General features: G+C 38.7%; 1 non-coding gene across 1 annotated transcript; it reads right to left on the bottom strand.

Moving 5' to 3' along the window:
- Nucleotides 1-25,101: 25,101 nt before the first annotated feature.
- Nucleotides 25,102-25,208, bottom strand: LOC128133158 (small nucleolar RNA R71). The gene has a single exon (XR_008231336.1). It is a non-coding gene; the product is annotated as a small nucleolar RNA R71 (small nucleolar RNA).
- Nucleotides 25,209-72,089: the final 46,881 nt, after the last annotated feature.

Here is a 72,089-nt window from a genome sequence, read left to right on the forward strand (position 1 = left end):
CGAGTCTTTGTAGAAGAATACTTTTATGCTATTAGGAAATATTGGATTTCCTAGGAGTCTTTCGAAACATTTGCAAACAAATATCATTTGATTTTATTCAAACATTGTCACTAAATACTTATGAACACACCAGCTTAAATGCTGACCTGCTCTTTCAAAACTACTTGTATTTCTCAGGGATTCGGTAATACAGGTAAACTACTGCTTTTGAAGAAGGGACGCTGCGGCGTTAGTTTAATTTCATTTTGGCAACATATTGTAATTGATATTTTGGAACCTGTAATACCTACAAACGATGTAACCTTTTCAATTATATATATGTTGGTTGTGTTTGCTTTCTTTACTATCTATTCAACTGTTTCGATACTACATGAAGTCAACCGCCCTCGAACAATTCCGCCGTTCTGGTTTGGGGTGTGACAGCGAGTCCATTCAGACTCTTTTCTCATTCAAACGATTTCAAGGTAGGAACCCTTCCCAAACTCTAGATATAAACTCTTGAGGCTTGTTTATCACGTAAAGCCATGAGCTTTACATCCATGCATGGCACTTAAGGCTTGATATGCCAAAAACATACTCTATTAAGGGTTTTTCACTCAAGAGCCTTATTATGGTTGAATAAAGCAGTAACTTTTGGACTCTAGGGACCTCACATGGTCCAGATGTGAAGTCCAAACCTCTATATGAACTCAAAACACTCAAAGTCCTCATATTAGATGGAAAAAGCCCTAAACTCCCAAAATCATGAGATCTAATCAATAAAATGAGAAAGGTGTGAGCTTTATACCTTTCCCAGAAGCTCTAACCATGGATCTAACAGCTCCTTCTCGTCCCTTGTCTTGGAATCCTTTCCTTCTATTCAAAATATGCACCAAACACTCAAAGTTAGCTCAAATACTCTCTCTTAGCTCAATGGCTGATTAGGGTTTTCTCTCAGTGAAGGTAAACATATGGTGAGCCGTAAATGAGTATATAAATGCCCTTAAATAGGGCCTAAACTCGGGGATTTATGGTTTCTCTTCACAGCTTCTACTCGGCGAGTTGGCTCTCGGAGTCTTCGAGTAGATCATTAATCTACGTGGCACATCTCGAACCTACTCAACGAGTTATAGCACCAACTCGCCGAGTCACTCAATATTCCTCAAAGCATAAATAAACATAATACCTGGAAGCACGGGTGTTACAGTACAAGTCTTTAATCCCAAAATAAACACACACTTAAGAGAATAAACACACACAACCACCTTGTATTTTTCGGTGGTGGTAGATAGTGGCAGCCACCACTTCAAGGTGGTGGTGGTGGCCTTTTGTTGGCTTTCCAACCAAACAGAACACACACCCACCCTATGGCTTGCGAATTGTGTTGGATTAAATGTCTAAGTCCATAATTATTATTGGTATGTACTCGACCCGAGAGTAGCATGGTCCATTTGGGTTGCATGGCATCAGTACAATTGGATAGACTAAATGAGAAAAAGGATACTTACGATTTATATTAATATAATATAAGTTCTAATATATTAATATGAAATCATATTATTTAATTAGTATTGATCAAGAATTAATTTATTAATAAAAAGGAACTAATTAAATACAAACTCTTATATATATACACACACACACACACACACACATATATATATATATATATATATATATATATATATATATATATATATATATAGGATGGGCCAAGTTCATTTAGGTTGCGCTAAGCTTGCATGGATAGTCCATGGAGTTTTTAATCCATGGATCCTATGGAAATGAAAGGTTATGAGTATTAGGGTTTACATGAATATAACCCTAATCCTCTACACTATATAGAGAGGTCTATGGTTCATGGGGGCTAAGGAACTAGTGTGTGTGTGTACACAAGAGGGCAAACCGATTTTGGTGCTATTATCCTTATTCTCAAGTTATTCCAAGTTGTTTTTGGTGTTGTGTGATTCCATTTAAGGTGCAACACTTGGGGCACTAAGCTCTTAAAGGTTCAAGACTTCAAGCTTCATCAAAAGGTATGTTATCTAACTAGGCTTTTGTAGTATAGTTGCTTCATGTTATGCTAGTTAGGTTTGAAACCTTGGAATATTAAGTATTTGCATGTGTAATAGAGAAAACATAGATCCAAGGTTTATAGGGTTTCATGTACACCTTAGGAGTGTTAGAATGTTCAAAACCCATCAGTGGTATTAGAGCCTACGCTTGTTTTCATTTATACTTGATGCAATTGTTGAAAATAGAAGTTTATATGTTGTCTGGACAGCTGACTCGCTGAGTCCAATAAGGGACTTGACGAGTCCATCTGTAAAATCATCCAATTCGTCGAGTTGGTTCATGCACTCGACGAGTTGGACCCCCTGACAGCATATATTTGATTTTTTTGGCTGGAATTGGACTAGGAACATTATCCTAAGCTGTTTTTGAACTTGTAAACCTGTTTTTGATGTGGTAATGTCCATGTTAATCCAATTTCAAAGATACTTGTCAATAGATTCATGTTTTGTATCAGTTTAATGGTTAGGCTAATTTCATGAAAATTGTTTGATTTGAATTATCTTGTTCTTATTAGTTAATTTAGATTAATAGAAAAATTATATGATAATGTGTTTTCAATCCAAATTGATCTAAAAGTTGTTCATAAAATGTATTTTTGTAACTTGTCGTCAAGTTATATGAAAAGTCACATTTATGATTGTTACAACTCATAGGATTTCCATAAGTTATAAAAAATGAAGAATCTCATTTTTAAATGCTTTAAAGTCTTCCATAACTTGTCCTCAAGTTATGGAACTTGAAGAGTTTTTCATTAAAACTACTTTAAACTCATAAGTTATGGAATTGAAAAACGTTTTTGAATAGTTCAAAACTTGCCCTCAAGTTTTGGAATTTGTAAAGTTTCCCCTCATAAATACTTTAATTCCAAGTTAAACTCTTAGAATTTTAAAAGTTAAAATTCAACCTTTATACTATTATAATATTAATAGTTAATAGTTATATATATATATATATATATATATATATATATATATATATATATATATATATGTATGTATGTATGTATGTATAAGAACAAAGTCAGTTTTATCGTTAGTGGGCCTCATTCACGAAGCCGGTCTATAAGGGGGGTATAAGGTTACTGCCCATAAAATGGCAATTTAATGGGTATCCACTCTCACCCACCGCTTCCTTGACTGGTTGAGGGTCGTTAGCCAAACAGGTAGGACAAGACTCTAATTCTCCATTCATTAAAAGTATAATGATAAATATCCAGTAACTAAACACTTATAAATTCTCAATCTTAGTTACTTAGGAAAATGTGAATTTGGTGCTAACCCATTAAATTACACTTTGCACCTTGCTTAAGTCGTTAGTGGAGCATGTATGATTAACCGGCACACTAACTTGAATTTAACAAGGTTGGCAAAGGGTGGCTTAAGGTTTATCATAGATCGGCGGAGCACGTGTGGTTAACCAACACATCGATTAGGTGATAAATATTAAGGGTACCAAGTATATTTGCATGGTTATTCACACCTTGTTTGCGATCCTCGGCATCCCAGTCACAAACTTGAGAGGGCACAATCGAGATTTAAACATGCCATTGAAAAGTTAAATGAATCTCAAAAGATCTAGGGGTTTCAAACCAATTAAAACCTAATTCCTATTTCGTTTTTCATGGTGGAAATTGGTGAATCGTCATTCGCCTACCTTAAAATATTTTATAGCTTGGATTACGGCATCCCTCTTCCAAGTTATAAAATATTGTGTTGGGTCCTAGCCTTAATATTTCATATTGGGTGTTATATTAAGGACTTTAAACCAACTAACTTGAATTTCTCCCATTGTAGATGTCTGGTTCAGACAGCTATGACCTTTCCAAATCTCTTGAAACAAGCTTTCCTAATGAAGATGATATCCCGTGATTGAATCATGGAAATCATACTTCTTTTCCTCCACCTCCTCCAATTATTCTCCCAGACCCACAAGCTCGAAGACTTGAAAAGTTTCAAGATCACTTAAGCCCTACTTGCAATAAAACATGAATATGGAAGGCTTGTGTGTTCTCACGTCTTAGAGATGAGGTCACATATTGATAGGCTGAGAGTGTTGGGTGTAGATGTCCCACTGAATTTAGCTGTTGACTGGGTTCTTTAGTCACTTCCTGAGTCATATAGTGAGTTCATTAAAGACTACTATGTGACAGATCACGACATAACCTTAATAGATCTTTCTTATTTGCTTGTTGCTGCTGAATCAACAATGATTTAGCGCAATGGTCAAGAAAATTTGATTGGAAGGTCTGCCTCTCAAGGTAACATTGGAAGTCTGGAAAAGTTTTCTCTTCCCAGTGGAAATGGATTGGCCATGGTCAACCCGGTTGACCAAATGGTAAAGAGAAAGGCTAAGTCTGTGACAGTCCCATGCACCATCCCCAAAGAGCCTATATATCTTCACTATCAAGAGAAGGGACATTGGAAGCGAAGGTACCGAACTACCTGAAAGATTCTTAATACATGATGTGACTAAGTTTCATTTTGATGTTTTGTAGGATCAAGAAAAGAGAAGGAAATTTAAAGGAAGAGTATGTTGAATCTGATTGCAAAGATGGATTTCAATCGCATGGTTCGAAGATCGGATTTTTGAGCTAATACTTAGGAGTTATGATAGATTGCTAGGAAATATGTAATAGCATAGTTTTCATTTAAAGTTGCATTGTAAGGGAAAACGTTTTTTTTTCCGCATTTTATAAATAAATAATTTTTTTTTTACTTTATTTTGTATCTCATTGCAATGGCATTTATGGAAAATTGATGTTTGTATTTTTCTAGCAATATTGGAAATATGAATTTGATTCTTTCATTTGTGGTAGTGTCTAAATTTAACAAATAAAGGAAATATTCTCATCACCCTAATTTCAATTGGACCGAAACTTGAAATCATGCAAGTTATATTGTATGATGAATGAAAATTTTCATCTTTGTAAAATTAAGACTAATTCCTTGTTCACATGTATATGTGAGTCAAGTGAAGGAATAAGGGATCGAGTACACATTCTTCTGCACTGGTCAAAGTCCACCACAAAAGATTGATAAGACTATTCGTCATGATTTACTAAAGTTTAATAGATATGGTTATACTTACAAGCTTAAGTATAATTCTGAAACAATAGAAAAGTTCCAATATATGGCAGAACGAATGAGAAGAATCAAATTAGGCAGAAAGATAAAAGTTTCTCGAATCTGAAAAGATGGGAGAGTACTTTAGTATCATGTTTTATGATCATCTTAATCATTATGAGACCATATCACAATTCATCCTCTAAGGAAATCTTAGTGCATTCTTATAGCTAAAAATGGGAGTCGTGAATTTTTGAAGTGGTTAAATCAAGAAGATGAGTCATACTTCGTTACAAAACAAGTCTCAGAGTCATACTCCAAGATTGTAACTTGAGTGACACATCTTAAAGAAGGTTTATAACACTTGTAAAATGTGTTCTACTCTTGTACATTTGAAATTGGTAAGCTGTGATGTTTTGGATAAAACAAAGACCAGCTAATTCCAAATTGTGTGAAGTGTTTGTCCTGATAAGAATCCGCACTATCTCTTGAATATTTCTTTGCCATGGAATGGTACTTGGCAAGTGAGTCTTATATGTCAAGATTGATGGGTTATGAGCATTCTAACACCCCTAAGTGTACATGCAACCCTAGAAAAACCATGGATCTATGTTTGTCTAAACACATGCAAAATATGATTTCCAAGGTTCATAATCCTATCTAGCATACATGGGGAACTTTTAATCTAAAAGATGGCTAGAATTACATACCTTGTAGTTTATTTGATTCCTTGAAAACCTTGAGAGCCTAGCACCCCAAGTGCGATGCCTCAAATGCTTCACACAACACCAAATGCTTTGGAATGACTTTGAGAGAATACAAGCACTTGTAAAAATCGGCCTAGCCTTCTTGTAACTTCATGTAACCGATTTTGGTGAGTATCAAGTTCCTTATATAGTGTGTCACATCTAGTGTTACACCATGTAAACCCTAATGTGACATGACTCTTCATTTCCATGACCCATGGGTTTGTAACTCCCATGGAGCATCCTATGGGTTTAACCCAACTTGATAATCCATGGAACCTTTTAGCCCACTATACAAGTTATGGATGATTTACATAATCAACCCTTATATTTAATTAGTTATCTTTTGATCTTTTAATTAATTCCAAATTAATTCTTGATCAATACTAATTAAATAATACTATTAATATATTAGAACTTATAATATATTAATAAACCATAAGTGTTATTTCTCTCATTTAGTCTATCCAAATGCATGATGCCATGCAACCCAAATGGACCATGTCGGGTCGGCTCAAGTACATACCAAATATAGTTATGGACTTAGACACCTTATGCAACAGTCTCCCACTTGGATAAGTCTAATAACTATATCTGCATGTATGACTTTAGGAACCGATCAGCAATCGTAGCTCTTTCGTGGTCTCTCGGAACTGAGAAGATGATGATGCGCCATTTAAGATAAGTGATCATATAATCCTATGTTCTAGATATCAGCTGGACAAATACATGGATCAATGTCTTTCCAATTTGTTTGACATAGAATATAACTGAACACATCAACTTAGTTCTGACCAGTCCCAGTACGTAGGTCAAAACAAAATCATCGAGGGGCCCAGATATCGCTTCTAATCCAAGAAGGAACAGATAAACTTCGACTCATATGCTTATTCAACTACTTGTTGAATCACACACAACAGTACGTTTTATAACATCGAGTTACCAGTGCGGTTTTGTACGATCAATGCATAACCAACTCATAGGCAACAAGTCATATCTCTTGGTTTGAAGACTTATATGATATTATCATCTCACGATCACTCGAGATAAGTTCCATGAAGTGATACCAGTAAGCATGGGTTGAGTCCAATGCTCAGAACCTATGAGCACTCATGAATGTTGTAGCCATGTCCAACAACTTAGACCTCTACAATCAACTCATGATAGTCTTGATTCATACCTACTTCCAACATATGACCGACTGTGGAGATTCGAATAATATTGTATACCAAACATAATTATTCTGGAAGTCAAAACATGCAAAGAAATATAGTAAACGATTGACAAAAGATAGCAACACTTTACTCATAAATAAACACAACTTTTATTCATCATCAAATGTCAATTACACTTTAAAATTTTCAAAATTATCTAACTACTAAAACTACTATCATCCTTCAGCCCTATGCTCCGAGCATGCTGGAGATGCTTAACCCGACTCAGTCCCTTCGTGAGGGGATTTGTTGGGTTCTCATCCGATGATACCTTCTTTGCCAAGAGGAGTCCTTCTTCTATTCGATGTCTAATGAAATGGTATTTTCTGTCGATGTGTCTGGATCTCTAGTGATCCCTTGGTTCCTTGGCTAAGGCAACTGCACTTTCACTATCACAGAAAATTTCCATTGGCTCCTTTATAGCTGGTACAACTCCAAGGTCTCCAATGAAGTTCTTCATCCATATCGCCTCCTTTGCTGCCTCGCTTGCTGCTATATACTCTGACTCTCAAGTTGAATCAACCACTGTCTCCTACTTGGAACTCTTCCAAGTAATTTCTCCTTCGTTTAAGGTAAAGACCCAACCTGACTGAGAGCGGAATTATCCCTATTAGTCTGAAAGCTAGCATAACTATACCCTACAACTCTCAAGTCATCACTCCCACCGAGGGTAAGAACCCAGTCCTTAGTCCTCTGCAGGTACTTGAGGATATTCTTTACCGCAGTCCAGTGATCCTTGCCAGGGTTCCCCTAATATCTGCTAACCATTCTTAAGGAAAAGGCTACATCAGGACGAGTACAATTCATAGCATACATGATCAAGCCTACTACCAAAGCATATGGTAATCGAATCATTTCTACTATCTTAGCCTCAGTACTCAGGCTCTAAGTTTTACTCAGTCAGGCGTTACACTGGATATGTAACTCTCCTTTCTTGGAGCCCTACTTGCTGAACCTCTTCAGCACGTTATCCAAGTATATACTCTAACTAAGTCCAATTAGTCGTTCACTCCGATCTCTCGGAATCCTTATCCCGAGAATATAGGAAGCTTCTCCTAGGTCTTTCATAGAGAACCACTTCCCAAGCCAGGACTTCACTTCCTGCAAGGTTGGGATGTCATTTCCTATGAGTATTATGTCATCCACATACAGTACCAAAAAGCTAACTATACTCCCACTAGCCTTGACATAGACACAAGATTCATCTTCACTCCTTGAAAAGCGAAATTCTTTGACTTTCTCATCAAAGCAAAGATTCCATCTCTGAGGTGCCTGTTTCAATCTATAAATGGATTTCTCTAGATTACACACTCTATTAGGGTATTATGTACCGACAAAACCCTCTAGCTGACTCTTGTAAACATCCTCAGCCAAACTTCCATTAAGGAAGGAAGTTTTGACATCCATTTACCATATTTCATAATCATGAAATGAAGTAATGGCTAACAGAAATCTAATGGACTTAATCTTTGCTACTGGTGAAAAGGTCTCATCATAATCAACTCCTGGAGTTTGAGAAAAGCCCTTTGCAACCAGTCCTGCCTTATAAGTGTGTACATTACCATCCATGTCAGTCTTCTTCTTGAAGATCCATTTTCACCCAACTGTATTACGACCTAGTACATTATCAACCAAGTTCCAAACTTGATTGTCATACATGGATTGTATCTCGTTGTCCATTGCCTCTTTCCAATTGGCAGACTCGGGGCCTGCCATGGCTTCCACGTAGCTGTTAGGTTCATCCAGACTTACCAATGTCTCATCACTGATAAGTGTCTCACCTTCAATTCCGCAGTAATATGGAAACCATAATAATGCTCAGGTGCATTCTTAAATCTTAACCCTTGTGGAACGCCTCAGAGGTATAGACTTGTCAATTGGCTCAACAGGAGTTTCCTCCTCAGGTTGAGTGTTAGGGTTAGAAGTTCCTTCACCACTTGACTCTTGAATTTCTTCAAGGTCAATTTGCCTCCCACCGTTTCCTTGGGTTATGAACTCTCACTCTCGAAAGACACCCCTCCTTGCTACAAATACCACATTGTCACTAGGTCTGTAGAAGAGGTAACCAAAGGATTTATGTGGGTAGCCGATGAAAATACACCTCTCACTTTGAGGTTCGAGCTTATCATGAGTCTCACGTCTCATGAAAGCCTCGCAACCCCAAATCTTGATGTGGTCTAGTTTGGGAACTTTACCAATCCACATCTCATGAGGAGTTTTGGCAACTTTCTTTGTAGGGACCAGATTCAGGATATAGGCGGCAGTCTATAAGGCATACCCCCAAAATGAAATTGGTAGCGAAGCTCGACTCATCATGGAACGAACCATATCCAACAAGGTTCGATTACGCCTCTCAGCCACACCATTAAGATGTGGTGTCCTGGGAGGTGTCAATTATGAGATAATCCCACATTCCATAAGATAGTTGAGGAACTCTATACTAAGATACTCACCACCACAATCGGATCGAAGCATCTTAATGTTCCTGCCCACTTGATTCTCGACTTCCTGTTTAAACTCTTTAAACCTTTCAAAAGTCTCTGACTTATGCTTGTTTAAATAGACATATCCATATCTACTATAATGATCAGTAAAAGTCAAATAATAACGATTAGCATCCCTTGTGGCAGATTTGAAGGGTCCACACACATCCGTTTGCACTAGATCCCTCAAACCTTCACCCCTTGCACAAGAACTAGTGAAGGATGACTTTGTCATTTTTCCAAGTAAGCATGATTCACAACTATCATCTAACTTTAGGTCAAATGACTCCAAGACTCCATCCTATTAGAGTTGGCCTATGTGTTTCTTGCTCACATGTCCAAGACGACAATGCCATAAATATGCTTTATCCAAGTTATTATTAATCAAAGAATCAATACACAACACATTATTTCCTAGATTATCTACAACAAATACAGCTTCATACACACCATCACAAGGTAATGCTTTAAAATAAAGAACATTATTAAAGAAAGCATTTATTCCACCATTTTCATTATCAAAAGAAAAGGTAAACCCTTGTTTGTACAAAGCATGAAAGGAAATAATATTTCTTGCCATTTCTGGCAAATAACAACATTTATTCAAATCTAAAGTAAACCCACTACTTAGCAACAAAGAATAAACTCCAATCTTGGTGATAGGTGAAGCTTTCCTATTCCCCATGATCAAGTTTATCTTTCCATGCTCCACATTCTCACTTCTTCTTAGTCCCTGCAAATCAGAACAGATATGAATATCACAACCTGTATCAAGGACCCAAGAGTTAGAATAAGGTGAGTTATTAGATAGAATAGTGTAAATACCTGCATGGATGGTTTTAACTTTCCCATCCTTCACATCTTGCTGGTACATTGGGAAGTTCCGCTTCGAATGCGACTTTTCATGGCAATAGAAGCATTTAACCTCTTTTGCGTCAGAAGAAGGAGTGATGAAACCTTTCTTGGTTCCACTTGAAGAAGAGCTATCAAGGTTCCTATCCTTGGTACCCTTCTAAGAGCTCTTCCTCTTCTTCCCTCTACCTTTCCCGATTGCCAAGACAGGGGCGGAGTTTAGAGTAGGAGTAGGAGTGTTAACAACCGACTTACCTTTAAGACAAGTTTATGTGGTCTTTAAGAGTCCTTGAACTTTGTTGAGTGTGACTTCTTCCTTATTCATGTGATATGTCATGCAGAATTGATCATAACATGAGGGTAACGAGTGCAAAATGATATCTATTGCAAGCTCCTCGGGGAAGTTCACATTAAGCTTCAGCAAACGGTCCACATACCTTTGCATTTTCTGCATGTGGCCCGTGACGCAATCTCCGTCCTTCATCCTGGTTGTTATCATGGAGGAGATTATTTCATACATCTCTTGACGAGCACTCTTATGGTATCTTTCCATCATATCTTGGTGCATCTTAAAAGGGTAGTAGTCCTCATAGGACTTCTGGAGTTCAGCTGTCATGGTGGCCATCATGATGCATGCCACTTTGGTGGCATCTCTTTCATGAGTTCGAAAGTTAGCGATCTCCTGAGGAGCAGCAGTGGACTCATCGATCTCCTTTAGCTCCTTATCGAGGACATATTCCTTGTCTGTCACACCCCCAAACCAAGGATGGCGGAAACGTCCGGGGGTGGAGGACTTCATGTATAGTATCACAACAACGGGTATAATAGTGCTCAAAGTACAAACAACCAACATAAATATAATTAAAAAAGTTACATCATAGTAAAATTTAACATGTTTCTAAATCAATTACATTATGTTGACAAAAATAAAATGTTTGACGACTTAGCGTTCCATCCTCAAAAGTCGTTGTTTACCTGATTCACGGATTCCCTGAGAATAAAAGTAGTTTTGAAAAAAAAATGTCAACAATTAAGTTGGTGAGTTCATAAGCTTTTAGAATGAAACGTTGAAATCCTTTCTTGTAAAAGTAGTGTATGTTCCAGAAAATCCCATATTTTCTCTCTAAAATGTATTGTAGTCTAAAATGCCAAGACTAATAGTATGTTAGTATTTTTCCATTTAAAATTTGAATTATGCAAGTTTAAATCGGCATAAACTTGTTATTTTAAATGGAAATCCCATAAATATTATGTTTGTTAATACGCTATGTGAGTTACTATAACCATACTATAACTTAGTTGGCCTTGTATACGACGTTCTTCAGGAATCGGAATGTTAATGACATTTGTCACCCCAGACCTATCGGTCTAGCTGTTGCATGCAGCTAAGGTGTGGGTTTGTCAAACCCAATATAGATCTATACACGACTATCACATTCTCCCTACGAGAGATTCTGGTTATAATTAAAGGACTATTGTTGCGCTACTTGGAAGTAACGCGAAGCGAATGTCTCACAAATTAATTCATTAACAAATTTACGTAGTGTGTTAATGAAAACCCGTTTTGTTGAAATGTATTCTTTTGTATTGTATACGTAACATAAACTATACCTACTATAGTTTATCCAAATGTTTGTAGAGTGTAGTATTCACTTTCTATGCAAGTAAAAGGTATATAGCAAAACGATTCTATGTTTACCATGCTTCATAATGCATTAATTGTAATCATAAGAAATTCTTACAATTTGGTGAATGTTTTTCTATATAATAAATATGTCCAAACAGAAAACTCATGCAAAATATGAAGACATCAAGGTTTTACACTTTTCTCAACATGTTACAAAGTGTTAATAAAGTTGTAATCTGTAAATTTTGTTTTTACCATTTCTGCACTGATTTAGAACGATCGAAAACAAGATCCATAAACTCTGAGAATTTAGAAAATGTGTCTAGTTTGTTCATCAATTTTATTATGATTTTTAGAAGTCCCTAACTGGTGTGAAAATGTTCATATTCACAGACTATTCCAAATTTATAGCTACAGTGATAGGCAGTTTTGTAAAAATCACTATAAATTGTAGAAAAATCATATGGACATGTGCAAGTAGTAATTTTAAAGTTATAAACCTAAAGTATTTGCACCTAATACAGTTTTGAATACTAAAAAGTTTAAGGTGTTCAAAACAGCTCGTATAATGAACATTAAGTTTTCTGTTGAAAGTTGTTGTCTGAGTTTAGTTATGTTGTTGGTGTTTTAACTTGTATCCCCCCCCCCCCCCCTCAACCTTGAAGAAAACATGAAAATGTGAGGGTATGAACTCACCTTGAGTGATTTCAGTAGATGGATGATGAAGAAAAGAAGTGTTCAACTCAAGAACACTTAGAAGATTGCTTGAAGATTCAAAGATCTAGCACAATTATGATGATGTTGGTGTAAGATATCCATGATTTAAGTAGAAAGAAAAGAGGAATAATCATGTGAGGAGTGATATTACTTACTAGGAGTAGATGAAGAACTTGGAAATTTCCCTTGAATCTCGAGATTAGTGGGAGAGAGTGAGAGAGAGAATGAGTTTTTGGCTTCTTGGTGCAGAATGAGTTTAATGGGAGGAGAGATGAGAGTTCTCCAGCCTTTGATCAAGAGTGTGGCTAGAAAATGGTGGGAAAAGGACAATGATTTACTAGGTATGGTGTAATAGTGACTAGGAATGGTCATGGGGTGAGTATGGGAGGTAACTTGTGTTCTTGTACAAAGGATAAGTCAACACTCCACCTAAATAACTTACCCACCATATTTTATTCTTAAATAAAGATTTCCATAAAAATGTGTTTAGATTGTGGAAGTATGGGGTATTATATGTCAAAATATAAGTTTGGGTGAAAATCCCGCCTTAAAATCATGAAAAACGGGCCTAAAACACTAAAAGTATTGAAAACCGGATAAAAGTTGCGAATATCCAAAGTCTGGGCCGGAGGTTCGGTCCTTGGTGCTTAGAACCGAAAGTAGATGGGAGCCGAGAGGAGGTTTTGGTCATTGGAGAAGAACCGAGAGAAGGGTTCGGTCCCTAGGCAGTCTCGCTAGTGGCTTGGGGAGGAACGAAGGCGAAGGTGGGGGAAAGAGGCGAAGGCGAGGCTCGGTTCCGACATGTTCGGCTCTGACAAGCTCGACTCCGTGGTTTCGCTTCTCGAGAGTTTCGGCTCAGGAAGGATTTTGATTCCTTGGGGAGGTTTGGCTCCTAGGAGGGTTCGACACTAAGAGGGTTCGGCTCTAAGAGGCTGATTTTCGTGATTTCTTCCCGTTTTGAGTGATTTTTGACCAAGTTAAAGGTCGGGATGACTCAGATGACTATAAAAAGTTGAGAGAGATTTGGGAAAGATTTCACATACACGGAGAGATTTGGGAGAGATTTCACATACATGGAGAGATTTGGGAGAGGTTTCACATATTTAGAGAGATTTGGGAGAAATTTCAGATAGAGAGAGGTTTATAAAGTGAGATTGAGAGAGACTTCGTTTGTGACCTTTTTGGATGTTTAGCTTAATAATGCAAGGTTCATACACCCCGTTAAGCTTAGTTATGATGGTTTTATGCCCCTGCGGGGTATGAAATAACATTTTATCGAATAGTTTCATCACTTTCTCCAATTACGGTTTGAAATTTCTGAACGAATGAACTTTCCAAGTGATAAATTCTTATTAAAATAGTGAGTTGCACTAGAGTAACATAGCGTAAGCCCTAATATACAAGGGTTATATGATCTGACCGGTCTGACCTGTTGACTTTATTTGACTTTGACTTGATAAAAAATTGATGGTTTTCACATCGTCCTTGTAACGAGTCACCATCCTGATGTTCCGGATCCAATCCATAAAGTTGGAACCATCGAAGATGACCCTCCCACATAGGTTCATGACGGAAAAGGAGCTAGTAGGGTTTGAGCCAGAAGCAGGGTTGTTGGAAGACATCTGAAAAGAAGAGAACAAGATTAGTTTAGATATAAAGAGAGTCCTTAATAAAACACCCAAATGTAATATTAAGGCTAGGATCCAATCACAATATATCATAACTTACAAGAGGTATGCTGTAATCTAAGCTATATCATATTTGAAAGGTAGGTGAAAGACGATTCACCAATTTCCACCAAAAATCAAAATATAAATTATTAGGTTTTAATTGGTTCTTAGAAATTCCTAGATACTTTTGAGATTCAATGTACTTTTCAAAGGCATGTTTCAATCTCGAGTGTGCCTGATATGTGTATTTATATATATATTTTTATGCATTATATCTTAATATTTTGGCCTTTATTATTCTCTTTTAGAACTAAAAAGTACTCATAATGCTTTGAATTATGATTTGCAGCTATTCGTTGTCGATAAAGCACAAAAGAAAAGACTGAAGTGGAAATCGGGCTTAGAAGCTAAAAGAAAGGAAAAATGATGGAGGAGCCAATTACGCCCGCGTAAGTTGCATGTACGCTAAGCGTAATGACCAAATTCAAGTTACGCACAGCGTAATATTAGATTACGCCCCGCGTAATGGCTGGCATCAGATAACTTCAATCGCGTAATAATCTTCACTACGCCCAGCGAATCCGACTTACGCCCAGCGTACGTAAGTCGGTTACAAGGGTTATAAAAGTCGATTATCAGCTAACCAGAAGGGGGGATTCGACTTCCAACTTAATTTAGTCAATATTAAACTTCTGTTAAGCAGTTTTGAGGGTCTAAAAGGCGGTCGGAAGGCCGTTAAGCTAACGGGAGCGGAGATCGGAAGGGTTGGAGAGCGGAATTCCATTGTGTTACTATTATGTATTTAGTTTCTGATTTAGGTGTAAAAACCTTTTACTTTGCGTTTACGATTGAATGAAACTTTCATTATTAGACTAATTGCTATATTGAATTGTTTGTTTATGTTTAATTTTTCTTGCCAAGCTTGTTAAAAGATCCTTACGTGTTAATGATAATTATTTGCTGTTAATTATTAAGTAAATTGAGTTGTATGAACATCTGCTTGATTGCTTGTTTCTTATGATTTGGATGACCATCGAGATTATCAGTCTAGGAATAACGAATGTGAAACTAGGATTAACTTGAGAATAAGTAAGTTAATGTGTGAGCCTTGTTTGATGACCATCAACAAGAGGTTAATTGAACGACCAATTTGCTTAACTATATTACAAGTCTTGCTTGATACGAACTGAACAGTAGGAAACATGTTAGTTTAACCAACTGATCACTGTTTGAATTAACTTGTTTGCTAAAGGATTAGTTATAGTGAACGCGAATCTAATCATTTTAGGAATCGGTGAACATGAATAAATGAATTTGTGTATGCAATTGTCTATGTTTTTAAGGTGTAATTTATCTAAACCAAAGTACCTGAAGAGATTTGCTTTCCTGTTGGTTTATCGAGAATTGTTATTAATTGTTTGTTTGAGATTTATTAAACTATTTCTTTATTCTTTTCGTATGACCTGTAACTATAATCAAATATTTTAAATTAATTCACCACCGTTCCCTGTGATCGACACCCAACTTACCTAAGCTATACTGTAATCTGACTAGGTACACTGCCTATAACTGCATAGTTAGTCTAAGTTTGTTAGGTTATAAATATTAAAATTAGTGGGTACTTTTGCGCACATCAAGTTTTTGGCGCCGTTGCCGGGGAACGGCTTGTCAGTTAATTTAGTTTCTTTGATTATTTGTTATTTGTTTTTAGTTAGTTTTTTATTTTATTTTTTTTAGTTGATTTTCGTTGATATCATTTCACTTGTCAGGAAGGTTCTTGTTGTTATTTGCAGGAATTTGGGATTATACACATTGCTTGACTGTACCTTTTGCATGGGTTTCAAGAATGCAAGCGATTAGGGAAATCTTGACCTAGTTAGCCTACTACTTTGTTGATTTGTCCAACTCAATCCATGAGGCGTAGTATAGCAAGGTGTATTGTGGTGGTTAAGTGGAAGACCGAGCTCTTGATGTTCTTGACTAGTTAGTGTTGGATTAGTGTCTAAGTCCATAACTATTTTGGTATGTACTTGACCCGATGGTGCATGGTCCTTTTGGGTTGCCTTCACCAAAGCAATTTGATTGGAGAAATAATTAAACAGAGAGAGGTTATTATGATTTATTAATATGTTATAAGAATAATATATTAAAGGAGAAATCATATTTGTTTAATTAATATTGGTCAATAATTAATTAAGAATTAATTATGTGATCAAGTGTAATTAATTAAACTAGAGGTGTTGAATTGTAATTATGTGATAGTTACAAAATAGGGCAATGGTTATCCTTGTTAAAGGATGGACGAATTCAAGGATAAGGATATCCTTAAAATCGTCCAAAGGTCCAAGAGATAAGGGTTTTCAAGGCTTATCTTATGGTTGCTTGGTGGACAAGTAACTAGATAAGGATAAGGACTGAAACCCTAATCCCAACGCTATATAAAGACCCCTAAGGCCTTAGAATTTCGGGTACTTGTTCCCAAGAGGTCCTAAGGACGAATTCCTGCCCTCTCCTCTCTCTTTATACCTTCTCCATTTGCTCTTGGTGTTTGTAAGCCATTAGAGGAGTGACACTTGTGACTCTAAGCCTTCCAAAGTCAATTCAAGGAGGATTAGGATTATTATTGCCATATAACAATCAAGGTATGTTCTTAAACCCATTTATATGTTAATATTGATTTCCATATGCTAGAATTAGGGTTTATAGTCTTGGATTCAAAGCATGTACAATAGAGAAACCTAGATCCAAGCTTTAGGGTTTGCATGAGCACATAGGATGTTGTTATGACCAAAACCCATCAGTGGTATCAGAGCCACGATTGGTTTCTATTGTATTGATGCATTGTAAGTTTGAAAAATTCGTTTCTTGTGGTTCTGCCTCCTGAACTTGGCGAGTACCACAGTGTACTCGGCGAGTAGACCTCAACTCGGCGAGTACAGTGTGGTACTCGGCGAGTTCGCGCGTCAGACAGAGGTATATCCGGGATTTCTTGATGTTTTTGCTTATGGATACTTACCTTATCATGTTAGATCTATATTAATCCGATTATATGATATATTTGACTATATTTTTGATCTAATTGAAGATATTTATCAATTAATAAGATAATTGTTTCCTTATAAGATAATTGATTAATTATTTTGAGTAAATTGATAAATTGTTTTGCAAGAAATCATTAAATAAATCAAATATGGATAATTATGTGATTAAATATTAATTTGAATTATTTGTTATTTGATCCTTGTTGTTATGAAAAGTTTCATATTTTGCTCTTTAGGTTTTATAGTTTAAATTTGAACCCAAGAGTTTTGTAGTTTTGAAATTTAAATACTTGAAACCCTAATGTTTTGAAAAAAGGTTTCAAAACTTGCCCTCAAGTTTTGGAATTTAAAAGTCGATTAAAAGTTTAATTAGGAATGTTAAATTCTAAAACTCTAGTATAGTTTTGAAAAAGTTCAAATCACACCCTTATGGTTTTGTTAATTAATTAAGGTGTATAATTAAAAGAAGTTTAATAAATCCATAAAAGTTTAGGTTTACAATTTAATTGAATTAAAAGTATAATTGTTAAATAAGACCACCTAGTATTTTGAAAGTATAAAATACACCCTATACTATATATAACATTAAAAGTCTAACATTATATATATGTATGAGTAAAAGTCAGTCTTACCGTTAGTAGGTCTCATTCACGAAGCTAGTCTATAAGGGGTGTTTAAGGAAATTGCCTATAAAATGGCGATTGAATGGGTATCCACTCTTACCCACCGCACTCTTGACTAGTGGAGGGTCGTTAGCTGAACGGGTAGGATAGGACGAAACCTTCCATTATAATTATAATGAATTACTAAAGTTGTAACGACCAAAATACAACAAATTTTAAATTTTGCAAAAACATCTCAATTCCAATAATTCTTTACAAAAAGGTTTTCAATACAAAATATTTATCGTATTCCTAGAATCATAACACCACAAAATTATGAGGAGCGGTACGATCACGCCTTCGCCTTGCCACGATCTCCTGAAGAACCTGAAAAACATGAAACCACAACTGTAAGCCCGAAAGCTTAGTGAGATACCCCCAAAATACCAACCACAAATACCATACACGCATAACATGCCATAACATATCCGATCATAGAACAGCCAAGCTCTCCGGGTCTACTGTGTGACTGGTCCGCCGCACCGGCCAACAGTCCACCTGGTCCACCCTATGAGTCCATCCACATACATCGAGTCTGCAGTGTGATTGGTCCGCCCGTTCCCGGGCCTTCAATCCACATGGTCCACTCTCTGAGTCTACAGTATGACCGGTCCGCCCACATCGGACCTTCAGTCTGTCTGGTCCACTCTCCGCGCCTTCGGCACGTCTGGTCCGCCCCTATCGGGACCTACAACCTATCCGGACCGCTCGCTGGGCCTACGTGACAACCGGTCCGCCCTGGGTATCTTGGCCTACTGCACACAGCAGGACCCGCCTCAACCCAACTCTAGTCCAAACATCCAGGTGCACATATACATACAATCATCTAACAATTCACAGTTAATAAGCAGATCAACAGATCACATAACATACCACCATCCTAACCAGGATACCGACCTAACAGGTCACTAACATAGCATCTCCCTATCTCTCAGGATACCGATCTCAATCAGGTCTCTAGCATATACCATCCTAACTCACAGGATGCAAACATGTCAAAGCAGTAACATAATAACAACCACCCGGATTTCAATCCGATAAGGGCTGGCCTTGGTGCCTTAGACCCCGTTGATATAGTGAGGATAACTCACCTCGAAGCTGCCGACTGAACAGATAATCCAAGCTACTCCGATCACTGATACGATCTCCACCACTGGTCAACCACCAATGCGCTGAACTCAAAACAGCAAACAATAATTACCAAAATGCCCCTGGACACCATTGGTCAACCCTTGGACAAAGACAAGGTCAAAGTCAACTCCTGACTGACCCTACTCGCCGAGTCAACCCGAGACTCGCCGAGTCCAACAACTCAGAGTCCACTCGCACACAACTCACCGAGTCATCCCTTGACTCACCGATTCTCGACTCAACCAGAGAATATCGGAACTCTTCGACAAGACTCGCCGAGTCCAAGGACAGACTCGCCGAGTCCAAGGCTATCATCAACCTACTCGCCGAGTTGTTCATACAACTCGCTGAGTTACAGGCTATCTTCATCCGACTCGCCGAGTTGTTCTTCCAACTCGTCGAGTCCCAGCTCATCTTCAAGCAACTCGCCGAGTTCACCCATGTGACTCGCCGAGTACCACCGATCTGAATCCTTTCAGAAGCATTCAAGGCCATGCAAATGATCCAAAACATAGATCTAGCCTTATACAACTCATCCATCACGTAAAGTGGCAAACTTTACGTGAATCCCAAGAGATCTAGGCCTTAATCACTTATAACTAGGGTTTGGGACTTGCAAGCTTCACTAAACACTCCAACACAGGGACTTTCATGCTCTCTGATTCTCCTCCCTTCCAGATCTGAGGTAGCAACCTCAGATCTAACCTCTAGACTCCCATTTACATCCTTAGACAAGATCCCACAAACCCCAAATTGAAGAAACAACATACAATCAGACCAAGAACGAGATATTACCTCCAATGGACGCCCCCAACTGCAATGAAGTTGATTCCAAGCAAAGCCCCTTGCCCCAAGCCTTCAATTCCCACAAAATTCCTTCAACAAACTTCTCCAATGCTCCAATCCACTCAACAATGGAGCTCCTCTGCGATTTAGGGTTTCTGGAACTCAAGAGGGAAATAGAGAGGCTGGGGAAGGAACATAATGTTCCTTATATAGGGCTCAACCCCGAGAATTAGGGTTTTCTCCACCCAGCGCCTACTCGCCGAGTCCATCTCATCGACTCGCCGAGTCGGCTACTTAACACGCGGCCAAATTCACGACTGTACTCGCCGAGTCCATCCATGGACTCGCCGAGTCACTCTTCCTCAAATAACACTTTTAGCCCTTCAACTCTACTCTTGCTATTTCGGGATGTTACAATTCTCCCCCACTTATATTAGGCTTCGCCCTCGAAGCCTATAGCAGCTCAACTCCAAAGATACTCCCGCTACGCGCCACCTGGCCTCAACCAGACCAGGTCCCTCAAGGCATACCTAAACGAAACTCGAATACGCTTCCCTTCCCTCACGGTGTCCTGACCACCGTCTCAAATAGGGCACCGGATTCACCCTCTAATAACTTCACTTAACCCCTGAGAATTACCCATAGTGCAACACTGCTCCAAATCACAACCATCACTCGACTCATAAAGACTAGAAAACCATGAACCATCGGATCCCCGATCCGAATCCCACTCTATCCATTCCGTGACGACGGAAAACCCATTCTCTATCACAGAGCACTCCCACGAGTCCTCCTCTTACAAACACATACACATGCTGAACTAGCTCCAGCATCCTCAGGTTTGGAAAACCCGACATACTGATGACACCCTCAAACATCCCCTAGGATGAACCACTAATACATCCCCAATGCCCTGATCAGAATCACACTGAGAGTCCAGGACTCTCTCCCTGCATCCTTTCCAAGCCCCTAGGCTCTACACCTGCGGAATTCCTTCCGCAACCTCAGCAGACATCCCAAACTGGATGAGCTCCTACTTCACTGCCGCGAGCACGATGCTCAAAACCATACTCGAAATACTCTAATCATAACTCTGCTCTGCAGCTTTCACTTTCGCGAATTTGCACTCCCCTTCGGAGTTACACCTTTCTCTCTTCCTTTTCCAAGGAATCCACTTGGCCACATTGCCACTCCAACACGTGCCACGGTGCTCGCCCAATGCGACACCACCATTTTTGCGCAACCGCGATTCAGATACTTTGGCTCTCATTGCAGGGGCTCTCAAGCCCATGCACTCTCTCAACTCATCAAAATCACTACCCGGGGCCAGACCTCCGAATGCAATCACACTGCAACATACACAATCAGCAATCTCAAACTGATCCAACAATACCCGCAGAGTCTTCAGCATGACTGGACCGCCTCATCAGGCCTTCAGTCCATCTGGACCACTCTCTCAGAACCTTCAGCCAATCTGGACCGCTCTCAGAGCCTTCAGTTTGGCTGGACCATTCTCCGAGCCTCCGGTCTGACTGGTACGCCTTCCGGCCTTCAGTCTATCCGGACCGCTCACTATCAACCAACATTCCATGCTATCCCCCTCGGGATTCCTCCCATGCATACCGTTCTAGCCCTCTAGGGGTTCCAAACTCTAACTCCATCGACATACTCGATCCCGGCCTGCTTCCAGGCCTCCATAACCAATGCCATACATCTGTATCCCGCCCCGCATGCCCGACACTTGCTCCTATCAGCCTATAATCTAGGCTGACAGAACACTGCTGAATCCCAACAGCTAAGCACCCTCAAATACTCATCGATCTCCCGGAGAATTCTCCAATTCTCCCCCACTATAGCACTGACTAACAACCGCCAGCCGCCATCAACGACCTTCCAAAACAACCCTGCACTAAGAGCCCACTTACACACGGGCCGCTTCCACAAGCGTAAACAACCCTTAGCAAAACACATCTCCTCACTGATCAATCCGCTCAAGAAGAATCCGATCTCCAATTATCCCTTCCACGAACGAAGATGCTACCTGACGTATAACCCAATGCCGCATCTCCACTAACAACCCTTACGAACGATAACCAACGAAAGCACCAAAACACTAACCATAATCATATCAAACCCTCAGGGAACAACGGATACCAAGATGAAAACCCGAAACACAAATCCATAACCTAAACCACAACCCGCAAAACGAAGAATATCACACGAAAACCAAACAATTACCGGCTCATGAACATTACACCACAATAATCACAAGATAACAAGACATCAAGAAAGAAACATACCCGCAACTGTCTCTGGCACTGCCCTGACCTCCTCTGCAACAAGCTGAAAAACACGACCCTGAGCCCTTGGGGGCTCCGCTCCACCCTAACCTCCACCTGTGATCCTCAAAGTGGCCGGTGCTGGAGCCTGCACCGATCCAGCAGCAAACTGTGGACAGTTGGCCCTCAAATGTCCAACCTGATGACAATGATAGCAGATCCTCAAATCCCGAACTGGCGCTGACTGCCGACAATCCCTCACATAGTGCCCATCCCTTCCGCACTTGCGGCATGCACCACCGGTCCTACAAACCCCGGTGTGACCCTTCCCACACTTCCCACAAGTGTGGCTGCTCAAATCCCCCACTCTAACATCAACGGTCTTGGACTGTTTCGGCGCCGGCTGCGACTGCACCGGAGCCTGCCTCAACTCACGCATCTGCAACTCAATCTCTAACTCACGCCGCCTAGCGGCCTCCTGCAACTCCAACAAGGTCTCGCACCTCTGCGCAGACACAAACTGTATGATGTCCCTCTTGAGCATTGATATTGCCATATTTACACTTATTTTTAGGCAGTATTTAAGTACATTTTTATTAATAAATTGATAATATGTTTAGAATAAAGATACTTATGAGTTTAAATTGTTATTTTCAGTCAATACAAAGGATTTTCAAAGAAAGGGACCAAAGGTGACAAAATGGGGAACATGGGAGGCTTGGAAGACAAGAAAATAATAAATTCACGATAAGAGCTAATTTCACGACGTGGCGATGAAGCCCACGACGTGGCATGGGTGTTCAGAAGATAAGCATCGCGACGCGGAGGATTTCCTTGAAGGATACGGATTGCTTGAAGCCCACGACGTGGCGCAACCTGGCCACGACGTGGCGCGAGTTTTTAAGCATTATATAAGTTCTAATGATTATTACGAAAGGAGAGACTTTTGGCAGAAGAGAAAGAGTTCCAGAAGACGAATAAGAACGAAAGAAAGGCTCTGGAAGAGGGTTATCAACACCAAAAGAAGTAAAGGTTTATTTTTAGAACATGTCTTTCATTAGTTTTAGTTGTGTTAGTTTAATTACTATAATGAGCAGCTGAATCTAGCTACTCTTGTTTAGCTAGATGAAGCTTTGAACTAATGAATAGTTATATGATTATGGATTAAGCTTAGTTGGTGAAAATTTGCTTGTGTTTGATTTGTATGACCTAGCATGTTAATATTTCTTTATCTAATTGTTTAACTACATGTTCTGTGTATCTTAGTGACCATTAAACTGCATGAACCTGTTTACCTAATAATTTAGTGAACATTGAATTGTTAGAGCTAGGATTGACCAATCTTAGTTAATAATTAGAATAAATAAAGTTTAGCTGTGCTAGAGAACGAGAATTGTGATCATAATTGCGTTTACACAACAAATCTTATATAGCATATTTTCAACTATAATTGGTTCTGTGTATAATTATGTGTGAACATACATGGTTTGACATGAATTAGTTAAATATTGGTAAGATAGAACTAAATTACTAATATAATTAAAAACCAACTTAGTAATCCGTAATTGTTAGCTAGCCATAAGGGAAAAGTGGATTCAATCTAAACAAGAGTGTGTGTTTTTACTTATTGAATTGGATTTAAGTTCATCTGATCTTGTAAAATCAGATAAAACCCTTTATTAAATTTGTTAATAAATTAGGTTAATTTAATAGTAAGTAAATTAATTAGAACACCGTTCCCTGTGATCGACACCCGACTTACCTAAGCTATACTGTAATCTGACTAGGTACACTGCCTATAAGTGCATAGATAGTCTAAGTTTGTTAGGTTATAAATATTAAAATTAGTGGGTACTTTTGTGCACATCAAGTTTTTGGCGCCGTTGCCGGGGAACGGCTTAGTTTTTAGTTTAATTATTTGCATTAAATTAATCGATCCTTCTTGTGGAATCACAGCCACAAAAAGTTAATTTTTAGCAAAAATAAAAATTTTTACAGAGTCCACGACGTGGCCACATACTTGCCACGACGTGGACAGGCAAAATTTTTAAAATTTTTATTTGGTAGTTAGTTTTTCTTATTTTAGTTCAGTTTTACGTTTTAGTTTAGCAAGTTGCAGGAATTCATGACCAGAAGCTCAAACACACACTTGGTGCCACCACTGGAAGACCCCGAATCTGCACTTCACAAGAAAAAGACGCCCTTGCAAGAATTGAAGTCAGCCTTTTCTAGGAAGTCAGGAAAGAAGACAGGAGAGTCCAGCTCATCAGCGAAGCACAAGAGCAATTTTGAGCATTTGGAACACACACCCGTGCAAACTGAGTCCGAAAGCGATACCGAGCCAGAATTTGAAGAACACACAAGTGAACCCGAGAACGAGCCAAGGAACGAGATGGCAGCGATTGAAGAAATGTCCATGGGAGCATACAAAAAGCGGATCCGAGATGACATGGGTCCTGGGTTAGTCCAACCCGCAATTCCTGCCACTGCCACATTCGAACTAAAGGGACACATATTGACAGCACTGAAGGACATCCCATTTTTCGGGAAGGATCATGAGGATGCTTTTAAGCATCTAGACGAAGTCAACGACATTGCTGATTACTTCAATGTCCCAAATGTCACAAGAAATACAGTCTTGCTTAGGATGCTTCCTATCACTTTCAAAGGAGCTGCTAAGGAGTGGTTAAAAGCACTCCCACCAGGTACAATCACCACTTGGGCTCAAATGCGTGAGCAATTCCTGGACCAGTTCTGCCCGCCATCCAAGATAGCCAAACTCAAGAAGGCGATAGCCAACTTTGAGCAACAACCGGGGGAGTCACTATACGAAGCATGGGAGCGGTACAAGGGCCTACTCAGAAATTGCCCTCAACATGACCTAAATGTGCAGCAAGAGATGTCAATCTTTTATGATGGGGTCAATGTAATGACAAGACAACTCCTTGATTCTCAAGGACCGTTGACAAAGAAAAATCCAAGGGAGGTCAAGGAGCTCATCGAAGAATTCGCGAAACACTCTCGCGAGTACCATAACCCGAGGCAAGACGGAAGTAAAGGCGGTGGAGGGACCCAAACTAAAGAAATTGCAGCTGTCATGGCCATGCTAAATAACATGGATCGCCGGATAACACAAATGGACCAGTCGATACATGCCATAAGAGTGGGGTGCGAGCGATGCAGTGGTCCACACTTGACCAAGGACTGCAATATGGATGAGTCTGGGAACAGAAAAGCTCAAGTGTGCTACTCTAGTGGGGATAAGTTTGATGACGACTGGAGGAAACCAAAGAAGGAGTGGCTACCCTATGAAGAGTATAAAAAGCAAAAAGAAGAGAAGTATAGGCAGACAGGTCGAGGCTTTTACCAAAAGGAGCAGCCACCAATCGAGAAGAGACCCGACCTAGAGACCATTTTGATGAAGTTTATGGAGGCTTCGGAAAAGAGACATGATGCCACGGATTCCGCTATCATGGAACAACAAACCTTGATGAAGAACCAGCAAGCCTCCATCCACAACCTTGAAGTACAACTTGGTCAACTAGCCACTTTAGTCCATGAAAAATTGTCGCCGAAGAATCCCGAAGTAAAAGCCCAATCTCACGTAATGGCCATCGATACTGAAGAAGATACAATATCTGAGTTCCTGGAGGCGTTGGAAGAACAACCGCAGCAGCCCAAGAAATCAAGGATTGAAAATGGAAAGAATGCTGAACCAGGCTCGCCACGACGTGGCACGCCTCTGGCCACGACGTGGCGCAAGTCTGAGCAAAAATCTTTGGAGCCTATTCCAGATTATCATCCACCTATGCCATTCCCCACCCGTGCAGCACTTAGTCAACTGGAGAAGGAACATTTAGAGTTTGTGAAGCATGTGAAAGGGATTCCAATTAATACTCCCTTTGTTGAGTCCTTATCCAAAGCTTCCGAGAACCAGAAATTACTGCAAGACTTGATAGATACGCGAAGACAATTAAAGAAACAGTCTACAGTGATTCTAAGTGATCAAATTTCAAAAGTTGTGTTGGGAGAAACACCAGAAAAGATGGGGGATCCTGGACGCCTCACTCTTCCATGCGAGTTTGGGAATAAAATGAAGGTTAATGCTTTAGCCGATTCCGGGGCTAGCATTAATCTAATGCCTTTTTCATTTTATCAAAAATTGGAGATTCAGAAGATGAAGGCTACAAAGATGAAGATTCACATGGCGAACAGTTCAGTGACACAACCCCGAGGCATAGTGGAGGATATTTTGGTGAAAATCGGAAAATTTGTTTTTCCAATAGATTTTGTAGTCTTGGACATGAAAGAAGACACAGATGTTCCGATAATCCTTGGTCGGCCATTTCTTAACACTGCTGGTGCCCTGGTTGATATCCGCGAGTCCAAGCTCACTTTGAGGGTTGGAGATGAACAAGAAGTCTTCGGGATAAGAAATGATTTTCAAGAAGATAAAGAAGAAGTGTTCACGATTAATGAGGAGAATGAACTAGAAGAGTTGGAAAAGCTTATGGAAGAAGAGATAAAGGTAGTTCATCAAGCCAAGAGGACAAAACCCAGGGCATCTGTTCCGTATTTAATTGAAGTCATAGCTTACAAGAACCCACCTTCTTGGGTGAGCGAAGAGGACGAGGAAATGACAAGTGATGAAGAGGAAGTCACTTCAAAAGAAACAAGGCCGGAGGTGAAAGAAGAGGGGAACGCTATGGAGAGCAAGGAACACACAAAGGGCACAAAACGAAAGCATGAAGAAGATGGAAAAACTAAAAAAGAAAATTCAAAGAAGGCGTATAAAAGGAGAGTTCAAGCTTATAAACGGCGGTTCAAGGAACAAAAGATCCTGGTGGTAGACTCTTCTGAAGAATCAACGTAGAAGGCACGGAGTCCAGCTCAAGACTCCAAGAAAAAGAAGCGCTTCTCGGGAGGCAACCCGAGTTTGGTTTGCAATTTTTTTCTTTCTTTTTATTTTCTTTTAATTAGGAAAGACATCAATTCATCATCTAAAAACTGGTAATAAGCAGAGAAATAGTTGTAGGGGACTTTAAATAATGAAATATTTGCAAAGAAATTAGTTAATTAGATGAATATTATTAAAATTTGGCATCTGACAGCTCTCACGACATGGGCATAGCCAGCCACGTAGTGGGCTTAATTACAATCCGCGATCTGAAGAAATTTAAGGTCCACGACGTGGGCAAAGCCCGCCACGTCGTGGCCTTTAAAAATCAGGGGGGACCAATCGCTTAAAACCCTTTGACCGAGAAACCCCTTATCCCCCACTTGGAAGACTGCCGCACTCACGGGAACATCACGACCCTACTGCCAATTTCTTATTATACTTCTAAATTCGTTGCAAGATCTTGCTAATTACTCCATTTGGTACGTGTTTTATTTATTATTTTGCAATTATTTCTTCCAATTTCAAGTTGTCGTGATTAGGGTTTGAATGATTCACGAAATTGGTTGAATCTAGTGTCCGATTTTAGTTTCCATGTTATTTAAAAGTCCATAGGAACAAACCCCAAGAATTATTTTTATGGAAATCGCACGTAAACATGTCCGATTCAACATTTGGGTTCGACAAGCTCCACGACGTGGCGCAGCCTGGCCACGTCGTGACTTCTGGCAGGCCCTTATATAATTGTTTTAATGTGTTATTTGTTTGCTGCTTTGCTTTGCTCTTGTTTGCAGAAATGGGACCACGACGAGCTGTCCAGCAGGAAGAGGGCCCGATAGATGTAGCAAGCATACATCCTCTATATCAATTCCCTCAAAACATTCCCCGACCGTTGCTAACAACCTACGAGAATCGACTTGGATGGTTATACAATAGGGAGTTTGCAATAGCCCCAATTATTGATTGGGGATGGCTGGGTAGAGTGGGAATGGTAGTGGAACTGGAACGTTATTGGTCGAAGACTTATGTTGGAGATCAATTTTCGTTCACTTGTCACGGGTGGAGGAATCTATTCGCCATTCAAGAACCCGTGTTCCGGGAATTGTCGGTAGAATTTTTTTCTACCGTTTGTTTTGAAGAGCGCACCCTTGATGTCACCTACAATAGGGCACTTGTGTTTCGTCTTGGAGGTGTATATCGTGAGTGTAGTCTTCGGGAGTTTGCTTGGCGTATGGGGCTCTATACGGAAGTGGAGACGCAATCTCCATTTTTTATTCCTTTCTTGCTTGGATGTGTGCGGGATTTTACTCCAGGTACTTTGGATGTGCAGTTTTGGCGGGGCATTTCTAACCATGAGTACAACACTCGTGACTCGAGTGAGTCACAATTACGGAATCCTGTGTTCCGATTTTTGCACCACCTTATCACGTTTTCAATCAATCACAAGCATCATGGTGATAAGGTCCCCATCCAGAATCTATTTTATTTATGGACACTTATTACCCCGGGGGTTTGTTGTGATCTGCCTTATATGTTGGCAAGGTTTATGGGGAAGAAAGCGGCCAATTCTAGGCCTGGGAGCCCGATCACTGGGGGGCATTTGGTTACTCGCCTGGCTAGGTCATATCAAATTTTGAACCCTGACTTTGTGAGGAATCTCACTCGATTCCCGGACACAGACTTGACCATTCAAGTCTTGGGTGTGATGCGCGCGGTGGTGAATATCGGGGGTTGCTTTGTTATACCACCGATCGATGACGAACAGGAGGAAGTGCAGCCGGGACAGCAGCCACCAGCTAGGCCGAGGCGTCGGAATGTGCGGGCTAGAGGTGAGGTCGAACGAGAGCGTGCTGCTTCGCAGTATGTGCAAGGAGTGCCCACCAACCCTTTTCAGAGTCGGGTGGGAACATATTTGGATAATCTACGAGGTCATGCTATTTACCATACCCAGCTTACTGAGGGTATCTATTCACATTTGGGTGTGACCCGACCACCTTCTATGCCACCACAATATCCCTATTTTCCGACATGGGAGGAGCTATGGCGTCCACAAGATGATAGAGCAGGGTCGAGTGGAGCACAAGATCAAGATGATGATTGATTTTATTTTATTTGTTCTGTTTTTGAGTAGTTTTTTTTTTCATGTTAACTTTAGTATGTGATGTAAAACTTTATTAAGACTATTATGTTACTTTATTTTTCTTTTGGGTTGATCTCATTTTTCAGATTAGCGTTGGAATTCTAAGGAGCATAGAAGGTTAACTTTCGAGTCGTGTTTGTCTAGTCAAAGAAGCTAAGAGTCGTGAGTCGGAACCACAATTCAAGATAAGTGTGGGGTCTATTAGGAGAGAGGTTATAGTTGGGAAATATATTTGCATAGAAGCGTCGGCAACCAGTTAGTCATTGTTTCAAAGCTGCTAGAGAAAATAAAGCAAACAACTCATTTTCTGCTGAGGTTCAGTTTCCACGACGTGGACTCCTTGTGCCACGTCGTGGCGCTCTTGCAATTTTAGGTAGTTTAGTTTTTTGGTGTTTGCGGTGTCAACCCATATCACGATGAGATCCAGTTTATCATTGCCACATTTTTCCTTACAAATATACACTTTGACGAATTGAAGTTTCGAGTTCGGTTCGTGGTTTATTTACGTATTCAACCAGTTTTCCACCGGGTTTCGATTTTTGAAAGTCCAATTGTACTTTGTCCACGCTTTTGGAAATGCTCACGCCACTATCCCAAGGGAGTCTGTTCCTTTTTCTCCCTTGTCTTTAATTTTGATTTGTTTTATACATACAATGAGGGCATTGTATGAAATAAGTGTGGGGTAGGGATAGAAACAGTAAATTGCTAGTAAATTGCTAGAAAATTTGGAAAATTGAAATTAATTGAATCTAGTACTAATAATTTGAGCTATAATTGCTAGTATTATGCGGGATGATCCGATGAAAGTTCAAATGTTTAGTTGAGCCAATACACGTTATAGTGCATTTGTGGCTTCCCTTATTTTAGTGAAATCATGGAACAAAAACATAACCCCGCTTGGTCTGAGGGATGCAATAGGTTTAGCAGCCTAAACCTGAAATGTATCCAGGAAAATTATTATCATTAACCAATAAAGGTTGAGGTTGAGCGCCTCTGCTTAAGCATGTAGGGTTTTGAGTGAAAAAAAAGTGAGTTACATGTGAAAAAAAAAAAAAGAGAATTACGAGTAAAGTTTGAAGAATTTTGGAGCAAATAAAGGGAAGATCAAAAGATCAAAATTCTGAAGAAATCCAAAAAGTTGAAGATACCCAAAAAAAATCAAACAAAGGTGGTGAATTCAAAGAAACTAAAGATCAAATGTCAAAGAAATGAAGAATTCAAATAGAGCTCCATAGTGGTATCGAAAAATTGTAATTCTAGTTTATGTACGCTTAGGTTGCTCAACTAAAAATACCTTGAGGTTGGGAGGTTTTCTGCGGCTGGATTCGGAGGGTTGCATAAAATGAGCATTGTTCGGAAAAAGTGGGTGAGTGTTTATGAAGATTGTGAGTATTTAAAGTATGGGGGGGTACTTTAGGAGAATTTTAGACACAAATGCATGCGTTGAGGTTTTGGCATAATGGTTGAACTAGAGTCGGATTGTTCTGTGTAGTTTTAGTAATTAAGAATTAAGTTGAAATTTGCTTGAGGGCAAGCAAAGCCTAAGTGTGGGGTATTTTGATATTGCCATATTTACACTTATTTTTAGGCAGTATTTAAGTACATTTTTATTAATAAATTGATAATATGTTTAGAATAAAGATACTTATGAGTTTAAATTGTTATTTTCAGTCAATACAAAGGATTTTCAAAGAAAGGGACCAAAGGTGACAAAATGGGGAACATGGGAGGCTTGGAAGACAAGAAAATAATAAATTCACGATAAGAGCTAATTTCACGACGTGGCGATGAAGCCCACGACGTGGCATGGGTGTTCAGAAGATAAGCATCGCGACGCGGAGGATTTCCTTGAAGGATACGGATTGCTTGAAGCCCACGACGTGGCGCAACCTGGCCACGACGTGGCGCGAGTTTTTAAGCATTATATAAGTTCTGATGATTATTACGAAAGGAGAGAATTTTGGCAGAAGAGAAAGAGTTCCAGAAGACGAATAAGAACGAAAGAAAGGCTCTGGAAGAGGGTTTTCAACACCAAAAGAAGTAAAGGTTTATTTTTAGAACATGTCTTTCATTAGTTTTAGCTGTGTTAGTTTAATTACTATAATGAGCAGCTGAATCTAGCTACTCTTGTTTGGCTAGATGAAGCTTTGAACTAATGAATAGTTATATGATTATGGATTAAGCTTAGTTGGTGAAAATTTGCTTGTGTTTGATTTGTATGACCTAGCATGTTAATATTTCTTTATCTAATTGTTTAACTACATGTTCTGTGTATCTTAGTGACCATTAAACTGCATGAACCTGTTTACCTAATAATTTAGTGAACATTGAATTGTTAGAGCTAGGATTGACCAATCTTAGTTAATAATTAGAATAAATAAAGTTTAGCTGTGCTAGAGAACGAGAATTGTGATCATAATTGCGTTTACACAACAAATCTTATATAGCATATTTTCAACTATAATTGGTTCTGTGTATAATTATGTGTGAACATACATGGTTTGACATGAATTAGTTAAATATTGGTAAGATAGAACTAAATTACTAATATAATTAAAAACCAACTTAGTAATCCGTAATTGTTAGCTAGCCATAAGGGAAAAGTGGATTCAATCTAAACAAGAGTGTGTGTTTTTACTTATTGAATTGGATTTAAGTTCATCTGATCTTGTAAAATCAGATAAAACCCTTTATTAAATTTGTTAATAAATTAGGTTAATTTAATAGTAAGTAAATTAATTAGAACACCGTTCCCTGTGATCGACACCCGACTTACCTAAGCTATACTGTAATCTGACTAGGTACACTGCCTATAAGTGCATAGATAGTCTAAGTTTGTTAGGTTATAAATATTAAAATTAGTGGGTACTTTTGTGCACATCAAGCATGCTCAGATATCGGGACATCTGGGCCTGCTCCGAAGCGAACTCTGGGCAAAACATCGCCCTCTCAGTGAACATCCTGGTGATCTCAGTCACCGACTCCGAATCCTGCTTCAGCTCAAGGAACTCCTGAGCCAATCTCTCCCTCTCAACCTGCGGAACATAACGAGTACTGAACATTTCTCTGAACTGATCCCATGAAACCGCAGCCCTCTGCGCCTCCGAAAATGACCCCGTGGTCAATCTCCACCAATCCTTCGCCCCGAGCCTCAACAAGTTCAGAGCACACCTCACCCTATGATCAGCAGGGCATGAACACGTGAAGAAACATCCCTCCACGTCTGACAACCACCTCATAGCAACAATCGGGTCCTGAACTCCGTCGAATGTGGGAGGCTTCGTCCTATCGAAGTCCCGATACTGGAAACCCCGACTAGCTCCTCCCCCTGTCGCTGCTACAGCTGCTGTAGCCGCCGCGGCAGCCGTCTCGGTGAGAGCCGCATAACGCTCATCAAAATACTCAACCATGGCGGTCTTAATCGACCCAAACAACTCTGGCAACTCAGCCCGGAACAACTCTGCAATCTCCTCACGCAGGATCTCACGAATCCTCACGTCCAACTCGCTCGTGCTCATCTGACCGACAACCTCAGGCGGCACCGATTCGCCCGGAACTCTTTCTCCAGCTCCCGATCCTGACCCGGATCCACTCTCATCATGCCTCGGAATCTCCATACTGAAAAGAACACCACACAAAATCTTAGACTCTTCCCACACCCTGGGATCCAACTCTCTCTCAACCCACCCTAGAGATCATGGTTTCCCTGATACGCGTATGGGTCCTGTGCTTTTAGTAGTACGGGCCCATACTACCTTCCACACCTACCCACATTTGTATGAAGTACTACCACAATACCCTAGAGAACAAGCATAACAATAATCAACCCTCACCACTAGAGAAACACTGAGAATCTCCCATAAGGGACCCTAGGCTACAGGCATCACAAATCAGGCAACATATCATGAAATCCTGAAGATCCCTAGCCTAACACTAGCATGCTGTTCTATCAAAGCTCAAAAACAAATAACATGCATGGTATTTTGGGGTTACTTACTGGCTCCGGCTGATCGTACCTCCGCGTCCTCCTTTACTCATTTTTGAAAACCATTTTTAAATACTCTTTCGAAAACTCTCCTCGATTTGAGACTGGAGTCACACGAGTGTTTCTCCAATTCACTCAAACCAAGGCTCTGATACCAACTTGTAACGACCAAAATACAACAAATTTTAAATTTTGCAAAAACATCTCAATTCAATTAATTCTTTACAAAAAGGTTTTCAATACAAAATATTTATCGTATTCCCAGAATCATAACACCACAAAATTATGAGGAGCGGTACGATCACGCCTTCACCTTGCCACGATCTCCTGAAGAACCTGAAAAACATGAAACCACAACTGTAAGCCCGAAAGCTTAATGAGATGCCCCCAAAATACCAACCACAAATACCATACATGCATAACATGCCATAACATATCCGATCATAGAACAGCCAAGCTCTCCGGATCTACTGTGTGACTGGTCCGCCGCACCGGCCAACAGTCCACCTGGTCCACCCTATGAGTCCATCCACATACATCGAGTCTGCAGTGTGATTGGTCCACCCGTTCCCGGGCCTTCAATCCACATGGTCCACTCTCTGAGTCTACAGTATGACCGGTCCGCCCGCACCGGGCCTTCAGTCTGTCTGGTCCACTCTCCGAGCCTTTGGCACGTCTGGTCCGCCCCTATCGGGACCTACAGCCTATCCGGACCGCTCGCTGGGCCTACGAGACAACCGGTCCGCCCTGGGTATCTTGGCCCACTGCACACAGCAGGACCCGCCTCAACCCAACTCCAGTCCAAACATCCAGGTGCACATATACATACAATCATCTAACAATTCACAGTCAATAAGTAGATCAACAGATCACATAACATACCACCATCCTAACCAGGATACCGACCTAACAGGTCACTAACATAGCATCTCCCTATCTCTCAGGATAGCGATCTCAATCAGGTCTCTAGCATATACCATCCTAACCCACAGGATGCAAACATGTCAAAGCAGTAACATAATAACAAACACCTGGATTTCAATCCGATAAGGGCCGGCCTTGGTGCCTTAGACCCTGTTGATATAGTGAGGATAACTCACCTCGAAGCTGCCGACTGAACAGATAATCCAAGCTACTCCGATCACTGATACGATCTACACCACTGGTCAACCACCAATGCGCTGAACTCAAAACAGCAAACAATAATTACCAAAATGCCCCTGGACACCATTGGTCAACCCTTGGACAAAGACAAGGTCAAAGTCAACTCCTGACTGACCCTACTCGCCGAGTCAACCCGAGACTCGCCGAGTCCAACAACTCAGAGTCCACTCGCACACAACTCACCGAGTCATCCCTTGACTCACCGATTCTCGACTCAACCAGAGAATATCGGAACTCTGCGACAAGACTCGCCGAGTCCAAGGACAGACTCGTCGAGTCCAAGGCTATCATCAACCTACTCGCCGAGTTGTTCATACAACTCGCCGAGTTTCAGGCTATCTTCATCCGACTCGATGAGTTGTTCTTCCAACTCGTCGAGTCCCAGCTCATCTTCAAGTAACTCGCCGAGTTCACCCATGTGACTCGCCGAGTACCACCGATCTGAATCCTTTCAGAAGCATTACAGGCCATGCAAATGATCCAAAACATAGATCTAGCATTATACAACTCATCCATCACGTAAAGTGGCAAACTTTACGTGAATCCCAAGAGATCTAGGCCTTAATCACTTATAACTAGGGTTTGGGACTTGCAAGCTTCACTAAACACTCCAACACAGGGACTTTCATGCTCTCTGATTCTCCTCCCTTCCAGATCTGAGGTAGCAACCTCAGATCTAACCTCTAGACTCCCATTTACATCCTTAGACAAGATCCCACAAACCCCAAATTGAAGAAACAACATACAATCAGACCAAGAACGAGATATTACCTCCAATGGACGCCCCCAACTGTAGTGAAGTTGATTCCAAGCAAAGCCCCTTGCCCCAAGCCTTCAATTCCCACAAAATTCCTTCAACAAACTTCTCCAATGCTCCAATCCACTCAACAATGGAGCTCCTCTGCGATTTAGGGTTTCTGGAACTCAAGAGGGAAATAGAGAGGCTGGGGAAGGAACATAATGTTCCTTATATAGGGCTGAACCCCGAGAATTAGGGTTTTCTCCACCCAGGGCCTACTCGCTGAGTCCATCTCATCGACTCGCCGAGTGGGCTACTTAACACGCGACCAAATTCGCGACTGTACTCGCCGAGTCCATCCATGGACTCACCGAGTCACTCTTCCTCAAATAACACTTTTAGCCCTTCAACTCTACTCTTGTTATTTCGGGATGTTAGAAAAGTAACTAAATCTTTTTCAAAATTCCCAATCTTAGTTACTTAGGAAAAGTGAATTGATGCAATTCCATGAAATTACACTTTGTTCCCTTGCGAAGACGTTAGTGGAGCGTGTGTGGTTAACCGGCACACTAAATGGTTCTAAGCAAAGGTAGCAAAGGGTGACTCAATGTTTGTCATAGTTCGGTGGAGCGTGTGTGGTTTACCGGCACATCGAATAGGTGACTGTAACATGTGAGGGCACCATGTAAGTTTGCATGGTTATTCACACCCACTTTGTGATCCTTGGCATCCCAGTCACAAACGAGAGGGGCATATCGAGATTTAAACATGCCATTGAAAGTTCAATGAATCTCAATGGATCTAGGAATTTTCATAGATTTAAAACTTAAATTTCTTTTTCACTTTTCGTGGTGGAAATTAGTGAATCGTCATTCACTTACCTTCAAATGTTCTGCAATTAGGGTTACGACATCCCTCTCCCGAGTTGTAGAATATTGTGTTGGGTCCTAGCCTTAGTATTTCATTTGGGTGATTTACTAAGGACTCAATCTATCAACTAACTTGAATTCGTTTTACTCCCGTTTTGTAGATGTCAAAGTTCGACAACTATGGTCTTCTCAAATCCCGTGGAACAAGCATTCCACATGAAGATGATATTCCACGATTCGATTGAGGAACAAGAAATCATGCTTCACTTCCTCCTCCTCCTCTTATTATTCTCCCTAACCCACAAGTTCGAAAGCTTGAAAAGTTCAAGCTCACTCAAGCCCTTTTGGCAAGTAAACATAAAGAAGGAAAGTCTGTGTGTGCACACGTCCTAGGGATGAAGTCACACATTGATAGGTTAAGAATGTTGGGATCCATTGTCTGTGAGGAAATAGCTGTTGATTGGGTTCTTCAGTCACTTCCCAACTCATATAGTGAGTTCGTAAGAGAGTACTATATGATAAACTACAACGTGACCCTCATAGATCTCACCTATATGCTTATTGCTGCTGAATCAGAAATGGTTTGGCGCAAAAGAAAAGCAAAGTTGATTGGTGAATCTGCCTTCGAGACCTCTATAGATATAGACAATGGCAACGAAAGACATGCTATGATTGATCATAAGAGAAAGGCAATGTCTGAAGTAGTTCCATGTCCTGTTCCAAGAGAGTCGATTTGCTTTTATTGCCAAGAGAAGGGGCATTGGAGACGAAACTCCCCAATTTACCTAAGAGATCTAAGTGATGGGAGAATCGAAACGTATGGCTCTAAGATAGGTAAAATCCACTAACTAACTCTTTTAAGCTTCTATTCTAGATTCTTAATACATAATGTAATAAGATTACAATTGATGTGTTGTAGGATCGAAGAAAAGAAAGGAAGCTTAAGGGAAGAAGTGAGCAGAATCTAACCGTGAAGGAATGGATTTCGATCGCATTTCTCGAAGATTAGATTCTTGAGCTACTACTTAGAGTTAGAATTAGATTGCTAAGAAAGATGTATTAGCATAAGTTTTTCAATGAGTTGCATTGTAAGGACAAATTTTTCCGCAATAAAATAAATTTTGATTTTAAATTTTATTTATTTATCCTTACAATGGCGTGTATGAAAAATTGATGTTAAAATGTTTCTATTATTAGCAATAATGAATTTGGTTCTTATTATGTTATTTATGGAAAGTCGAGAATTTACCAAATAGGGAGAGTTTCTCATCGCCCAAGTTTCAATTGGACAGAAACTTGGAATCATGCAACGTGGATGCACGATGAATGAGAAATTTCGTATTTGGAAATTAGACTAATTCATTGACAAAGTGTCAAGTAAAAGACTAGGAGATCGAGTACACAAAGTTGTGTGTTGATCAAAGTCCACCATAAGAGTAACAAGATATTCGTCATGATTTACTAAAAGGTTTAGTAAATATGATTATACTTATAAGATTAAGTGTAATTCTGAATTGATTGAAAAAGTTTAAATCAATAGTAGAACGAATAACAAGAATCAAGTTTAAATCATTAGACATAAGCAAATGTTTGCTGCAACGTTCATGAGTGCTTATGAATATGATTTGAGCATTGGATTAAACCCACGCTCACTTGGATCACTCCATGAAATTGTATCACGAGTGATTAGTGAGACGATAACATCTTATATTCTTGAAACCGAGATGTGTGAGTTGAATCTTGCGAATCGGTTGCACATTGATAATATGAAAATGCACCAGTAACTTGGTGTTATAAAACATATTGTTGTGTGTAATTAGGTGAGTGAGTGCAAGCAAGCTTTGTATCAAAGTTTATCCATTCCTTTTATCCAAGGTAAGATAAAAGCGATATCTTTTGGGCCCCTCGATGGTTTAGTGATGACAAACGTAAATGCTCGGCCGGGCTAGGGCTAATTTGATTTGTTCAATTAGTCAGTCGTCATAAATCAGAAATCAAGAAGTAGTACAAAGAGAATGATTTGAAATCATGTCTCATATGATATCTACAATGTAGGAATATATGATCCCTTATCTAAGGACACGCGTATCTGATATGATCAGAGTTGACAGCGGCTTTGGAAAGCTACGATTGCAGATCGGGATCTGAAGTCATACGCATAATAGTTATTAGACTTATCCAAGTGGGAGACTGTTGTATTAGTGTCTAAGTCCATAACTATTTTGGTATGTACTTGACCCGATGGTGCATGGTCCTTTTGGGTCGCCTTCACCAAAGCAACTTGATTGGAGAAATAAATAAAGAGAGAGAGGTTATTATGATTTATTAATATTTTATGAGAATAATATATTAAAGGAGAAATCATATTTGTTTAATTAATATTGGTCAATAATTAATTAAGAATTAATTCTGTGATCAAGTGTAATTAATTAAACTAGAGGGACTGAATTGTAATTATGTGATAGTTACAAAATAGGGCAATGGTTATCCTTGTTAAAGGATGGACGAATTCAAGGATAAGGATATCCTTAAAATCATCCAAAGGTCCAAGAGATAAGGGTTTTCAAGGCTTATCTTATGGTTGCTTGGTGGACAAGTAACTAGATAAGGATAAGGACTAAAACCCTAATCCCAACCCTATATAAAGACCCCTAAGGCCTTAGAATTTCGGGTACTTGTTCCCAAGAGGTCCTAAGGACGAATTCCTGCCCTCTCCTCTCTCTTTATACCTTCTCTATTTGCTCTTGGTGTTTGTAAGCCATTAGAGGAGTGACACTTGTGACTCTAAGCCTTCCAAAGTCAATTCAAGGAGGATTAGGATTGTTATTGCTATATAACAATCAAGGTATGTTCTTAAACCCATTTATATGTTAATATTGATTTCCATATGCTAGAATTAGGGTTTATAGTCTTGGATTCAAAGCATGTACAATAGAGAAACCTAGATCCAAGCTTCAGGGTTTGCATGAGCACATAGGATGTTGTTATGACCAAAACCCATCAGTTAGGTCACTTCTTGTTCCACTTTTAGTTAAAAGTGCAACGAAAACAAAGGAAATATTCTAACGGGTCCCGAAAGTGGTTGTTTTCGCAAACCAATTCTTGCGTGCAAAGGTTTTTTGATCAACCGTTGTTGTTTGATCTCGACAAAGACAAGTGATTATGACGTCTCATTTTTTATGTCACTCATCGGAAAGTCATCAGTTGTTGAAGCAATTAAAAAGAAAAATAATTAATTATAATAAGTCCCTAAATTAATTAGTTAAAAGAAAAGAATTTCAAATAAAGAAAAGGGGAATATTTTAGTTACGCCCAGCGTAAATTTTAATTACGCCAAGAGTAATAAGCCACTGATCGTGGATGGCCTTTTCACGGAGTTGGGGTTACGCCCAGCGTAAATCAATGACCAAGTCTTATCATTTTACCCTTTGACTTCTTTGTTACTCTTTCAAAGTCTTATGTTTCACCGCATGCGCTGTGACGAACAAGCTCTCCCAAAATCTCGATTTTTTTTATTCATTTCTTGTAAAATTCGACACACATGTATGTTATTAGGTTACTCAATGGTTTTGATTTGTGTTTAAATCGATGAAATAAGCTGCATTATGCCTTTGTTCGAAATCTAGGGTTCATGTATTTCTCGAATTAGGGGCCGATTTCACAAATGTATGATTGATTCTAGCTTAAATAGACCGATTTCGATCAATAGACTAAACCCTAGGACCTAATTTGGTCTTAATCCCGTCCCATGACCGCCGATTTGAGCTTGGGGACGGACGCCAAGCATACACCTATACTCGGCTTCGATTCTTTAACTGCCCCAATGAAGTTTTCCCTGAGTAGTGTTTGCTAATCTTGAATAGATAAGGAACGAACAGGGGATTGATTCATCTTTTTGGACATAAGTTTAAAGGTGGTCCCGTTTTTTTTTCTACTGTCTTGGACCACGCAGCTGTATGCTCGATATTCCCCATGTGTTTGCCCCTGCTGTGTTTGTTGCTTGTAGACGTGCTTAATTTGAAAATTTTGATATGTGTTATGACTTTAGAACAAACAAGGGAACCCGACACAGATTCGTGAACCCTGGACGTACGCCCAACGTAAGCTGGATGTACGCCCAGCGTACAGACCATGCCCAAGGACCATTATTTCATTCTAAAAAATTTTAATGCTGTGATATGTTTTTTTTGGTTTTGGGTTGGTGTTTATTTGTGCAGATTATGGCCCGAAGAACTCAAAGGACCAACCCACCCGAGGACGTGACCGATCACCGTTTCTTGCAATTTCCGCAAACTCTGAACGATGCGACCCGGGCACGATATGTCAATAATTTGAGTTTGCTACTCACTAAGGAGATCGACATAGCACCCTCATTTGACTGGGAATTGGCGACCCAGACTGGACTTGCTGCACTGATCCAAGATTTTTTGCAATACACGCACTCGGACGCGAGTAGAGTGCATTTGTTCGTATGTCAGGGATGGGCACGATTGTTCAGGATCCAGGAGCCTGTTTATCGGGAATTTTTGCTGGAGTTTTACGCTACAGTTTCCTATGACCCTAGGAAGGCACCCGATGATAGGATAACTTTTTCCTTCAGACTGGGGGGTGTGAGCCGGGAATGCAGTGTCATAGAGCTTGCGACTCGAGTGGGTATTTACACAGCAGATGAGACGAGGAGTGTCCACTTTCCGGCATTCCTTGCTGATTGTCTCATGGACCGGCCAGATGACTATAACGAAAACACTTTTCTGGCCGAGATTACAGGAGGAGTTTATACGCCATTTACTGCACGGGGGAGGATGATTCGGTCTACTACATACAGACTGCTGCACCGTTTGATTTCCATATCTCTCACGCACCACAAGAACAGTGAGAGAGTGCCTTCGACAGACTTGTATTTCCTATGGGCACTTGTTACTCCAGGGAGGCACCTGAACCTTCCAGTTGCTTTAGCTGCATATTTGGGATGGAGGGCCAGGGGACTTCGGGAGGATAGCCCGATTTGCGGAGGGCATTTTATCACGCGTTTAGCTCGATCATATCAGTTGTTGACGCGTGAGATCACGAGATTGATGGTGTTTCATGATATGAGGTCGATGAGCCTTCAGTTGTTAGAGTCGATGCGTGTACTAGAGCGGGGTGGAGATGGTGTCTTGCGGGTACTATCAGATGATGTGGCGGACGAGGAGGGTGTCGTCGAGCCACAGCCGAGACGGGTCCAGCGGCGTAGACCTGCTCCTCGGGGAGCGCAGCAGGGACCTGAGCCGAAGATTGATATGTGCTACCTAGCTCAGCGCATTGACCGTATTGATTTGGGGGTTCAGAACCTTGGTGGATATGTTGCACACGTGGAGAGACAACAACAGTGGTATGGGGATGCGTTGACCGCATTCTTTGCCCACCAGGGGTTTCAGTACTCGGTTCCCTTCCCTCCACCATTCCAGCCATGACATGATGGAGTCGGTACTTCTAGGACACAGCAGCATGATGACGGAGATGATGAGTGATTTAGTTATCCTTTTTATTATTAGTTTATTTTTGTTATTTTTAGTTTAGTATTTTTATTTGGTATGTAATTAAACTATAATTTAGGGTGTTTTACTTTTGTTTTCCATGTTGACGCTCTTTGGTTGTTTAGATCTCTGTAGAATTTTCGCCCTTAGAAAGCTGGCAGTAAGTTCAGCAGCTAGGTCCGACTGTTGCTAGAGAGAGCCGTGTGAGAGTTCGAAGATTATAGTCAAGGCCCAATATTTTTCATAAGTGTGGGGTGCATATTGATTTCGTGAGCGATTGTTTAGAAGATTGGCATTTTTACGATATTTTGACTCTTATGATATGGATGAGTTGTTCCCACACCATAGAGTTTTATTTCGACGCGAGGAAGAAGTATCATCCCGGCTGCCACGACATGGTTGACACTTTCCTATGTTGCGGGGGATTTTTCATCGCGAGAAGAGGATGTCATTCTTGACGATACAATGTGGTCGACACTTCCCCACGTCATGGTTACTATACATTGCATTTGTTTGCAATCTTTTGCACCACATTTTTGAAGCCGGCAGTCTTGATTTTATTCATCGGCAAATTCAGAAGCAGCAGTTCCAGTTCCAGTCTTTCAGCAATATTTGAAGCAACTTGTAGCAGCCCCATTCGATCTCGCCACAACTACCCAGGGGAGTCTGTTCCTTTTTCTCCCTTTTTATGTTCTTAATTCGTTTTAGCATACAATGAGGGCATTGTATGAAAAAAGTGTGGGGTAGGGGGTCGGTAAAAGTAAATTAAAATTAAAAGAAAAAATGAAATAATAGTTTGGAAATTGCCAGATTTAGAAAATTTAAAATTTTAAAAAACTTGAAATAATAGTTTAATTTAGAAAAATCTAGTGATAATTTAAAATTTTTGCTAATATTGTATGAGATGATCCGATGAGAACTCAAATGTTTAGTTGAGCCAATATACGTTATAGTGCATTTGTGGCCTCCCTTATTTTAGTGAAATCATGGAACAAAAACATAACCCCGCTTGGTTTGAGGGATGCAATATGTTTAGCAGCCTAAACTTGAAATGTATCCAGGAAAATTATTATCATTAACCAATAAAGGTTGAGGTTGAGCGCCTCTGCTTAAGCATGTAGGTTTTGAGTGAAAAAAGTGAGGTACATGTAAAAAAAGAGAGAATTACAAGAAAAGCTTGAAGAATTTTGGAGCAAATACAGTGAAGATCAAAAGATCAAAATTCCAAGAAATTCAAAAAGTTGAAGATACTAGAAATCAAATCAAGTAAGGTGGTGAATTCAAAGAAATCAAAAATCAAATTATCAAGAAAGTGAAGAATTCAAAAGAGCTCCATAGTGGTATCATAAATTGTAATTCTAGATTATGTATGCTTAGGTTGCTCAACTAAAAATACCTTTAGGTTAGGAGGTTTTCTGCGGATGGATTCGGAGGGTTGCATAAAATGAGCATTGTTCGGAAAAAGTGGGCAAGTGTTTATGAAGATTGTGAGTATTTAAAGTATGGGGGGTACTTTAGGAAAATTTTAGACACAAATGCATGTGTTGCGGGCTTGACATAATGACTGAGTTTTAAATGGATTGTTTAGTACGATATTGGTAAAATAAAATTAAATTTGCTTGGGGGCAAGCAAAGGTTAAGTGTGGGGTATTTTGATATGTGTATTTTTAAATATATTTTATGCATTATATCTTAATATGTTGGCCTTTATTATTCTCTTTTAGAACTAAAAAGTACTTATAATGTTTTGAATTATGATTTGCAGCTATTCGTTGTCGATAAAGCACAAAAGAAAAGACTGAAGTGGAAATCGGGCTTAGAAGCTAAAAGAAAGGAAAAATGTTGGAGGAGCCAATTACGCCCCGCGTAAGTTGCATGTACGCTAAGCGTAATGACCAAATTCAAGTTACGCCCAGCGTAATATTAGATTATGCCTCGCGTAATGGCTGGCATCAGATAACTTCAATCGCGTAATAATCTTCACTACGCCTAGCGTACGTAAGTCGGTTACAAGGGTTATAAAAGTTGATTATCAGCTAACCAGAAGGGGGATTCGACTTCCAACTTAATTTAGTCGATATTAAACTTCTGTTAAGCCGTTTTGAGGGTCTAGAAGGCGGCTGGAAGGCCGTTAAGCTAACGGGAGCAGAGATCGGAAGGGTTGAAGAGCGGAATCATGTCGGTAATCATATGGGTTGTTAACGTGATCATGTTTAGCATTCCATTGTGTTACTATTATGTATTTAGTTGCTGATTTAGGTGTAAAAACCTTTTACTTTGCGTTTACGATTGAATGAAACTTTGATTATTAGACTAATTGCTATATTGAATTGTTTGTTTATGTTTAATTTATCTTGCCAAGCTTCTTAAAAGATCCTTACGTGTTAATGATAATTATTTGCTGTTAATTATTAAGTAAATTGAGTTGTATAAACATCTGCTTGATTGCTTGTTTCTTATGATTTGGATGACCATCGAGATTATAAGTCTAGGAAAAACGAATGTGAAACTAGGATTAACTTGAGAATAAGTAAGTTAATGTGTGAGCCTTGTTTGATGACCATCAACAAGAGGTTAATTGAACGACCAATTTGATTAACTATACTTACAGGTCTTGCTTGATACGAACTGAACACTAGGAAGCATGTTAGTTTAACCAACTGATCACTGTTTGAATTGACTTGTTTGCTAAAGGATTAGTTATAGTGAACGCGAATCTAATCATTTTAGGAATCGGTGAACATGAATAAATGAATTTGTGTGTGCAATTGTCTATGTTTTTAAGGTGTAATTTATCTAAACCAAAGTACCTGAAGATATTTGCTTTCCTGTTAGTTTATTGAGAATTGTTAATTAATTGTTCGTTTGAGATTTATTAAACTATTTCTTTATTCTTTTCGTATGACCTGTAACCTATAATCAAATATTTTAAATTAATTCACCACCGTTCCATGTGATCGACACCCGACTTACCTAAGCTATACTGTAACCTGACTAGGTACACTGCCTATAAGTGCATAGTTAGTCTAAGTTTGTTAGGTTATAAATATTAAAATTAGTGGGTACTTTTGTGCACATCAGTGCCCTCCAAGTTTTGTGATTGGGATACAGAGGATCACAAAACGAGGTGTGAAGTAACCATGCAAATCACTTGGTACCCTTAAAGTTTATCACTCAAATGATGTGCGGGTTAACCACACACGCTCCACCGATACTATGATAAACCTTAAGTCACCCTTTACCTACCTTGTTAATTCCATGTTAGTGTGCCGGTTAACCACACACACTCCACCACCGACTTAAACAAAGTGTAAAGTGTAATTTAATGGATTAGCACCTTATTCACATATTTCCTAAAGTAACTAAGATTTGGGAATTTAATAAAACATTTAGTTACTATATAATATTCATCATACTTTTAATGAGAATTTATAAGTCTTTGTCCTACCCGTTCAGCTAACAACCCTCCACTGATCAAGGAAGCGGTGGGTGAGAGTGGACACCTATTAAGCTGCTATTTTATAGGCAGCAACCTCATACCCCCTTATAGACAAACTTCGTGAATAAGGCCTACTAATGGTAAGACGACTTGCTCTTATATATATATATATATATATATATATATATATATATATATATATATATATATATATATATACGTATATATATATATATAATTAACTTATAATATTATAAAGTATAAGGGTTGATTTTTAACTTTTAAAAAATCTAACTAAAGTTTATTAAGTGACTTTACATGTTCCAAAACTTGAGGGCAAGTTTTGTAACTTTACAAAATCTTTCAAATTCATAACTTATGAGTTATTAAAATAAAGACTCTTCATTTTATAACTTATGTGTTCTTTTAATGGTTTTTAACACAAAGAGACTTTTGGTTATCCATAACTTGAGGACAAGTTATGGACTCCATTAAAACACATTAAGATCATGAATTAATCATTTAAACAAGTAATTCCTATGATCTAGAACATGAATATTTATATCAAAGTTTCAAGAACATATGAACACATAAAATCATGAAAAAAATGATATTAGCCCTTATAAATGGATTAGAACAACCATTACACCATTTAAAACAAGTTTTACAACACCAAAACAGTTTAGGGTAATGTTTCTTATCCATTTCCAGTAACAAAACTCGAAATTTTGCACCCTGCATGGCCAACTCTTCGAGTACACGAACTGACTCACCGAGTTGGATGCATTTTCACTTGGACTCGTCGAGTCCTCCCCGTGGACTCGTCGAGTACCCTGCGCAGACACCTCAAAAATCAATTTTTTACACTATTTTGCATCAAGTATTAACAAACAAGCCTAGGCTCTTATACCACTAAAGGGTTATGAGCATTCTAACACCCCTAAGTGTACATGCAACCCTAGAAAAACCTTGGATCTATGTTTGTCTAAAACACATGCAAAATATGATTTCCAAGGTTCATAATCCTATCTAGAATACATGGGGAACTTTTAATCTAAAAGATGGCTAGAATTACATACCTTGTAGTTGATTTGATTCCTTGAAAACCTTGAGAGCCTAGCATCTCAAGTGTGATGCCTCAAATGCTTCACACAACACCAAATGTTTTGGAATGACTTTAAGAGAATACAAACACTTGTAAAAATCGGCCTAGCCCTCTTGTAACTTCATGTAACCGATTTTGGTGAGTATCATGTTCCTTATATAGTGTGTCACATCTAGGGTTACACCATGTATACCCTAATGTGACATGACTCTTCATTTCCATGACCCATGGGTTTGTAACTCCCATGGAGCATCATATGGGTTTAACCCAACTTGATAATCCATGAAGCCTTTTAGCCCACTATACAAGTTATGGGTGATTTACATAATCAACCCATATATTTAATTAGTTATCTTTTGATCACTTAATTAATTCCAAATTAATTCTTGATCAATACTAATTAAATAATACTATTAATATATTAGAACTTATAATATATTAATAAACCATAAGTGTTATTTCTCTCATTTAGTCTATCCAAATGGATGATGCCATGCAACCCAAATGGACCATGCTGGGTCGGGTCAAGTACATACCAAATATAGTTATGGACTTAGACACCTTCTCCAACAAAGAGGACAGTGGGAGTCTAAAAGATCCCGAATGAGTTTCAAGAACTAATCAAGAATAAAACATGTAGATTATCACTAGCGCGCGACTCGAGGTTTATCACCTATCATGTTGACATATTCTTATTTATGTGCCCATTCTAGTTAAAGTTGACTATGCATCTGAGTTCTACAAATTGCAATTGTTTTCATAACAACCTACAAGCAATGGTTGGCCTTGTGCTGCCAAGTGGCAAGAAGTTAAGATTGCACAAGTACAGTACATATTAGTTTGTATTTGTCACTAACCTTGTCTTATGATTTTGGCTTCAATCGGCGGAGGAACGGCGGCTGGAGAAGAAGGGGTGATAAGGTGGTGGTTGGGAAGGTGTTTAGGGTTTGGGTTTTTGATAACCGGTAGTGCTAAGGTTATACACCCAATCCTCATAACCATTTTCCATAATGCCAAGAATAGCCCTCCCCATACAAATCTTTGCAAGAAAGATCTCATATTTACCCATTACACCCCTATTCTTGTAATTCTTTACATAATCAATCCAACAATTACCGAATAGCCCCTCCTTTACAATTTTTTTTCAAATAAAGTCCATAAGTTACCCTTCAGCCCTTAGTTTTCCAAAATCTTTTCAAATTAACTCCCAATAATTTACCAAGTAGTCCTTGCCTTCACAATTATTTACGAAATCAATCTGACACTTACACTTTCAACCCCCAACTTCTAAAATTGTGACAATTAGCTCCTCGAGACCAACACCTTGCTATATAATTATTGATTTTAGGGCTACTATACATTCATTAATTTATTTAATAAATGGGGCGTTACATGAAAACTGTAAGCACGAAGCTTAGTGAGTCTCTCCAAACTACCACATACCATTCACATAATCACATATATCATACATTAGGCTATGCCCTACTACATCGAGCACTGCCCAACATCGGCTTGTCCAGCATCGAGCCCCAATCAACATCGGACCGCATCTAGCATCGGGCCCCACCCGGCATCGAGCACAGCTTGGCATACATGTGAGCATAAACTACTAACAAACATAACATAAACATAATCACTTAATTACAGACATATAAACATTCCTCGGGCCCCTCCCAACATCGGACCGAAATCCGAAAACATGCAAACATTCCTCAGAAACCACCCCAGCATCGGACCATAGTCCGGAAACATACAAATACATGCACATGAAAGAATCACAAAGACATCGAGCATACTAATATCCTTCGGGTACCATCCCGACATCGGATCGAAATCCGGAAAACATATAAACCTACATCGAGCCCCGGCTGACATCGGATTTTAATCTGGAACATACTAACATACATAAATGGGTTGGCCTTGGTGCCTTAGACTCGTTCCTACTGGAGGAAAACTCACCTCTCAAGTTGGCTGCTAAAATTTCGTCTGACGAATCTCTAATAACTGCTCCAACGACTCCCCAGCTATCATTATCACAATAATCACTTAGTCAATAACTAATAATCCTTCTAAGGGTAAAATGACCATTTTACACCTAGCTAAAGTCATCATTCTGGTCAAAGTCAACATTTTGTCAGACTCAACTCGCCGAGTGGACCTATCAACTCATCGAGTTCTATAACTCAAAAATCCTAGAAATTGCTATTTAACTCGTCGAGCTCTATCTGTCACAGAATTAGGACACCACGATTCAACTCGTCGAGTCATTCTATGGACTCACCGAGTTCCTTGTTTTGTTTGAGCCAACGTAATGGATTAAGCTCATATCCTTCAGATCTAAACCCCATACTTCATCTACATACTGAAAACATACCTTTAAGTGTAAACATTCCAACTTTACCCGCTATTAATCCTTCTTAAAAGGTTTAGCTCAAACCCTAGCTCTCTAGATCATAGATCTTGGTCCAAAAGCCATAATAATCCAAACTAAATAATACTAACATAGATCTAGGCCTTCGACATCACTTGGACACGTAAAGCTCCTAACTTTCCTTCCATGCATGGCCTTTTGGGGCTAAAAATGCCAAAATAACACCTTAGGGCTTGCATGGGGTTTCCAATGGCATAAAGTTTGCACCTTTATGCCATAACAACCATTAATGATTCCAGATCTGAAAGGATACTTGCTTGGGACATCCATATCCCAAGGGTCAAGCTTCTTGGACCCAGAAACCCAATAAAGTGACAAAGAAGAGATCTAACAAGCTACTAAGCAAAGTTGAGACTTGAATACCAGAAAATGAAGAGGATGAGATGTTGATTCTGTATCTACTAGCTTCCTTCTAAAACTCCAAGCTTCTTCTCTTCTTCACAGGCTTCAAATACACAAGGTTCACACGAAAATGGCTCATAAACCCACAAAAGGCTCTAAGGTTTCGAGGATTAGGGTTTGGGACTTAGAGGCTGGAAAATGAGGCTGATATATGGGGATTAAGATGCTTAAATAGGGTGCAAAACCTTGAAATTAGGGTTTCGTTCTGGCAGACCTACTCGTCGAGTTAAAGGTCTCCACTAATCGAGTAGATGGCTTAAAACCCGCATCCAATCTTGTTTCTACTCGACGAGTCTATGACTCCCAACTCGTCGAGTAGCTCATCAAAAATAAGTAAATTATAAATAAATATGTACTAGGAACCAGGCGTTACACACTTTCACGTTCTAAAAGAACCAATATCCACTATTAATATTGCTATTATTAGAAACATAATCAACACTTTGATTAATGTCTTTGCAATGAAATATAAGATAAGGCATCTTCAGAAACCAACACTTCATTTTATTTTTAAAAGAAACTTGGAACTTGTCCTTACAAAGCATAAAATGAAAAAATATATGTCTACACATCTCTGAAGAGTAATACCATATCTATTAAATTATCTTAACTCCTATGTAGTAACTCCAAATTTTGACCATCAAACCATGCAACAAAAGTCCATCTCTCACGATTAGATTTAGCTCACTTTATTCTTAAGCTTCTTTCTTTCTTTTAAATCCTGCAATACCATCAAAATGTGATCAGCGCATCATATATTAAGATTCTAAGAATAGGAACTTATAATGTGTTGGATTAGATTTCTAAGCCCATAACTATTATTGGTATGTACTTGAACCAAGAGTAGCATGGTCCATTTGGGTTTTATATCATCAGGAAAATTTGTTAGGATGGATTTTTGAGAGAAGGTTATATATATGATTTATTAATATATTATAAGTTATCAAATTTTAATATGAAATCATATGTTTTAATTATTATTGATTAAAATTTAATTTGGAATTAATTTTTTGATGAAAAGAGACTAATTGAATCTATGGGGACTAATTATGGTGATTAGTTATAGTTATATGTGTTGGGCTTATGATCCATGTTGGACCACGTTTATGTATGTATACATAAAGAGTTGGGCGACATGAACCATGGATCATAACTCCCATGGGTATGGGTTTAAGTTAACCCATGACCTTAGGAATTCCACATATTAATATGTTACTTCATAGATAAAATCAAAACGAATGTATTCTTGGAGGATATGGACGGTTTTGATGTGTGTGAATTCTTTCTCAAGTTTCATCCTTTGTCCATGATGTGTTGTGACTTTATTTGAGGCTTCCACACTATTGGGGGTAAGCTCTTAAGGCCAAATACATCAAGACTTCAAGCTACGTAAAAGGTACGTTACCCTAACTAGTATCTTATATGCTTTATGTCAAATGCATGCTAGTTATAGGTTTAATGCATTGGAAACCATTTGCATGTATAATTTTTGAAAACATAGAACCAAGGTATTTAGGGTTGTATGTGCACCATAGGATATTGTAGTATACAAAACCCATCAGTGGTATCGAAGCCTAGGCTTGGTTTTTAATTATACTTGATGCAATTGCTGACAAAAATCAATTTTCTATTGTTCTGGTCAGTGGACTCGCCGAGTCTACTAATGGACTCGCTAAGTCCTTGTACAAATTCATCCAACTCGCCGGGTTTGTTCTTGTACTCGACGAGTCGGAGCCCATGGGTGCATATTTTCGATGTTTTAGCTGGAGTTGGACTAGAATCATTACCCTAAGCTGTTTTTCAACTTCTAAACCTATTTTTGATGTGGTAATGATCATTCTAATCAAATTCGAAAGATAATTGTCAAAATTTTCATGCTTTGTATTGGTTTAACGGTTAGGCTAATTACATGAAGATTGTTTGATTTAGATTGTCTTGTTCATATGAGTTTAATCTAGATCATAGTTTTTCTTGACATGTTTGTTTGTTTATTAGATTATCCAAATAGCCTTTAATGGATTCCATAACTTGTCCTCAAGTTATGGAAAACCAAAAGTCTTTCTTGTTAACGAGTCCTTAAATGTCATGAGTTATGTATTTGAAGAGTTTTTCCCATATATTGTTTTATGACATCCATAACTTGTCCTAAGTTATGGATTTTCAAGAGTCTTGCCACTAAAAGCCATATTAAACTCATATGTTATGGATTCCAAAAGTCTTTTGAATTTTTCAAAATTTGCTCTTAAGTTTTGGAATTTGTAAAGTTTCCCCCGTGAATACTTTAATGCCAAGTTAAACCCTTAGAATTGTAAAAGTTAAAATTCAACCCTTATACTATAATAATATCATAGTTAATAGTTATATATATGTATAAGAACAAAGTCAGTACTACCATTAGTAGGCCTCATTCACGAAGCCGATCTATAAGGGGGTATAAGGTTACTGCCTATAAAATGGTTGTTTAATAGGTGTCTACTCTCGCCCACCGCTTCCTTGACTAGTGTAGGGTCGTTAGCCAAACGGGTTTGACAAGACATTAATTCTCCTTTCATTAAAAGTATAATGATAAATATAAAGTGACTAAACCTTATTAAATTCCTAATCTTAGTTATTTTAGGAAAATGTGAATTTGGTGATAACCCATGAAATTACACTTTGTACCTTACCAAGTAGTTAGTGGAACGTGTGTTGGTAACCGACAAACTAACATAGACTAGTAAGGGAGGAAAATGGTAACTTAATGTTTATCATAGATTGGTGGAGCGCGTGTGGGTAACCGGTACATCGATTAGGTGATAAAATTAAGGGTACCAAGTTAATTTGCATGGTTATTCACACCTTGTTTGTGATCCTCGGCATCCCAGTCACAAACTTGAGAGGGCACAAACGAAATTTAAACATGACATTGAAAAGTTCAATGAATCTCAAAAGATCTAGGAGTTTCAGTCCAATTAAAACCCTATTAGGTTTTAATGGTGGAAATTGGTAAATCCTCATTCGCCTACCTTCAAATATTTTATAGCTTGGATCACAGCATCCCTCTTCCAAGTTATAAAATAGTGTGTTGGGTCCTAGCCTTAATATTTCATATTGGGTGTTATATTAAGGACTTAAATCTACTAACTTGAATTTCTCCCATTGTAGATGTGTAACGCCCCGTTCTTGAAATATCTATGTATGGGTTCCCGAGAGCAAGAGTAAGGGCGTTTCGGTCCTTGGTGTGGATATAGAGTTTATCGGGAACGGGTTTAGAATAGAGGAGTTGCGACATTTCGAAGATATTGTCGATTATAGCCCTTAATGGGAAAAGTGGATAAGGAAGGCCAAGTATGAGAATGGGACACGCTGAGTATGCCCAGCGTAATTGGGTAAATGGACGCGGGTGCGAGGTCGAGTATGCCCAGCGTACTCTCAGAGTCTTAAAACCCTAATTTTAGGGTCAACCACTATATAAGGAACATAATGGTTCTTACCCTAGCCTCCATAAGCACTCTCTTAACCTCAGAAACCCTAGATAGCCATTCCACCTCCATTGTTGGGTGTGTTTGGCCTTGGAAAGCTTGTTTTGGCAAAAGAGAGGCCAGAAGAAGAAAGAGGAAGTTGTCAAAGAAGGAGTTAAGTGGCTGGAGCTTGTAGATCTGGAAAGATATCCTCTTCTGGATCCCTTTTGAGGTATAAAGTCTCTTGCTTGACAATCTTATTGTATAGATCTATGTGCTGTGAAGTTTTGACATCATTCTTGTCCCAAAATTCCTCATCTTGATGCATGTTTCGAGTTGGTCGAGATTATTTGTCCTTTCAGACCTCAGGAGAGGTCTTGAGTAAGAGAAATGAGGTCCCAAGGGCTGTGGTTGTTCCATGTGTGAGATAAGTAGGTCTTAATGGATTAAGAGCTTTATGGACGTCCCAAGTAATAAAGTTTAAGACCTTATGAATCCTAGGCATATTTGGTCTATGGATCTGAAGTTTGGACTTAAGAGCTAAAGCCATTAATATCTTATGGGAAGTTGTAGTTCAGCAGAGTTACGCCCGGCATAACTGAGAGTACGCCCAGCGTAGTGGGGTTGTGCCCCGTTTCCTTCTCGCGATCAGCGTTGTACACCCAGCGTACCAAGGAGGGTAAGCCCAGCGTACTCCCCCTATTCGGTTTTCATTTTGGGCCTTAGGAGTTTGGGCTGTTATTGAGCTATTGGATTTTGGATCGTGACTGGACATTATGGATGGAGTATTGTGGACTCACTAATTATATTGGACCTTGGATCTAGGCCCATTTGGTGAGGTGGGCCCAATTTAGTAAATTGGGCCAATATTGGGCTTTGCTTCGGACTTTGGGTCTTTGGGCCATTAGTGGGCTTGAGAGCTTATCTAGTGTTAGGCTTATCTACCAATTTACCCTTGGAAGGATATTGTGCTTGGTCTAATGCTTGTTTTGCTACTTCGGATAGTTCGGGATTTTCGGTGAGGCGGTGATTCGGGAATCTGCTTCTTGAGTTCAGAGTTTCGTCAGTTGCGAGGTGAGTTATCTTCACTATATCAACAGGGTCTAAGGCACCAAGGCCGACCCTTTTATCGGACTGAAATCCGGGTATCGTTGTTATGTTATTGCTTTGTTATGTTTGCATCCTGGTAGTTAGGATGGTATTATGTTAGAGACCTGGTTAAGGTCGGTATCCTAGTATATAGGATGATGCTATGCTAGTGACCAGTTAGGTCGGTATCCTGGTTAGGAGGATGTTATGTTATGTGATCTATTAGATCGGTTGATTGAGTGTAAATTGTTATATGTTTGAATGTTTATGTGCACATGGTTGTTAGACTGGGGTTGGGTTGAGTCGGGTCCTGGTTTGTGCTGTAGGCCACCATACCCAGGGCGGACCGGTTGACCTGAAGGCCCAGCGAGTAGTCCGGATAGGCTGTAGGCCCCAAGAGGGCGGACCAGACGTGCCGAGGCTCGGAGAGTAGACCAGGCCGACTAAAGGCCCGGTGTGGGCGGACCAGTCATATTGTAGACTCAGAGAGTGGACCAGGTGGATTGAAGGCCCGGTGCGGGCGGACCAATCACACTGCAGACTCGATGTATATAGATAGACTCGGAGGGTGGAACAGGTGGACTGTTGGCCGGTGCGGCGGACCAGTCACACAGTAGACCCGAAGTGCATGGCTGTTCTGTGTTCTGATATGATATGGCATGTTATGCGTGTATGGTATATGTGGTTGGTATTTTGGGGGTATCTTACTAAGCTTTCAGGCTTACAGTTGTGGTTTAATGTTTTTCAGGTTCTTCAGGAGACCGTGGCAAGGCAAAGGCGTGATCATACCGCTCCTCATGATTTTGTTTTATGATGTGATTCTAGGAAGACTCTGATAATAATTGTATTGAAAACCTTTTTGTAATAACATTATGAAAATGGGTTGTTTTTGAAAAGTTAAAATTGGTTGAAATTTTATGGTCGTTACAAGTTGGTATCAGAGCCTTGGTTTGAGTGAATTGGAGGAACATTTGTGTGAATCCAGTCTCAAATCAAGGAGAGTTTTTAAAAAGAGAATTTAAAATGGTTTTCAAAATGAGTAAAGGAGGACGCAGAGGTACGATCAGCCGGAGCTAGTAAGTAACCCCAAATACCATACATGATATTTGTTTTGAGTTATGATAGAACAGCATGCTAGTACTAGGCTAGGGATCTTCAGGATTTCATGATAATGTTGCCTGTTTTATGATGCCTGCTAGCCTAGGGATTCTTCTGTGGGAGATTTCCAATGTTCCTCTAGGAGTCAGGATTGAGTTCTTGTTATGTTTGTTTTCACTAGGGTGTTGTGGTGATAATTGATATAAATATGGGTAGGTGTGGAAGGTAGTATGGGCCCGTACTAATGAAAGCACAGGACCCATACGCGTATCAAATAAACCACAACCTCTAGGGTTGGTTTGGGGGTTGGTTCCCGGGTTAGTGGGAAGTATCTGAGATCTTGCGATGTTTTTCAGTATGGTGGTTACGAGGCATGCTGGGAGCGGATCCGGGTCAGGATCGGGAGCAGGAGAGGATGGTCAGGGTGGGTCGGTACCGCCCGAGGTTATTGGTCAGATGAGCACAGGCGAGTTGGATGCTAGGATTCATGAGATCCTGCATGATGAGGTTGTTGCATTGTTCCGGGCCGAGCTGTCGGAACTGTTTGGGTCGATCAAGACCGACATGGTTGAGTATTTTGATGAGCGTTATGCGGCTCTCACAGAGACGGCTGCCGCAGCGACAGGGGGAGGAGCCGGTCGAGGTTTTCAGTATCGGGACTTCGATAATACGAAGCCTCCTACCTTTGATGGAGTTCAGGACCCGATTGTTGCTATGAGATGGTTGTCAGACGTGGAGGGATGTTTCCTCACGTGTTCGTGCCCTGGTGATCAGAGGGTGAGGTGTGCTCTGAACCTGTTAAGGCTCGGGGCGAAGGATTGGTGAAGATTGACCACGAGGTCATATTCGGATGCGCAGAGAGCTGCGGTTTTATGGGATCAGTTCTGGGAGATGTTCAGCACTCGTTATGTTCCACGGGTTGAGAGGGAGAGATTAGCTCAAGAGTTCCTGGAACTGAAGCAGGATTCGGAGTCGGTGACGGAAATCACCAGGATGTTCACTGAGAGGGCGATGTTTTGCCCTGAGTTCGCTTCTGAGCAGGCTCAGATGTCCCGATATCTGAGTATGCTCAAGAGGGATATCAGGCAGTTTGTGTCTACGCAGAGGTGCGAGACCTTGTTGGAGTTGCAAGAGGCCGCCGGGCGGCGTGAGTTGGAGATTGAGTTGCAGTTGCGAGAGCTGAGGCAGGCTCCTGTGCAGTAGCAGCCAGCGTTGAGACGGTCCAAGACCGTTGATTCTAAAATGGGAGATCAGATCAGCCACACTTGTGGGAAGTGTGGAAGGGGTCACACCGGAGTTTGTAGGTCCGGTGGTGCATGCCGCAAGTGCGGAAAGGAGGGGCACTATGCGAGGGATTGTCGGCAGACAGCCCCGGTTCGGGATTGGAGGATTTGTTATCATTGCCATCAGGTTGGACACTTGAGGGTCAACTGTCTACAGCTTACTGCAGGACCGGTGCAGGCTCAAGCACCGGCCACATTGAGGATCACGGGTGGAGGTTAGGGTGGAGCGGAGCCCCCAAGGGCTCAGGGTCGTGCTTTTCAATTATAGCAGAGGAGGTCAAGGTAGTGCCAGATGCAGCTGCGGGTATGTTTCTTTCTTGATGTCTTGTTATTTTATGATTATTGTGGAGTATTGTTTATCTACTAGTCTCGTTGTGTGGTTTTCGGTATTGTATTCGTTGATTTTTGAGGGTTATGGTATGGTTATGGGTTTAGTGTTGGGAATTTTGTTGGTTATCATTCATGAGGGTTATTTGTGGAAATCTGGCATTTGGTCTGAATGTCGGGTAGGATCTGCAGTCTAAGGAGTGATTAGCTGAAGATCGAGATTCTTTCGAGCCCGGGATGATCAGTGTTGATATGTGATTTTGTGAAGGTTGTCGTTCTAGTGGGAATCAGTTCGCGTGTAAGTGTTTGTGTTGTGTAAGGTTATTGAGGGAGGTCGGTGATGGCGACCGGTGGTTGATAGTCAGTGCTCTAAGTGGGGGAGAATTGGAGAAATCTCAAGAAGATCGATAAGCATGAGAGGTTGTTTAGCTGCATGGGATTCAGCAGTGTATCTGTCAGCCAAAAGCGTAGGTTGGTATGTGTAAGTGGCAGGCGTGCGGGGCGGGATACAGACCAAGGGTAATTGATTATAGAAGGCCTGGGATCGGGCCGGGTTTGAGTATGTAGGAAGGAGGTAGAGTTCGGAACCCCTAGAGGGCTAGAACATTTTGCATGGGAGAGTTTCCCAGAGGGATAACTCGGAATGTTGATTGCTAGTTGAGAGGTCCGGATAGACTGAAGGCCGGTAGGCGTACCAGTCAGGCCGAAGGCTCGGAGAACGGTCCAGCCAGGCTGAAGGCTCGGGAGGGCAGTCCAGATCTACTGAAGGTTCTGAGAGTGGTCCAGATTGGCTGAAGGCCTGGTAAGGCGTTCCAGTCATGCTGAAGACTTTGCATGTGTCGTTAGATCGGTGCGAGGAAATGGATTGAGTATGTCGCGATATGTTAGCGTTAGAAGGTCTAGCCCCGAGTATTGATCATGGTGGGTGGAAGGTAGAGCATGGACTTGAGAGTCCTTGCGGGAGGATCCAGAGCATGTGTGGTGCATAGGATAGCAATTATGCTATAAGACAATGGTGTAGTATTGAGTGAGCACCATGGCACTTGTGGTAGTGTCAAGGCAGCCAAGTGGATTTCCTTGGTAAGGGAAAGGAAAGGAATGTAGCTCCGAGAGGGAGTGTAAGTTCACGGAAGTGAAAGCAATAGTGCAGAGTTATGATTGGGGTGTTCCAATCATGGTTGATGAGCAGTGTGTCGACGGCTGTGGTATGGAATCACATCCGGGATGAATGTTTGCTGAGGCTCGGAAGAATGCAGGGATGGAATCTTGGATTTCCAGTCTGATTTTGTTTTATGTGGTGGAAATTCATCCTGGGGGATGTTTGGAGGTGTCGTCAGTGTATCGGGTTTTCCCAACCCGAAGATGCTAAAGCCAGTCCAGCATGGGTGTGAGATTGCGGTGGAGAACTCATGGGAGTTGCTCTGAGGCTGAAGGATGTGTCATCATGTCAGCATGGAGTGGATAAGTTGGGCTCAGACCGGGAATTCCGGTGGTTCATGGATTTTTCTAGCTCGTATGAGTTGAGAGATTGTTGTGTTTTGGAGCGAGTGATGTATCATGGAGTGGTATTCAGTTGATAAGTGTGGTTATCAGAGGATGAGGCCGGTGGCCGGTTTGAAGTGGTGGTCAGAACACCGCAAGAAAAGGAAAGTTGGGTTTTGAGTTTCGGTGGCTGTGTCTTGAGAAACCTGGTCTGGTTAATGCCAGGTGGTGCATTGCAGGATTAGTTTTGGAGTTGAGCTGCCGCAGGCTTCGAGGACGAAGCCTAATCTAAGTGGGGGAGAATTGTAACGCCCCGTTCTTGAAATATCTATGTATGGGTTCCCGAGAGCAAGAGTAAGGGCGTTTCGGTCCTTGGTGTGGATATAGAGTTTATCGGGAACGGGTTTAGAATAGAGGAGTTGCGGAATTTCGAAGATATTGTCGATTATATCCCTTAATGGGAAAAGTGGATAAGGAAGGCCAAGTATGAGAATGGGACACGTTGAGTACGCCCAGCGTAGGCTGGGTTACGCCCAGCGTAATTGGGTAAATGGACCCGGGTGCGAGGTCGAGTATGCCCAGCGTACTAGAGGTACGCCCAACGTACTCTCAGAGTCTTTAAACCCTAATTTTAGGGTTAACCACTATATAAGTAACATAATGGTTCTTACCCTAGCCTCCATAAGCACTCTCTTAACCTCAGAAACCCAAGATAGCCATTCCACCTCCATTGTTGGGTGTGTTTGGCCTTGGAAAGCTTATTTTGGCAAAAGAGAGGCTAGAAGAAGAAAGAGGAAGTTGTCAAAGAAGGAGTTGAGTGGCTGGAGCTTGTAGATCTGGAAAGACATCCTCTTCTGGATCCCTTTTGAGGTATAAAGTCTCTTGCTTGACAATCTTATTGTATAGATCTATGTACTGTGAAGTTTTGACATCATTCTTGTCCCAAAATTCCTCATCTTGATGCATGTTTCGAGTTGGTCGAGATTATTTGTCCTTTCAGAACTTAGGAGAGGTCTTGAGTAAGAGAAATGAGGTCCCAAGGGCTGTGGTTGGTCCATGTGTGAGATAAGTAGGTCTTAATGGATTAAGAGCTTTATGGACGTCCCAAGTAATAAAGTTTGAGACCTTATGAATCCTAGGCATATTTGGTCTATGGATCTGAAGTTTGGACTTAAGAGCTAAAGCCATTAATATCTTATGGGAAGTTGTAGTTCAGCAGAGTTACGCCCGGCGTAACTGAGAGTACGCCCAGTGTAGTGGGGCTGTGCCCCGTTTCCTTCTCGCGATCAGCGTTGTACGCCCAGCGTACCAAGGAGGGTACGCCCAGCGTACTCCCCCTGTTCGGTTTTCATTTTGGGCTTTAGGAGTTTGGGCTGTTATTGGGCTATTGGATTTTGGACCGTGACTGGACATTATGGATGGAGTATTGTGGACTCACTAGTTATATTGGACCTTGGATCTAGGCCCATTTGGTGAGGTGGGCCCAATTTAGTAAATTGGGCCAATATTGGGCTTTGCTTCAGACTTTTGGTCTTTGGGCCATTAGTGGGCTTGAGAGCTTATCTAGTGTTGGGCCTTTCATATTTTGATGGTGGGCCTTAGTCATGGGGCGGATTGTGTTAAGGGTAATTTGGTAAATTTACCCTTGGATGGATATTGTGCTTGGTCTAATGTTTGTTTTGCTACTTCGGATAGTTCGGGATTTTCGGTGAGGCGGTGATTCGGGAATCTGCTTCTTCAGTTCAGAGTTTCGTCAGTTGCGAGGTGAGTTATCCTCACTATATCAACAGGGTCTAAGGCACCAAGTCCGACCCTTTTATCGGACTGAAATCCGGGTATCGTTGTTATGTTATTGCTTTGTTATGTTTGCATCCTGGTAGTTAGGATGGTATTATGTTAGAGACCTGGTTAAGGTCGGTATCCTGGTATATAGGATGATGCTATGCTAGTGACCGGTTAGGTCGGTATCCTGGTTAGGAGGACGTTATGTTATGTGATCTGTTAGATCGGTTGATTGAGTGTAAATTGTTATATGTTTGAATGTTTATGTGCACATGGTTGTTGGACTGGGGTTGGGTTGAGGCGGGTCCTGCTTTGTGCTGTAAGCCAACATACCCAGGGTGGACCGGTTGTCCCGAAGGCCCAGCGAGCGGTCCGGATAGGCCGTAGGCCCCAAGAGGGCGGACCAGACGTGCCGAGGCTCGGAGAGTGGACCAGGCCGACTGAAGGACTGGTGCGGGCGGACCGGTCATACTGTAGACTTAGAGAGTGGACCAGGTGGATTGAAGGCCCGGTGTGGGCGGACCAATCACATTTTTGACTCGATGTATATGTCTAGACTCGGAGGGTGGACCACGTGGACTGTTGGCCGGTGCGGCGGACCAGTCACATAGTAGACCTGAAGTGCATGGTTGTTCTGTGTTCTGATATGATATGGCATGTTATGCGTGTATGGTATATGTGGTTGGTATTTTGGGGGTATCTCACTAAGCTTTCGGGCTTACAGTTGTGGTTTAATGTTTTTCATGTTCTTCAGGAGACCGTGGCAAGTCAAAGGCGTGATCGTACCGCTCCTCATGATTTTGTTTTATGATGTGATTCTGGGAAGACTCTGATAATAATTGTATTGAAAACCTTTTTGTAATAACATTATGAAAATGGGTTGTTTTTGAAAAGTTAAAATTGGTTGAAATTTTATGGTCGTTACAAGATGTCTGGTTCAGACAACTATGATCTTCCCAAATCTCTTGGAACAAGCTTTCCTAATGAAGATGATGTCCCGCAATTGGATCATGGAAATCATACTTCTCTTCCTCCACCTCCTCCAATTATTCTCCCTAACCCACAAGTTCTTGAAAAGTTCAAGGTCACTCAATCCCTATTGGGAATCAAAGTCTATATGTGTTTACATCTTGGAGATGAAGTTACATATTGATAGGATGGGATAGTTGGGAGTCAAAGTCTCGAGGAAGTTGGTTGTTGACTGGGTTCTTTAGTCACTCCTTAATGACAGATCACAGCATGAACCTTATTGATCTTACCTATTTGTTTGTTACTGTTGAATCAACAATGATTTGGAGCACTGGTAAAGCAAATTTGATTGGAAGATCCACTTCCCAAACTTCCATAGACATTGACAATGGTGACATTAGTAGTCTAGAAAAACTTTCTCTTCCCAATGGAAAGGGATTAGCCATGTTCAAGTCATTTGACCCAATGGTAAATAGAAAGGCTAAGTCTGAGATAGTCTCGTGTACCATTCCTAGAAGTCCATATGTTTCTTTTGCCAAAAGAATGGGCATTGGTTGCGAAGCTGCCCAATTTACTTGAAAGTCCATAAGGATGGTAAAAGTCAACAAATTTGACTATGTTTCAGGTAAAGTCCATGATCTGACTCTATTAAGTTCCTATTTGGAGATTCTTATTACATGATGTGACTAGGTCACATTTTGATGTTTTGTAGAATCGAAGAAAAGAAGCTTAAAGGAAGAGTAAGCTAATTCTGATCGTGAAGAGATGGATTTCAATCGCATGATTTGAAGATCAGAATTTTGAGCTGTTATTTAAGAGTTATGAAATATTTCTTAGGAATAGACAACAACATGTTTTTCATATGCATTTGCATTTTAAGGATAAGCTTTTTCCGTAAGTTTTAAATAAATGAAAGGTTTTGATTTTATTTATTTTAAATTTCCTTACAATGGCATTTGTAAAAAAATTGTTTATATGATTCCGTTGATAGCAATATTGGAAAATGGATTTGATTATTTCATTCGTGGTAGTGTCATAATTTACCAAATAAGGAAAGATTTTCATTACCCAAGTTTCAGTTGGATAGAAACTTGGAATCATGCAACTTGTATTATATGTTGAATGATAATTTTCATATTTGGGAAATTAACACTAATTCCTTGTTCACATGTATATGTGAGTCAAGTAAAGGACTAGGAGATCAGGTACACTTGGTTGTATGCTGATCAGGTCCACCACAAAGATAGATAAGACTATTCTTCATGATTCACTAAAGTTTAGTGAATATGGTTATACTTACAAGTTTAAGTATAATTCTGAAACATTGGAAAAGTTTCAAAATATAGCAGAACGAATGAGAAGAATCAAATTTTGTAGAAAGATAAAAGCTTCTCAAATCTGAAAAGCTGGGAGAGTACTTTATTATCATGTTTTATGATTATCTTAGTGATTAAGATACCCGATGCGTGCAATAAGCTACACCTAATTTTATATTTATAACTTAACTAACTCAACTAACTAAATTGCACCTAGGCAGTGTTCCTAGTCAAATTGTAGAATAATTTGGGTAAGTCGGGTGTCGATCACAGAGAATGGATTTGACTAATTTATTTATCTACTACTAAATTAACCTAATTATTAAAAAAGAAAAGGGTTTTATCTAATTTTGCAAATTTAGATGAACTTACTTCTTTAACACAAACTCAATCAATAAACAAAACACTTATGTTAGTTCGAATCCACTTTCACTCAATGGATATACATTAACTATGACAATTACTATTGGTTACCAATTAATAAAGTATTAGCAATTTAGTTCTAAATCTACTAACATTAATCAATTCATGTAAATCTATGTATGGTCACACAATAGTTAACACATAATCAATTATTAAATGGGATTGGAGCTATGTAAGATTGATTTGATAAACACACATTATGGTCATAATCATGAATTCTCTAGCACAATTTAATTTTAATAATTTAATTGCTTAACTAAGATTGGTTTGATCTTAGCTCTAATAAACTAGTGTTCACTGAGTTATTAGGTATTCAAATTCATGCAGATTTGTATTCACTAACTACACAGAACAAGAATTTTAAGCAATTAATTATGAAACAACATACTAGGTAAAATCAATCCAACACAAGCATATTACCAATGAGTAAAGTCAAATCTAATGCATTAAAACCATGAGTTCCAACTTCATCTAGCTAACAGAAGCAGCTAGATTTAGCTAGACATTCTAACAACTAAACAAACAAAAACCATAATCAAATACATGTTTAAATGTACCAATCTATAACTCAAATTATGAACTTCTTCTTCCTTGGTGTTGAAAACCAATTCCAAACTCTTCCTTCTTCTGAAAGTCGTCTCCAGGAATCCTCCAAGGTGGCTAAAAGTCTTTAACATCGTAATGATCAAGCGTTTATATAATTTTCCCGAAAGTTGTGATTCATGTCGTGATAGGATGCTTCACGTCATGATTTAAGAGATATCCTTATCGAGCACGGATTCTTACTTCGCACGTATTTATCTTCTGGAAGATTCAAGGCCACATCATGATCTTGTGGTCCACGTCGTGATTAGAGTTAAATTCGTGGATTTCTAATTCTTTCATTCTCCAAGTCTCCAAAGTTCCATGTTTTGTCATTTTTGGTTCCTTTCTTCGAAAATGCTTTTAGTTGGCTGCAAAATAATAACTTCAGCTTATAAGTACTAATATTCTATGCAAAAAACCAAATTATTAGTAAAAATGTAAATCAATATTGGCTAAAAATATGTATAAATATGGCAATATCAATACCATATCACAATTGATCCTCTAAGGACATCTTAGTGCTTTTGTTTGACTAAGAAGAGGAATCGTGAATTGTTGAAATGGTTGAATCAAAAGATAAATCATACTTCGTTCCAAAAACAAGTCTTAAAGTCTTACTCCAAGATTGCAACTTGAGTGACATAATCTTTAGAAGGTTTATAACACTTGTTAAATGTAGAGTAAAATGTTTTTTTTACTCTTGTACATTTGAAATTGGTAAGTTGTGATGTTTTTGGATAAAACAAAGACCAACTAAGGCCAATTGTGTGAAGTGTTTGTCTTGATAAGAATCTGCACTAACTCTTGAATATTTGTTTTGTCAAGGAATGGTTCTTGACAAGAGAATCTTATATGTCAAGAGGTCAGCGGGATTCTTAAAGATCTTGAAAAGTTTCAAGAACTAATCAAGAATAAAACCTCTTGTTTATCACTAGCACACGACTTGAGGTTGATAGCCTATCGTGTTGACATACTCTTGTTTCTGTGCCCATACCAGTTAAAGTTGACTATGCATGTGATTTCTATGAGTTCTCAGTTGTTTGCATAACTACTTGGAAGCAATGGTAGCCTCTTGTGCTGCCAGGTGGCAAGAAGTTAAGGTTGAGCAAGTTTAGTCCATATGAGTTTGGATTTGTCACTAACCTTGTCTTGTGATTATGGTTATGACAAACTCACATGGATAAGAACACATACACCATAAAATCTAAGTGTCATAAGGTTTATCTCCGATTCATTAAAATGATGGTGAGGAAACGCTTTTGCTAAATAGATTTTAAGTAAATAGCAATTATGAAATTTGCATTCTCAAAGTCATTAATGGAGCCTGTGTGGTTAACCGGCACACTAACATGGACTTGTGAGAAATGGCAAAGGTCTACACAATTGAGGCTATGATTAAAGCATCCCTTTTCATAGTTCTAAAATTTGTTTAAACACACATATGAGCTTTCTAAGGAAATGTGTATTATTTTGATAAAGTCTTATCGAAGCATCTCGTATCAGAAATCTGAACTTTGATAAGAAAGTCAATAAAGTATTGATTTCTAGAAGTCCAGCTGATTTCTGGATACATGTCAAAGCTAGTGGGAGCATAATTGTTATGCTAATAATTATCATGTTAGTGGGAGCATTATACTTATGATAAGTGTTGCAAGGTAGCAATGTTATTTTTAGAAAACAAAAGTCTCAATTGGGAAAAGTTGTTTTGCTATAATTATGGGAGAGGAAATTTTACTTCATTTCAATTCTAAAAGCTTAGATTGAGATTTTAATCATCTTTAGTCAAGGATATATATATATATATATATATATATATATATATATATATATATATATATATATATATATATATATATATATATGAATTTTATGTTGGAATGGTTCAACATAAGTAAGTTTTGTATATATTGCGTTCTCAAAATTCGATTATGATTACGTCATCCCTCTTCACAGTATAATTATGAAAACATGGCAAATAAAAAATATTGTAGCAAAAGACTGGTCTAGGATCATGTCTTTATGTGAGACATCATGAATCATGTCCCATATGCTTCAGATATAGGATCGATTACATGTGTTATAATATTTAGATAAAATTGCAAGAATGGTTCCTGTGGTTAGGTCGAAATTGCCACTTTAGGTTAAACAGGTTTGGACTAGCACTCATGGTCCAAAGATTTTCGTTTTCTTGTCACTTTGGTCCAATTTACTTTAAATTTTTTAATAATGACCATTTTACCTTTTTTTTTTTTACTTTTTCAGTTTTTTTTATTTATTCAAATACTTTTATAATTAAAAGAAAAATAAAAAAGAAAATCTATTTCTCTCTCTCTCTCTCTCTCTCTATATATATATATATATATATATATATATATATATATATATATATATATATATATATATATATCTCACTCACAAAATGGAAACTTTTGTTTTAATACCAAGAACTCAATCCACCACCATCATCTTCTTTAAAACCCAACTCCACCATTTTCCTTTCTCACCCATCGATCCTCTCCCCTAGTCCAAACATCTCCATCGAGCTCCACCATCAATGAGACTAGAGTGCTGGTAAAAACAGATCGGTGGTTTGATTACCACCAACATCTTCGACCTCAGATACACCGGAAAATCTAAGTTTTAAGCCCGTTTTTGTGTTATGGTTTTTATCGATCTTTTATGTCGGCTTCCCTCCGGCTCAAATCTTCAATACATTGTGTGTGTGTGTTTTCTCTAGTGTTTCTGACTCTCCAATTCAAATCTTTAAAATTAGTACCAGCTCTATACGGGTACTGTTCATTGTCTTCTTCACCTGCTCGTCTCCTTTTCTAATCAGTATATTCTGCTTCGTGGAAATGGGTTTATTGGCTTACCGAAATAGAGGATGGAAAATATGATTTTTGCACAGATCTGGGATGTTCATGGCGGCTAGGGTTTCTTGGTGGTGATGCATCGTGTGTGCTCGGTCTTGCTTTAACATCTGATTTTTGTATCTAGTTTTGAAAAGTGATTTTTGAATGTTCTTGGATAGATTAGTACTTTTGTAATATGATTTTGAATGCTTTGTGTGCTTTAAAATCGATGAACATTCAAAGATAGATTGTTGATTTCTAATTTGATTTTGGTTATCAGTGTTTAATAATTGATGATTCATAGCTGATCAACTTTTATTTTACTAGAAGATAAAACAAGAAACAAAAATGATTTCTAATTTTTATTCTTTTATAATGGTGGTGTTGACAGGAGGGGGTGATGGTAGTTGCAGGTGGTGGTTCTGGAAAGAATAGTGTAGGGTGGTGATTTAGATGCTCGGAGTAGATACAGAGAGCTTCAGGTTCTAATGGAGAGACAGGGAGGAGTGAGAGAGAGAAAGCGAGAGAAAAAGAGAGAGAGAGAGAGAGAGAGTGTGTGTGTGTGTGTGAGAGAGAGAGAGAGAGAAAGAGGGAGGGACAGAGAGAGAGAGAGAGATATATTTTCTTTTTTATTTTTCTTTTAGTTGTAAAAGTATTTGACTAAATAAAAAAAACTTAAAAAGTAAAAACAAAGGGCAAATTGGTCATTATTAAAAAAATTAAAGTAAATTGGACCAAAATGGCAAGAAAATGAAAACCTTTGGGCCTTAAGTGCTAGTCCAAACCTATTTGGCCCAAATTGGCAATTTCGACCTAACCATAGGGACCATCCTTGCAATTTTGTCTAGTATTTATCCTTTATAAATTTTCCAAATGCCTAGGGCATTAAGAGGGGAAAAGGCGTAGAATTGGATATGACTAAAATGATAAAGCAATTGTCGAGGACAATCTGAGGTTTACCAAAGATTGGTTGCTCATAGACAGTTGGAAGTATGGTGTAAAGTTTTGGAAATTACCATATTGACATATTCTGAAAGGAGGTAACTCTTATTCATAAGTGATAGTCAGAATGGAAATATGGAAATGTTTCATAGGTGGAATTTATTCATTAAATTTGTGTAAGATTAGAAAACTTAATGCAAGAAGGATGTTCAAAGGAATGTACTTTAAATTTGAGACTTCGTTTCCGTGGAATTGATCTCCATTGGAATACTCTGTAATGTCTATTGACAAGTATTTATGACTTTTTGCATAGTCATTACAAGAGGATCAATGCATATAAGTTTAGAATCTAACAGATTTCGGTAAATGACATGAATTTGGAATTCTTACATTTACGATAAGAATTTGGGATTGTGAAATGAGAATCATTGGAATTATTTTCAGTTGATCTATTCCACAAAGTAAGGATCATAGACAAACATAGTGTGCATACTTGGAGTATGGCATAGCTATTGTTTTGGAATTAATTAAATAGTTTTAATTAATTAAAGAGCTTACATATTAATTAATTCCTAGAGGGGTACTAATTTGGATCATCCATTCATTGCAAATTTCTTGCAGTCACAAGGTCTCAATCGAAGAACTAAGAGGTTAGTAATCTTCATTTTAGTTAGTTTTTATAGTTCTGTGCTATAACTAGTAAACCCAGATCTAAGGTGTATGTACACCTAGATAAATTTATGTTTGTTTCCACTGCCATGATTAAGTGTATTAATGCTAATAAAGCTCAAAGTGGTACAAGAGCTTATTAGGTTTTAGTTATCGGCACAACTTGGTAAAAACCAGAACTTGGAAATATGAAATTCCGACGTACACGGCGCGTTCCCGGTGGACGTGAACTTGCTCTCAATCTATGCACGGTAGATATGCGAATTTAAGTTGATATATAGATTATTGGGCTACATTATAACGTTTAAGTTTCAAATTCGTAACATATTCGAAGATATACATGTTCCTTAATATGAAGCAAAAGAAAAATACATTTTATAGATCAAAATGTCAATATGCAAAAATTCTATTGACAGAAAAACCATTTGCATCATCTTTCATGTGTTGTATTTTCATGCTGTTTATTTACCTTCTTGCATAAATTTTGTGCACATAATTGCATTAAATTCTTTAGTACTTTACACGCCTATCAGTTTCTTTTTGGTTTTGTCTCTTTGTAATGCCGATATACTTCTTGATTTGTCCATGTTGATTGCAACGTTTTAAAAACTGGTTTTTTAGTTGAATCTGTATGGCTGTCGGGTCAATCGGGTTTTATAATTTTCATCTTTTTTTTCTTATTTTTCTACACATACATACATACATAAATCATAAATTTGACGTCTACAAGTTCAAATATTAAAAATACACATAAAAATAAATTGTAGATCAATCTAAATACATTAAAACAACACATAACTATAAGTTATACATTAATTCACATAAGTCAAAAAGAAAATAAAGTATAATACCGAAACAAAATATAGTTGAAGATGAATACAAGTGCATCAAAAAACAACATAACATTTACCATATGTTTTTATTTATAGAAATCTAAATCTATGTGAAAAAATCCACCAAAGTTTATTATTGAAAATGATTTCTTTTTCATGTATTTTTATTTAGTTTAACCGGTTCAACCGGTTTTTTCTAAAAACGGTCGGTTCAATCCCGTTCAGAAATTTGTGTAAAAACGGTGATAATTGAACCGTTTTCTTCCGCGGTTCTTGGTATTCAAATCGATTTTTAAAACACTAGCTGATTGTATTTAGTTTTTGAAAATTTTGTCTCATGTTTATTTGTTTCTTAGGAAGGTCATAGCTTTGGATTTCATTGAAAGTGTGGTGAAAAAGGTATGCAAAAGCTTCACTCTAGAAGATTGCATTTGTTACCTGGTACGACAAGACCCGATTATGGAAATTTTCTATGATGAGGATGAGGAAGACATTTTTGTCTTTTTCACAGATGAGAGATGAGAGATTGAGAGCGAGTTCATGTCCCACCTTTTTAGTTGGGACAAAAAGTTGTAGTTTTTGTCCATTGACATGAAAAATAGAGATGAGAGATTGAGAGCGAGTTCATGTCCCACCTTTCTAGTTGGGACAAAAAGTTGTCATTGACACGAAAAATATTGTACAATTTGTCATGTCATATGTAATAATGTCATGTGTAACAAACATGCTAAGAAAAGTTATATATATTTTTTTCTATGGTTGTTCTTATTATTTTCATTGCTTATTCTTGCATAATGAGAGCATCAACGGACACCATAAAAATGTTAACATAAAAATGTTAAATTTATGTGTGTTGATGTTACTTTGCTGGACCTAAACTTTTTGGATGAATCAATCGATTTGATTAATCGATTTTCTCTAAGTGGCTCTTGATGTATCTTTCTGACAAAGAGGTGAACCTTGACTTAATTTATAAATATTTCATAAACAAGTTTAGCATTTAAGCAAATCTTGATTTGATTCACAAGCCAAAAGATCAAAATCCCATTAAATAATTGGAACCATCTAGATAAAAGATGTTTAAAAGATATTTGGAAAAATGATAATATACTTGAGAAAAACAAAAGGTAAAAATAAATAATTGTAATTTTGTAAAAATTCAGGATTCCTTGACTTTCTCTATTAAGTCGTTCTTTCTGCATTAAGATAAAAGGAAACACCTATATTCTGGTTTCTTTTTTATGTTTCCATTTATTGCTAGAAATGAATTCAAAAAGTAATTTTTTTTGGTTACAGGTTGAATATATTGTTGAAATACTATTAAAATGGGTGAAAGTTCCGGGACATATTTTCTTTAAAGACTCATGCTTTCACCCATTTGGAGACCATAAAGAAAAAGAGCAACCCTACACATTATCGTGAAAATAGATTTTACACCAAGGTACAAATATATTGATCACAATTTATGAATTGATATGTTGATAAATTCTAAAACATTGGTCTAAATGGAAGAAATAGGAACCTATCTTCTTTCAGTTGTGTTCGAACATGTCCATATTATTAATCAATATTATTTTATAACTTTAATTTTATTTTTAAATTTCTTATTTTCTTTTGTTTTGACTTTGTTAACTAAATCTTTAGTATGATTATAATAAGACTTGTTACTCGAGACACATCCAAAACAGAGTAAAAACTCTAGAATTTTTATTCCATAATAAAAAAGATATATCAAAACCCTATATATAAGTGTTATAAGATAATTTTATCCTAAATTAAAAGATACTAATAGATATTCTAATTTTAAATATAGATAGCTACTACCTAATTTGAATAAAGGTATCCCCCATAGTTGACCCATCAGTTTTTCAAAGTTGCTGACATAGTTTTTGGTTGTCCCTTCTTAATGGATAGCTAGGAATTAATCATACAGGCTCGAACGATAGATGGAACCGATAATAACACTTTACTTTCATTTACTTACCTATATATTTCTCAACCACACTTAGGGATTTTGGTCACAAATTTGGCACTAATTATGGCCTTAGGTAAAACAACCAATTGGTTATAGTACCTTAATTTCCATTTATTGGAGATTGAATAACAATTATATCAATTAAAATTCAAATTACTTTTATTTGATTAATTATCATAACTTACTACCTTTATCTAGTTCTTTATTATTGCATCCTACTTTCATTGAAATATTTATTAGAGCAGTCTACTTTCATTTAATCGTTTATCATTAGAAGAAACTTTGATTACTGTAACAACTAAGAATGTGAAAGTAGAACGTTGTAATAAGAAGAAGCCCCAAAGCTCCATCTTTCATTATTTATTTTATGTAAGTTTCAAATATTCATTTTTTTTTATAATTTATTGATTGTTTTTAGAAATCATGTTTTAGTTATAGTCAAGAAATGCCCAAGAGCCCCAAAGCTCCATCTTTCATTATTATTTATATTTAATATTTAATGAAATGTCTAATCGTGACTACATTATTAGCCTAAGGTCTCGTTTGATACGCATCTTTCCAGGTCCAAACAGATCTTTCTGGCTGAATGGATCGGAAAGACAGTTTGATTTACACAAAAAAAGGGTCTTTCCCAGTAAGATATGTATTTCCTAAAAGCCCCAAAATCATATATTTCTGGTTGAATAAGTTGAGAAGACAATTATGCACTAAACCTCGCCTCTTTCTTTCTTTATTGGATTATAAATTTTTATAAATAACTTTTTTTAAATTTATTTTTTATTTTTTATTACATTTTTTCATCATTCAACACAGTCAATCAAATGTATAATCAAACAACATTGTTTCTTTCTCGGTCAGAAAAGTTTCAGCACTTACCAGACAATATTTTCCCAGACAAAAACTATCAAACGGGACCTAACATCACAATTCTAGTCGGAATGTCTTTTTGGTTTACTTGATTAATTAATAAGGTGTACATAGGGATGTAAACGAGCCAAACGAATACGAACGGAAGTTATTCATGTTTGTTTGTTCAAGTTTAATTGAAGTAACAAACGAACTCAAACAATAAAAAAAATATTTTCTTCTTTATGTTTGTTTGTTTAAAAATTATATTGTTTGTGTCTATGTGTGTTTGGTTATTAAGATGTCAAACAAACAAACATATATAACATAAATGCTCAAATGTGTAACTGTACATAATTAAGAGAATTATACGTAAATGCTATAATACAAAAAAGTATCAAAAATCAAGAAAAGACCTCAAATATAAAGATGAAATATGATTTTAGTCCATCTATATTCCCAAACAAAAGTAAATGAATGTTTACAAAGAAACATAAACGAACACTCATGAACATAATTAAACGAACGGAATCATTGTTTATGTTTATTTATTTAACTAAACAAATAGATAAACATGGTTATGACGGACGTTTTGTCAAACAGCTCATTAAATGTTTGGTTCATTTACAGTCCTAGGTGTAGAGACAAAAGCTTGTAAGACTTTTAAAGTTTCTTATCATACATGCTTATAAAGCTAGCATTTTTTCTTGAATCTCATACATTTGAAACCCTCACTCTTTTTTCCTTTCACCACATTCATTTGAAACTCTCATGACTTTTCAATTTCTTTATAATAATAATAATAATTATTATAATTTGGTAATTAGGTTAAATAAATATCAAACCTAAAGTGTAATCATATATAAACTAAATTTCAATATTAAAATAATATATTTACTTCTACTTATAAAATTATGCTTTTTGTTAAAATAATATATTTAATTCTACTTATAAATGATGCATTTTTCCTTTCACCACATTCATTTGAAACTCACATGCATTTTTCCTTTCACCGCATGCATTTGAAATTTCCTTGACTTTTCAATTTTTTCTAATAATAAATATAAGTTGGTTAATAAGGTTAATAAATATCAAACCTAAAGTGTAATCATATATAAATTAAATTTCAATACTAAAATAATATCTTTACTTCTACTTATAAAGTT

Source organism: Lactuca sativa, chromosome 3 (genome assembly GCF_002870075.4).
Source record: "Lactuca sativa cultivar Salinas chromosome 3, Lsat_Salinas_v11, whole genome shotgun sequence".
Lineage (NCBI taxonomy): Eukaryota > Viridiplantae > Streptophyta > Magnoliopsida > Asterales > Asteraceae > Lactuca > Lactuca sativa.